We start from the raw sequence: 72,089 nt of genomic DNA on the forward strand, positions 1-72,089 counted from the left end.
GGGTTTTGTGGAGGTTGAGTCTTCGGGAAGCCGAGCTGGTTAAGCCAAGGGAAGACTTTGCATGTACGAAGAGGTATCGTGAAGGTATCTGATGACTTCGAAGGCCGAGCCTTTAATTGAGGGTCCAGAGATCAAGGCTCCGGAGGGACTTGGATGGTAATCTTCAACCATTTTCCTCAGGCTGGTTTATTTTCCCCCCAACACTCACCGGATTGTCCGGTATTAACAGAGGCATGTGCACCAGACCATCTGGTGTTCACAGAAAATGTGAGTGGTTGTGCAACGGCTACATTTGGACCTCTAGCCTATATATACCCCCTTACTTGGTTTCATTCGTCTCTCTTGCAACCCAGAAGCATTCATACACAGTGTGTATCATCTAGAGGCAAGGGAGAGCACTTGAGGTGATTTGCAAGTTCTTAATTGAAGATTAAGGACTCCATTAGTGCTTCAAGAGTAGCGAGTGTGCATCTAGCTGCTATTTAGGCTTGATAGGGATCAAATGAACTAGTTAGCTTGTTACTCTTGGTGGTTGGCAACACCTAGCCAGTCATGGAGATTGGAGGTGTTCTCGCTGAGCTCTTGGAGGTCTTGTGGGAGCCCTGGAAAGCTCGTTACTTAGTTTGATGCCCGCCAATCGGGATATGGAGAAGTGGCAATCACTAGTGAGCACTTGAGTCTTGGTGACTCAAGGGGGAGCGACATCCTTGTGTGGATGCTCCAACGAGGATTAGTGGAGAGTGCCAACTTTTTGATACATCAGGAAAAACTTGGTGTTCCCTTTTCCATACTCTTGTTACATTCTGCATTTTGCTTCTAGCATTTCCTTCATGCAAGTTTCAATTCCGCACTTCACTTATGTTCTATATGTTTGCATGTTTGTGCTTATCATTCTAGCTAGCTGGGTCGTCTAGTTGCTTTTATTTATTCTAGGCTAAGGTTTCTCTTTGTTCTAGAATTTGGTAGTTGGTTTAGTTTTTTGATTAGTGCCCTATTCACCTCCCCTCTAGGGCCATTAGATCCTTTCACATAGCTTGAAACCACTTCATGCCATTACTTGGTCGGCAAGAAAGGGCATTTGCACCCCTATTATCAATCCCTTTCTTATACAGAATGCAATATTGAAGGCCCAATAGTTTGGTAAAAACTTTTTGTTGCCATGGTGTTTGGAGGTGCGCTACTCATTGATCAGTGCATATGAGAAACTCACCGTGTTACAAGTTAGGATGCCACTGTCAAATAGCCAACATAATTGCAAGGTATTCCTTCTCATAAGTGGATAAACCATGGGTGCGCGATCCCAAAGATTTTCTCATGAATACCAAAGGGTGGCCTTCATGCATGAATACCGCACCCATTCTTGACTCACTAACACCCGTTTCAATATGGAATTGCTTGTGGAAATCTAGAAGGGTGAGGATTGGTGCCATAATCAATGATTGCTTTAGAGTTTGGAAAGTCATCTAAGTTTTAGATGTCCATATAAACAGTGAACACTTGCACAAGAGGTCAGTGAGTGACTGATTGAGAGAACCAAAATGATGCACAAACTTGCAGTAGTATCCTGTAATACCCAAGAAACTCCAAAGTTCCTTTATATTGCTTGGAAGAGGCAAGTTCCGAATTGTTGCAATCTTGGAATCATCAGTTTGAATCCTTGCGGCACTGACAATGTGTCCAAGATATGAGATACTTTGATGTGCAAAGGTGCACTTCAACATCTTGACCTTACAATTATCTTTGTGAAGCAGCTGCAACACGTTTCCAAGGTGTACAAGGTGGTCCTCCATAGACTAATTGTACACCAATATATCATCGAAGAATACAAGAACACACTTGCGGAGAAGAGGCGCCAATGTGGTGCTCATTGCACATTGAAATCTAGCTGCGGCACCGGTAGTCCAAAGGCCATCACGAAAAACTCGTAATGTCCAGTATGTGTTTAGAAGGAAGTTTTGAATTTCTCACTAGCACTTAATTGAATTTGATGATATCCGACGCATAAATCCAACTTGGTAAACTAGCATGCATTAGCCAATTCATCTAACAATTTGTTGATCACAAGTAAGGTACCCGTGCGATGCTACGGTATCCATATTTCTAATGTGTGTTTTATTATTATGATAGCATGAAAGAAAAGAAGTATAATGTGATTAAAATAGTATATCATTCATAAATAACATAGGCATACAAACAAATAAATTGGTTTATGTCAAACATGATATGTATTTACGAGGTGAGGACTTTTTTGTAGACAATATTCTTGGTTAGTGTGCAAGATGAATCTATGCTTGCATCATTTCCCGATACAGCAAGTATTTTTATATTGCTCCTAGCAGTTGCTCGCGACAGGGCGACATAGAGTTGACCATGTGAGAAAACTGGATTAGGTAGATAGATTCCAACATGTGGGATTGTTTGTCCTTGTGCTTTGTTGATGGTCATTGCGAAGCTCACTCTGATAGGAAATTGAATCCTCTTAAACTTAAAGGGGAATATTTCATCATCAGATGGGCACAAAGGTATCCTTGGTAGGAATACTCTTTTTCCAGCATGTTGACCTAGCACAATTTTTACATCGACAGTGTTCCTTTGAAATGTTCGGACTATCAACTTTGTCCCATTACACAAACCATTAGCTAGATCTAGATTTCTGAGCAAAATCACAGGGCAATTGACCTTTAGCTTGAGGATGTACGGTGGTAATCCATTTCGGGTTAGAGAATTCAAGAATTCGGGAGGGTAGTAGTTGTTTGGATCATCAATTGCAAGATCATAGCTGTGATAGACCATCTCATCACTAGGAAATCATTCGATAAGCCTCATGTTTATGTCATCGATGTTCTCATTCCTTGTTGAAAAAATAGCGCGAGATGTGATGTAGTCTGAATTGGATAGGTGTGTTGCTAACATAGGAAACACTCTATCAATAAGATTATCAATGTCAGATTCTACACCAGTGTAAGGCACACATATCTCGTCGGGTATCTTTACATAGTCATCTTTCACAGTTTCTTCAGTGCCATTCTCGATACGTAGTAGGTATTTAGAAAACCATGGATCTAATTGAGCCCTCATATTACGAACAAGCCTCAGCTTTTGCATGTTTTCCCATAGGTAAGATTTGCGTAATGTTGCATTTATTATTTGTGCTCTTGTACCCTTTCGCACAACTGGAAGGACCTGCCTGAAGTCACCCCCAAAAACAATCATCTTTCCTCCAAATGGTAGATCAGGCTTTTCCATGATGTCTCTCAGGCTCTTATCAAGTGCCTCAATTGCTTGCCTTTTTGTCATAGAGACCTCATCCCATAATATAAGTGAAGCCATTCGAAGAAGTTTCGTGATCTCACTTTGCTTTGTAAAGTTACACACTCCTCCTTGTATGCCCAGTGATATCTTAAATCTTGAGTGTGCAGTCCTGCCTCCAGGCAGGATTGAGGCAGCAACACCAGATGTTGCTGTAGCAACAGCTATTTTTCCCTCACTACAGACCTTCGCTAGCAAAGCTTTGTATAGGAATGTCTTTTCGGTCCCCCCAGGACCATCAACAAAGAATGCAGTTCCATTACCGTTGTCAACATATGATAATATTTTGTCATAAGCATACCGTTGTTCACGGTTGAGAGATGACACGACTGAGGCAAATTCATGGTCTACCTCTATAGATCTCTCTTCGAATATTTCTTTTACCTCTCCAGACATGGTGTCATGCTCCTCTTCGATCTCAGGAAGAGGGAATGATGATATGTCCTTACCCATTGACTATAGCATATTTCTAATATCCAACAGAACCATTTGTTTAACTACATGTGAGTTCATTGGGTTTTGCCGGAAGTCATCGGACATTGCCTCTAGGTGCTTATTCCATATTCCATGGACATCGTTGGGTTCGTAGAAAACCAATATTGTGGCAAACAGCCTTCGGAGAGATGATGGCATATGGAATATTTCAGCCTCTGTTAGGCAATCATCGATGTTATTGTCTGACTCAATAAGACCTCTTTTCTCGGCAGCTTCTCGAAAGGTAGGGTAGACAACACCATCAAATGTCCTTAGATTTTCATATGAAGTAGCACATGCCACGTGGTTTAGTAGCACCCTTAGATAGTATCTTTCTCCCTCTGCAGGATGCGCTGAGATGATCCTCCTAACCTGTGTGTGTTGTTTTCTCTTTTTCCATTTCTTCAATGTAGGGTTCCAAGCTGCATATTCTGGGAATTCCCTATATAGTATGCTTTGTGCCCACGGGAACTCACGGTTCTCCTTAAAATACGCAGTTAACATGGTCTCAAAGGCACCTTGTTGGTCCAAGACATGATGTACATCCACGTTATCCCTATAGGACACGAGATGCATGCCACGGAGATGAAGTTGTAGCTGGAGCACTGTGGGGGGAGATCCCACTAAGATCGAAGGCAAAGATTCTCCACAATGCCTCCTGTGGGGCTACCCATCTAGCTTCCCTATAATCATCGATCTCATTAATCTCATGATTGCCATCAGCATCATTGATAGAAACAGATGCCCTGTCATGACCCTTGTAGATGTATTTGTAAAGGTACTTGACAGCCTTAATGCTTGATCAAACCTCGACGTTGATGTGGCAGTCATACCTCCTTAGTAGCTTAGGATTATATGGCACAACCCATCTGTTGTCCAAGATATGCCCTCTTACATGTACCTTCTACCCATCATCCTGTCTTCTGTAGATGGGGTAAGAGTCCTTGCCTTGGAGAGTTGTGTCAGTAAACTGGCGTGGATAATAGCTCTTGCATGTACGATTTTCATTCTTCATGCATACATTACAGGGATTTAACGAACCACAAGGGCCGTGCATCATGTGTCTGACAACCATTTCATGAAGCTCAGGATACATTTCCTTGGTTGGAAGCTCTGCGGAAATTACAGTGTTGTACTGTTCTGGACATGTAAGCTTATAGCCCGACTTCATGATAAGGAGAAAGTGTACATAAGGTAGACCCCTTTTCTGGAACTCGATGACATGGACATGCGCTGCAACGACACCAAGGATATGATTATGGAAGAGTTGAAACTTGAGATCATCTAATTTGGCTTTAAATACTCGCACAACAAGATTAGGACGGCCTTGTGGTGTTTGGCCAGGTTCAAGCTCCCTAAGTATTTCTTCCCAGTTAGGGTTGCAAGTCATGGTGAGGAAGATGTCTGGTTTACCGTACTTCTGCACCAAGGCCATAGCATCCATGTATCGTTGTCTCATATCCCTCGGGCCACCAATAAATGACGCTGGAAGGACCCATCTTTTGCCCATTGCACTTGCACGATTCTCCCCTGCAGATACCATATCCACTAAGCCCTGGTAAAGATCTGCACGTATTCTTGATTGGTTGTGCAGAATATAGTTCAGACGCGATGTTTCAAGCTTTATATAGGTATCAACTGCAAATTGCTAGAATAGGTGCTTCCCATGCAAGATGGTGTTGAACATTCCACGGCGCATCTAGAACTTGTAGCAATAATATTCGCGCATCGTGACGCACAACGTGCTATTAGTGTCTATCAAGAAAAGAGTAGACATGATCAGTTAATTAGTAGAAGATTGATAAGTAACATGAGAAAATGGATGTGATGCAACTATATTATCACTTAACTAACCTGGGTTGTCGGGATTTACAGATTGAGACCTCCGTATTTGTCTAATGTCAACACCTTGTTTTGGTATCTCTGGATGACAACCGAGCTCCCCGCTTGGGAAAAGGAGAGAATATGACAAAGGGTCATAGCACCCATGATAAGGTCTGATTGAATAATATGTGTCATTATTTGCAAAGAGAGTTATGCTACGATCAAAATGTTTGTGCAACTCACTCCCCTCGACCCACACAGCAGCCACCTCTGATGTTAATGGCATGTTATATACTCTTTGGTCCAGTTTGTATTCAATGTTTAGCACAATACGATATTCGTCCATGTCTTCAACTTGTCCTAGGCTCCTGAATGTTTTAGAGTAGGGGTTGTCTCTTAGGATGCCCACCAAACTTCTAATGACACTCCTATCTCTTGCTCTATATGCTTCATCTCGGGCGTGTCGAAAACGATGTGATAAGGAAGGATCATCATCATAGAAGTATAGTTGCAAATGGCTCGGGTCATCATCTCGTTGTCCGAATGAGTGTATATTGTGGTACATTTGTCCATGAGCTTTAAATGTGTACACTCCATCTCTTGCATTTGCGAGTTCCTTGTCATAATCACAATAGAGTGTGGTGAACGAGAAATGACCATTGAAAAATCTAATACTGTCCCGAAAATATTGTGATTCAGGATCTCCACTCGTGTACAGCAGTCGAAGCTCTTCAGGTGGTTCTGGCATCTCTAGTTTGACTTTCCCATCCTTGCAACAAAATCCTAATGACTCATATTCGAACCTCCTCGCACCACAATGATGACAGTCTGGCTGAGGTTTTAACATATGAGTGCCATTTGGTGGTTCTGATAGATAAATTCTGTTGTATCAATATTGTTAGAGACAACCACAGAGCCATTTGTTGCATCGGTAATATTTGTATGGGGAGTGTTTCGTCTTGCCATGTTTCGTTGGTTCTGTTTATCTCGCCTTGCTTGCCTCTGCTCAGGTGTCATATTTGCATAACATTGCCTAGCACAAGCCTGTCTGCTTGCAACTTGCTCGGGCGTCATGCTTGCACGGCGTGCTCTATCACGTTGTCACCTTGCTTCTGCACGGTCCACTGTCCTCCCACGAGTGTTTGTTTAGACTGACTGTGTTTGTCGTTGCTGCTCCAGTGTAGCAATTGCTGGAGTTGCCATGAAATCAAGGTTATGTTTCTCGCATATTCAAAGGTATGCAATGTTTAGTTAATCAAATTACATGAGATGTTATTTAAGCTTGTAGTATTACTACAATTCATACATAAGCTTGTACCATTAGAGCCTTCGCCTTGTAATAGCCCCTCCGATGTGAGGGTACTTTGTGTAGGAATTAAAAATGAGGATGGTAGTTGATGCATCCCATCTTCATCGTTTGATGAACTATCACATGAAGCATAGGATGGTTCTTGAATAGAAATTCCAGAAGAGCCATGTGTCATATAGTTGTTGCGAGACCTCTTTCTTGTGCGGTGTCCATCTATAACTATAAAAAGATTAAAATGAAAGTAGCACATATGTTTTTAGTATTAGTTTAACATTGTAGCATAGGCTATATAGCTAACATTATAATTAGTCTTGTTAAAATGCATACCTTCTTTTCCTTTTCTTCTTGACTGGTTTCGGTCTTCCGATATTTTGGCAATTTGTTGGTAATGTGATATACCCTAAAAATAGGATTGTTGGTAATTGTTGGTAATGTGATATACCCTAAAGAACATGGATCAAGAAATGATAGAATTGTGAACCAAAGAGCATCCGCTTACATTGACTACTGTCATGCTTCATATAAACCAATGAAATCTTTAATTTTGTGCACGTGTTGCGCGATGACTTGGGTTGAATTTAAAAGTTGTATGCTCTGAAGTCTCCAAGCACCCTATTTTGAAAATTTGTTGTTATTGTAGTACCTCAACAAGTAAAATGTTTAATTATTCTTTGGTTAATAAGAAACCAATTACCGTGTCTCCTGTTATTTGGAAGCATAGTTAACAAAACTATGTCATTGTTAGCATTAGCCAATGTCCAGCTACGTGCATGTCAGGTCAAATGGTGGGACCAAACCCCAACAACAATCAGGTTGCACCTTTAAACATAGAAAACTTATAGTTATTTTTCTGCATAATGAGTTATAGCATTTTTTTTATCTTGATGCACCTTTTTGTACTAACAAAAACTACTAACATAACTCAACGGTACCTTGTGTCCATGAGTGTGACCTCTCTGTAGAGGCTACAACCAATATGCTCAATTGGCGCCCAATGCACAACTACTCCAGCATGTCTAAACCATTATTCTTGGTCAGTTTTTTGTGTAAATTTAATTTTTCTTTGTTTTTTTATAGATCTAAAATGGAAATCTTGAAACTTACCTACAAAAGTTTTATTAGGACGGTGATACACTTCAGAGAATGACATAAGGTGCTTTGGGTAGAGCGGAAACTAAATAGGCATGGTATACAGCTCAACCCTAGTTCGATTGTTCAAGATACACTCATACCGATGTCCAATATTCCGAAATTGCAACGCCTCCTCCCAGTTAGGATCGAATCTCACTTCATGTTTTTCGATGCAATTGCTTCTATTTTAGACCCCTTTAAAATTTAATAACAACCAATGTTATGTAGTGTGAAATTTTATTATAACACGATTGTTATTCTCTATCAATCAATTAATACAAGCGACTTACACAGGTATCCATGAGGATAAAGTGTTGGCTATCACGATGATGAGGTTGGACTGGGAACTTGACATCTATCATAACAACGACACTCCATGATGTCTCCAAGTCCAAAATTTTAATGTCTTCGAATAATTTGAATCTGTATCATAAAAATATATTTTAGCTTTATTTCTTAACAAATCATTTTAGTTTAACAAATCATTTTAGCTTTATATTTCTTAACAACTCACCTAGGAACCACTGGGCGATGGGAAAAATCTGCGTAAGTTCTCTTTCGGGTAACATTTTTTTGGCACCATTGAGCTAGCAGCACAAGTTGATGGCTCAGGAAAGTGAAAAATTGTTAAAATATATAATTGGTTGGAAGCAAAGTCTTGACGTCTCTTGAAAAACTAACTGACACACATTGTACATATGTTTTTCAATTTTTGTTGCCTATCTTTTCATTGTTTTAGTATATAAAAATTGTTTGAACTGCTCATATAGAAAAGTTGCTGATTGTTTTAGTATAGCAAAATTGATTGAACTGCTCATATAGAAAAGTTGCAAGTATTTCTCAATCACTCTGTTTAAGTTAGTTAATTTTAAAATTCTTTTATGATGTGGATACTATCTCCAAAGTTTAATTTATATTCAGTACTACTTGCAAAGAATATGTATTTGAACTCAGAAAATAGCTTTGTACTCAGAAAATAGCTACACGAAGTATTCAGTACTATTACTGTATAGCAATTTCCAAACATAACAAGGAAGAATAGCAAAGATGTTAACCTAATTATAAGCAATTCTAAAACATGTTAACCAAATTCTAACCATGGCAAGGATGAAGAACAAGACATGTAACAGCATAGCATCCTCTTTTTGAAGCTAACTAAGATAGGGAACAATTCACACCATTCTGCTTTGAGATTACTAATGATATATAATCAACTAAATGGAAAGAATTTGACTTACCTCTTGAGTTCAATGGTTCATGTAATGTCCCACTCTACTCGCTACAAATTCTTTCTTCTTCTTTCCTTAATTCTGCAAAAAAAAAAAATGCATTCTCATAATCTCGGCATCCTCATGGGCATCTTAGCTAAAACTGGTTGCAATGTTTATACATGCATCTTAGCTAAAATAGGCTGCAACCTTTTTACATCTAAACATCAGTTTTTCAAAATTCAAATACAGCATAACTAAGAGAACTTCCACCTGTCATTCAGTAAAACCTAATTTAAGTTACACAAAGTGAACTTTCAAACTAAAATCATGGCATCAATGATAATCTAGAAGAGAAAGTTACTTAGTGGTTTCTAGCAGTAAACAAACATTTCATTCATGAACCAATCTAAATCCGCCCCTGGTCTGAAGTAGCTGCGGTTCAGTTTTTACTAAATGGAGAACCTGCTGTACAGTGTCTCTTAGCCCTGAAGAATGGTGACCATGCTAATCACTGTTGGCAACTTCAAATCTGAAGCCAAACTACCTGCTTATGAAGCTACAAATGTAGTGTATACAAGCACAACAGAATCAATACCCGTGTATTGTAATTTTCAAACCATTGTGATGTATTGTACCCTGCTTCAATGGTTCTTAACTGGAGTCTTTTTCCTTCTCTCTTTTCTTGCCTGTTAGTGGTGTTGTGCAGTCTTTTGTTTTACCTCTAATATAAACTGTCGCTTATCTATATCTAACAGGAGCACATTTCTTGTCACAGGCTTCTACATCTTGCTCTGCTGGCTTTCAATGCTGCAATATTGCAGATCTTGTCACATCTTGAACAGAAAGGAGAGTCAGTCTTGGCGAGGAAAGATTATGCACAAGCAGCTATTTTGGTGGCCAGTCAGGTCAGTCTTTATCATCACTAAAAGAAATAGAAAGCTTGTGAGGTGGGTGGTTACTTGGTAATCAGTTTTGCTGGCTACAACCATTAACATACCAGCTAAGACAGGGAAGTTTTTAATTTCTGCTGGGCTTGTCTAAGTTGTTATATTTAACAAGTGATTAAGGCCCAAATTTCACATTAAGGCAATCCATCAACAGACCATGCAAATCATATATACCCCATCACCAGGCATAGTTACACATAATCTGAAACACTTTCTATATTAATCACTGATATGCTGACCTCATAATATACTAAGGCAATAAATGAAAATGAGAAAGCAGATACGATGTATGAGTACATAACTATAGGCATCATCATATGCTACAAGTTTAAAAATACACAACGGATACCATTGTACCAACCAACAGTCCATCACACATAAATAAATAGAATGATCAAGAGTACGTCGCCATTATAGGGCTCAAGCTTCTTACCGAAGCTAAGAGCACCTTTGCAGCAGCAAAGAAGTCCTCAGTCTTACCACCAGTGCAAGAACCAATATAGACACGGTCAATCTTTACATCTCTGCATTCTCTTGGTAGAGCGCGGTTGTCAGGTGAATGTGGCTGCAAGTCCATGAAGATTACAGCATGCCTTTTTATTGAAAAAAAATCAGAAAAAAGAAGAAGAGATTATAAAAGATTCTAAATGACAAACCTTGGCAACTACTGGCTCCAGTTTGGATACATCAAACCGGTAGTCACCAAAAAATCTGAAAAAAAAACGAATCAAATAAAATAAGCAAATGAAATCAACAGCTGGAGCATATGCCACATCAGAGATCAGACCATCACAAAGAGGATACAGGCTGACAAGTCTTGAATGAAAACACTATACAAAACATTCTATTTCTTGTATACACGAATAGCATAATCATATTTTAAAAGTTATAAAATATAAGACATTAGAAAACATGGTCCATAGTTCTACTTCTACATAGGCATGTATACCCCAATGTTCATACCAATACCATATAGGACGAATAGGGTATAAAATGCAAAAGGACAGCCTTAGATTTCCCAAATGACTGACAATCACCAATTGAGATGTTCCTAGAAGAAGCCAAATTTTGTCCATATCTAGCAGGCCCAACAGTACAGTGATCAGCTAAAGATGTGTCTCTTAGCCCTGAAGAATGGTGACCATGCTAATCACTGTTGGCAACTTCAAATCTGATATTTGCCATATGCCATATATGTTTATTACTTTATAAACTTCCTGGCTTCTAGATAATTTCTTCTTATCATTTTTATCTCCACAGGAGTCTTAGAATGCAGATCCTTTTTGTCGACTGTGTCAGATAGCGTATAGCAGTACCAATTACTCCAACCTCATGAACGAAAATATGAAATTAAACCATAGAAAGTATGAAGTGCTAACCAGAGAAGGGGGAAAATGAAGGAGCAAGCAATCGTACCAATCACAGCAATCGTACCAGAAGAAATCGTTCGCTAGCCTTCTTCCCTCCTCCTCCTCGACTACTCTTTTCTATTCCCCGGCGGGCCACCCTACACGACTAGTAGCAGAGTGGGAACATCTGTAAGAGTGGAAACAGGTATTGCAGAATGGAAGGAGTGGGCAAACCTTTTTGTACTGCATATGGTCGGCGGTTACTATGGAGACGAGCAGTTGCTGCAGGAGCTTGAGACGTGCTGTGTGCATGGTGGTTATTGACCATACCACCATCTCCTTGCTTTGGACCGTCCCGCCGTCGAGCACCACCAGCGAAAACCGGCGTTGCGAGGGGGAGAAGGAGGGCCGAGATCGACATCGCGGCGGGCAAATCGTGGCAGCCCTGGTGGCGGCCATGGCGTGGGAGAACACGACGGCCATGGCGCGCAGACGATGCAGGCGACGTGCGTGGGAGCTGCAACCGGAAGGGGACACGGGAGACGACGCGGGGCGATTCCGGTGCATCCGTGGGATGGTCGGCGGCCGGCTGCGGCGCGAGGAGTTCGGTAGCTCGTGCGTGATAGGGTTAGCGGACGGCTGCTGCGGCTCGGGGGTCTCGAGGAATTCACGTTTGGCGTGAATGTTGGGCCCGACTAGCTTTTAGGTTTTGTTTGGGCCCGTGAGGACGACGCACGATTTTGGCCCGGGAGGATGAGGACGACGCACGACGAAAGAGCTGGTTTAAAGGAGTAGAGACTAGAAAAGGCACTTGCTTTTAATCGATAGGGCATTCAATTGACGATAGTTGACACAAAAGTGCTAGCTTCCAGGGAAGAAAACTCATTGTTACTATGCTGAATGATGCTCTACTTCATCATACTTCACGCTTGCTGCTTGATTTTTTTCTTCAGAGCAGGTGGGTAGCGATAAGGCCTCACATTCACCGACCTTGCACCAGGTAGTAGAGGAATTTTGTGGTCAGAGGAACAGGAGGAAGACCTTGGGGTTCTGCAAATATGTCAGCATATTGATCCAATAATGCTAGTACTGAGTCAGGAATCGGTGCACGATCGATCTGTTGTTCAGGTGAGAAGACTGTCATAACTTGTACTATTGTGCACTCAAATTGGTCTGGTATAATGCCTTGCTGTGCATCCCAATCACCTTCAAAAGGAATTGACATTCACTTATAACCCCATTGAATTTTCATGGGATTGAAGACCTCAAGCCAATCCATCCCAATGATCACACCATAAGAATGCAGACGAAGTACCTTGAAAGTTGTATAAAATTATGTTCCTTGAATTGACCAAGTAGGAATCTAAAATTCTTGAGTGCATTCTAGAACACCACTGTTGGCCACTTGTAAACGAAGAGGTGTAGACAAATATGTCACTCCTTGTATCTGCTTGGCTACTGTGGTGCTAAAACATGTGTGTGAACTGCCCGAATCAATAAGCATCAACATCTCTATGCCTTGAATGATACCATACAGCTTCAAAGTCTTTGGTGATTCCTTTCCAATAACTGCTTCACATGATACTGCCATCAGGACTCCTTCTAAATATTGGTACTGATAGTCTGGCTATTCAGTCTCAATCTACTCACAATTGAATAACTCCCAAAGTTCTTGTATCACGTGGGGTTGCACTTGTGATCACGGCTCATTTCTCTACGCACTTATGACATAGTTCATGTGCCAGCCGATAAGCTCTCAATGCTGCCATTTTGTCATCGCTTGACTGAGTTCGAGCTGCTTCTATGCCATGCCGGTCTTCTACGGGATTCCGTGGAAAATGCCTCACTTGAGGAGGAGGAGATAGAGGAAATTCCCCATGCAGCGTCGACCTTGCCATCACAGGGAACTCAGCCTTGTGATAATCATGCCACCTTGTTGAGTCCCTAACTTCTTCCTGCAGGGACGCAAGAGTGCAAGAAATATCCAAATTAGAGGGTCTCTAAACCATAACAGTTGCTTTAATGTCATCCCGTAACCCATCAATGAATCGAGTGGTGTAATATAGGGGATCAGACATGGATTCATAAGAAGCAAGCTGATGAACTAATTCTACGAATTTCTCATTGTATCTTTATTGTGTTAGTTTGACGAATGAGAAAAAGTTGGCAAATCAAAATGTCATGCTGATCTCACCCAAAATGCACATGAATCATTTCATAAAATTCAGTCCAAGTCGCACTGCGCACGCATCATTCAACTGATTGAAGCCAATGCGCCATAGTGCCTGTGAGATGCATGGATGCAACCTTGACCCACATGGTGTGATCTACACTAGACATCTCAAAGTAATTCTCACATCTACTCTTCCAAAACTTTGGATCTTCACCATCAAATTGGGGGAAATTCATCTTGGGAAGTTTGTTGTCGTGACTAAACATGCTATTTGAATTCCTGGCAAATGAATCCACTGAACCAAAGCCAACTTGGGAGGTGGTGAATCATTGGTACCTTTGATCAGGATGTGTGCATAGGTTGTGACTGACCCAAACACATTCTCCCGATGATCTTGTTTGTCATGGTGCCCATTGGGGCCGATGGCGGTTTCTCCAGTATGTAGGCACATGGCCACTGCCATCGGGATCTTCATCAGTTTGGCTATGGTAGACGATTGCTCCACTACGACACGGTCCATGTGCTTCTGCAAGACTCTGACCTCCATCTTCATATCCTCCACTACTGCTTTGATGTATTACTACCAGGCATTGAGGACAGTGGTGCATGGTTTCTTCGATGGTCTTGAATTTCTCGCCAATGTGGTCTCCACCCCATCTATGCGCTTCTCTACCATTCAAAACCGATCCCCCAATGACTTCAATTCATTGAGGATCCATGGTATGGTGCCTTTTTCTGGGAACACGTGAAGTGTTCATAGGAATCCTCTAGAATTGGGAATAGGCGAGAGGATAGATTATATTAGGGGTAGAACATATTCATTTACTTTTGGGAAACGGGTAGGCTACGCTAGCATAAAATAAAAATTTCTACTGTGTTCAACTAGGAAACCATACTAGCCTATGGGTGCATGTGGGAGCAGGGGGCATGGAGAGGTGGGGCTAGGAAGAAGGGTCGGCTGGCTAGGAAAGGAGAGGAAGAAAATAAAAGAATAAAGAAGAAGAAATAAGGAAGAAGAAGAAATAAGGAAGAAGAAGAAGAAGGAAGAAGAAGAAGAGGAAAGAGAAAGAGGGAAGGGAGGAGAGAGGAAGAAGAAGGGAGGAGGGCTTCCGCAAGTTCGCCAGTTTCCTTCACCAATTCGCGATTCTGCTCCAAATTTGACTCCTCCGTAGTCATTCGATGCTCGTAAGATGTTGAGGTCAATCGTTCTCGTCGTTGGTTGAGTGTGTTGTTGGTCCTATTAGCGTTTAGCGTGTCAATTCAATTTGAGGTCTAATTGGTGTCGGATGCGAGTGCGTGACTATAATGAAAGTTGTAGCTCACATCGTAGGCTTTCCAATGGTGTTGACGTTGTTCCTTTTAGGTAAGCAATTTAGGCATTTTTGGCTAATTGGTGTTGGTATCCGGTGAGCATTAGCTCATGCGTTGTGCCTTGTTCTTTGGTCTTCGACCGAGCTAGAGGAGGTTCTTGATTGGAGTCTAGCGAGCTAGTTGGTAGATGTCTTTCTATAGCCTTCGATTGTCTTGATTGCGGGGTTTTGGGCATAAAAACGTGCACCTTCTTTTACTTTGTCATTGTGACATCTTGGTGCAAATTGTGTGTTTGTTCCGGTGGTGCTGCTCCAGGTCGCAGCTAGTGCCCGCCTTCGTCGTCGGTTGTCACACTCGGTTTTTCAAAAGAATAACCAGGCACAATCCACATGTATTCTAGGATCAGTTTCATCGTACATGCGATGACATATAAGTGATATACAGTTCTATATCGAACAAAACAACTTTATTGAAATAAATGCTAGAGTTTACAAGATAGCAGCGGAAGAACACAAGAGGACTCCTATGGATCTTCTGGGCACACCACAGGCAATCAACTAGGGGAAACATGACCCAAGATGCTCCGTCTCCAATCAACGGTCTTTAGATTCCTTGATCTCCTTGTAGTCTTCTCCAACTGAGCATCATTTATTAATGGAAATAGCAAGTGTGAGTACATCTTATACTCTGCAAGTGTGGGAAAAACATGACATGAGGGCTTATGACAAGAAAATGTCAGACACTGGTTTAATACACTAAGCAACATTATCCTATAACCCCAAGAAATAAGCATCCTATTTACTAAGTGTGAAGACACAACTTAAATAAGAGGAACAGCTCATCAGATCCCATCCGACTACCAAGCTCACCAGATATCCCATATCTAGCTACCAAAACTCACCAGGTAATCCCATCACCTGGCTACCCGACCATCCAAATTAGGACCAGGATCCCAACTAATCAAGGAGAAGTCCAAGCTGCTTTTGACCGTGAGCATGGCTGATCGATCAGTTTTATACTCTCCAGAGTTTGCACACTTTACCCACGAGTCGTAATTCCATCACCGTATTACCATGTGACAGTCTCCATGTTGCCGTGCTGGCCAAGCACTTACACACTTCTGAGGTGTGTGTGCTAGAAGATCACTACAAGGCCTTTACAAAGCTCCAGCCGACCTTCTGAGGTGTGTGCCAGAAGATCACTACAAGGCCTTTACAAAGCTCCAGCCGACCTGCAAGCACCCACTAAGGTTTCACCGCTAATGGTGATTCCATCACTGCAGAAGCCCCCTTTTGTGCCACTCAACCGTCCAATGGTGCTCATAAAACCGGAGGGGTGGCTAATTAATTGGCCAAGATGTACCCATATAGGCCTCGTGGTTGCGCTTCTTAGCCTGGTTATATGTTCAAGAACCGGTCCTTAGGACCCCACACAGGAACAGACACATACCCACCATGCAGCACAACACATGCGCCTTCTTGCACCATCCTCAAACCAACCATCCTGTTAGGATCCCTATAGCATGTTGCTAAAAAAGATTACCACTCCCGATTCATGTTGCGTAATCATTAGTCAAGTTTAACAATTACCCCAACCATGACAGCAACTAGCGTATCTACCCTTCTATTTCTTAATCATAGGTTTCGTTTTAGACAAGCATGCAATGAAGGATAAATAACTACATATAAGCCCTAAAATAGGAGCAAGATGTTCAATGTCACTTGCCTGGACGCTGCTCAGTGATCTTCATAAACTCAGTTCTGGCATATCTCAAAGCTTCAGCCTTGTAGCTAATTGAACCTTAACTGTTGCTCTTGGAGATCCTCGTACTGCTTTGGAAAGTAGTCATCTACTCGCAGGAACAACCGACAAAAGAGAAAAACACAAATAACTAAGAATAGTACATCAAACGGAGGCATCACATCATAAAAACTCTATGGTTGGATAGGATACGAGATTAGACGAATTCATAGAGTGTTGCTTGGATTTGAATGAAATTCATTGAACAAGATTTGAATAGATGAATTCTATTTGAATAATAAGGGCTGGAACAGAATTAACTATTGAAGGTAGGGGATAACATGTAAATATCCTAAATAGGAGATTAGGATAGAAATAAAGGATCTCTGGAGGGGTTATTTGGGATTCTCACCAAGAGAGAGATCAGAGAGCAGAGAAGGGAAGTTTGGCATGGAGGAGTCGACCGATAGTGGGCTCTCAGTGTCGCCGGTGGGGGAAAGGCTTGAGTTTGACGGAGATGGCACCAACGGAGTCGCTATGCAGCCATGAGCTCATGAAGGGCTCAGTTTGACATGAAGTATAGAAGGACACGCACACCGGTGAGCTGAAGGCGGCGAAGTGCACGATTAGATAGCGATAGCAACGGCGATCACAGATGTTGACATTAGGCAACAATGGTGTTTCAACTAGGGATGAAAACGGACGGGAACGGTCGGGAAAACTCTCTAACCGTTTTCATTTTCATATTTTTCTCTGCCGAACGGAAAAGAAAACGGGATAGGCGGGAATGGGAAAAAACAAAAACGATCGGACATAATCGGAGGGTCGAAAACGAACCAATCCGATCGGGAAAATGCCGGTATCGGTCGGGATTCGAAAACACAAAATGGAAACACCGACCTGCAGAACCATCAAGACATGTCAACATATATAAGTTTAACATTATCTTTAGATAACACTGAATTAATAAGTTTAATGAACCAATCCAATCGGCAAGTCGCATTAAAGTACAAAAAATGTCATATGATTTTTCGATTCACATGACATATCATTTTTTATCAATATTTGACTCAAACAATACAAGATACGAAGATACAACAACATAAGCCTTAGGATCGAGCAGTAGCTCGGTTGGTTCGCTCCCAGTGGCAGACTGACAGGGACGGCCAGTCGTGGGTTCGATCCCTAGGATCGACCCACGAGCCTAATCGGGGGTTTTTCTTTAGTAGTTAGAGGTATGCACACACGTGCCCGTTTAGCGAGAATATATCTGTAACGTGTATGCTTAGGACATGCACACGTGTGCGTGCGTTAGGCGTGAGTGTGATGTAAGTGGGTTATGTACGTCATGTTTTGTACCCCTCTAAAAAAGAACTACATAAATCTTAACTCGATACTCGAGCATATAATAAACATAAGTGATAAGTCTCAACCAAAGACATAAGTGAGCGTATGGGTGAAAATGGACGGAAACGGTCGGGAAAACCCCCTACCATTTTCACTTTCACATTTTCTCAGCCGGACGGAAATGAAAACAGGATAAACGGGAACGGGAAAAAACGAAAACAGACTGAAAAAAAACGGGATACGGCACCGGAACGGAACGGGATTTTCCCGTTCCGTTTTCATCCCTAGTTTCAACAAATCAAGGAGTGCACGGGCACAAAACGCTAGAAGACAAGCTCAGTTTTATGGTTGGTCTTGTCAGAGAAGTTCCGAGGTAGCGGCAAAACAGAGACAAACTATCCCAGATTTGGAGGTGACTGCGCACAAACACAGCGAAGAAGATATGCGTGTTCTCGGAGATTGGCTGTGATATTCAAGAAATAGTTTGAATAGAATTATTCATATTTTTTGGAACACAATTCTGCAGTAATGGTTTGGATAGGGCTTCACTTGAGAAGGAGATCAATCAGTTGGAACTTTGGCAAGATTATGCAACAACGTCGGAAGTTAGAATTGTCTTCCTGGTGGCGTCGCTGCAGATGCGAGGGAACCCTCATGTAGCCGCATAGAAGATGTGATGGGACACACCATGACGTGGTCGGTGCATCCAAACAGCTCCTGGATTGACGGGGAATGCAAATGCATTCTGGGTGCACGCGTAGAACACTCACAGACATGGGGGCATTGGCGTAGCAACCACAAAATTGTCGGCGTCGTTGCTCTTCTATCCGAACTACTTTTTGGGATTGTTGAGGATAACCAGGGGCACATCTCTGTGAAAGGTATTGATGATTGGAGCTCCGGTTTGCCGGGAAACACGGCTGATATTCTAGGTACGCAGAACGTGTACAGGACTGGGCAGCAGGAATTGCGACATTGAGAACGGGGGCTCTGTTGTAGCTTTGGACAAACCGATTTTGGGAGGATGTAGAGGACTAGCAGGGGCACTTCTCAGCCAAAGGACTCATGGATTGGAGTGCAAGTTCACCGGGGAACGCGATATCAATCCGTGCTGCACGCGCAGAACTCCAGACTAGGCAGCGGGCACGGCGATAATGATCCCGGCGGCGTCGGGGCTCTAATGGACAAACGGGTTGGTGAGGGTGTGTGGGACATTTAGGGGCACGTGCTGGTCAAAGGGCACGGTGATCCGACCTTAGATCGGCAGGGGAACACCGATGACAATAGGCATCCACGCGGCTGTCTGCAACGGCGACCGCTATGGCAGAGCAGCGAGGGCTTTGGCCGGGCTCGGGGTTCAGTTAGGGATCACAAATGGCGTACATACAGGGGTAAAGAGGAGGGGAAGGGGCTGGTCTGGGTCCTCACCTTGCTACAATGATCGGTGAAGAAAAATTCGCGGAGACGACGATGGCACCGGTGGCATGGCGGTGTTGTCCAGCAAGCAGGGGTATGGAGAAGATCCTCAGTGGTGTTGATGATATGCTGTAGCGTAGAGACATTGTCGACGGTGGTGGGGCGACAGGGCAGCTCCTCCATGGGCGACGACTCATCGGAACGACGGTGAACAGTGGTGGCGGCGATGTACGGGCAGAGCAACAGCTGTGGATATGATTTGGGAGAAATGAAAAGGGGCAAGGGAGGGTGCAAAGCTCCTATTGATAGCCTAGGTGATGCTGGACAAGAAGGGGAAGAGGAAGAGGCCGGAGGTGGAAGACAAAATGAAGGGCTCAGGAAGATGAAATGAATGGCTCTGGTTCAAGGACAATAACTTCGCCATTACAACTCCAAATTGAACGTTTTCAGACTCTATCGTGTAGTACTCAAAAAGATCTACAACTTTGGTATTCATTAGAACGTCTGAAAAAATCATCTTGATTTCCAAAACTGAGCCACATAAAAACTGTTTGAATTTAGCCTTAACTGCGCAGCACTAATCTTGGGGGTAATAACTCTCATATCCATTATCCAAAAGGGGACTTCCATAGGTGTAAATCAAAGCTCTCGACGAGACCTACAAATTTGGTATTTTCAAAATTTGCATTTTCGGCCGTCTTGAACTTCGAAACTACACGAGAAGATGAGGCTAGGCGATAAGGAGTAACAGCTGTCAGCTTCAATTGCCATTACGTCCATTAAAGCGACAGTTTCCACTTTGAATTGCTGGGAATTGAAAGAGGATGGAGTGACCACTGGTTTTGATTATTTGATGGATGTTAATGCATTTTGATTAAGCACTTACTTGAGCTTAGCTGACTGGCCAAGGCTGCCATGCGAAGGGACGACGTTGTTTGGAGGTGGATGGAAATGATAAGGTATATGCACATGCAAGAGAGCTGGTTTGGGCTGGCTTTAGCACACATGTGAGCCGTCCTGCTAGAAATTCAACATGATGCAAGGTTGATGGCATTATGTTTGGAGCCACAGGCTAGACTGGAAAACATTGAGGAAAGGTAGTGCACGTTGGGTTGGATCAAAAAGGACGTGAGATGAGATTATCCACGGAGCATTTTTGTATAATAAGGGAAACATGGAACAAGGATTTATCCAACATTGAAATTCCTTAACCTATTCTAGTATTTTATAAATACATTTTTATCACACAAAACAAATTCCTTTTAAACTCTAAACAAAATTTTTGGAAAAGCTTTCAAATTTCAGGAAAAATGCTATTTTATTATTTTAAAATGCTCACAACCCAAAATAGGAATTTTGGGGTGTGAAATCGGTGAAGGCAAGTGAATTTTGCAGATGACTACGATTTAACCTGTTATTTGGTTGCTTCCATTCTTTCAATCGTAATTCATACATCTAATCTAATTTATTCTATATGAGTTTGTTACCCTATTATTTACCTTTCAGAAGTTTACTCAGTTCTTGAATTATGAAGTGCGGTAAATGTGATATGTCGTTTGCAGTTGTTCTTTACTATATTGTGAAATTTTGAAGTATGAAGCATATCTTGGAAGTTATATTGCTGATTATGCATGAAGCATGTCATGCATTGGAAGCTATGTCGTCGTCTTATGGCTGCAACTGTACCACTACAATATCATATGTTACCCATGGAGGGGTATGGCACACACCCTTACATTGTCCGTAGAGGGGTAAGGGTGAGGATGAGAATTGCATGTGCACGCATATGCATTCATACGATGTTTCTTATTTTGACTGCATCAATGTATTATGCTGAAAGAAAGTCTTTATTTTTTGCTTATATGTGATGCTGTTGTGAAGGGTCAAGCTAGAGGATGTTATAATTGGTGTGTTGCCATTGGTTTGGCTTAGCCATATTCTCTAAATGTTAGCCTATTATATCTCCATGTTTCTATTAAAAATGATTGGTTAATCAATTGTGGTTAAATAGCTCGTTAAAGCAAATTCTCTTACTGAGATTTTCAAATCTCACCCTTGCTTTCTTTCCAGGTTCATTTTGAGGTGATGAAGCACATGTGGGATGGGTAGCTGCACGTCGCTTGCACATTCACCTTTATCTTTTTGTAATCTTGTTATGTAGTAACATGGCAATGCTTTGCCCTATGATGTATGTTTTGGCCCGTGGTGGCTTGGATGTATGACCGAGGCATGTTCCTCCATTGCTAGGATGTATATGTTGCTAGTGTGATGTTCTATAAACTGTTATCTGGCTCTTGTGTGTGGTTGCCAGCTAAACCTCCAGTTTCAGGGGAAGTGCTGCCGATTTTTCTTTCGGCAACCTTGTAGGTTGGTCTGAGTGACATTCCGGGCCTGTGGTGGTCCTCAGGTTGTTACAATGGATTAGCATTATTCAAATTCACATGCACCTTGCATATCTTTACATTACATCTATATATAATCTCTCGGATGAGGTGATAGCACCGTAGTATGTGCTTAGACTTTTGATGCGACCTAGGCTCCTTGCCTTGTGCAACGGCTCCACTATAATCACAATAGAGATCCATTGAACTGAAATCACTAGAGACCACACCCAACTCAGAAACAATTTTTTTATCCAAAGAACCTCCTTTGCAGCTCTGGAAGCTGCGATGTACTCAACCTCTGTTGTGGAATTAGCAACCGTTTCTTGCTTGGAACTCTTCCAACTCTCTGCTCCTCAATTGAAGCAAACACAAAACCATATAAAGTCATCCTTGTCAGTTTGGAAGCTAGCATCGGTGTAATCACTTACAATGAGCTCCTTCCCACCTCCATAGACTAGGAACATATCCTTAGTTATTCTCAAGTTCTTAAGGATATTCTTAATTTCTACCCAGTAAACTACACCTAGGAGACATTCAAGCATGTACAAAGCATGGCAACCAATAGCGGATACATATGGGATCGCACTCATTGTAACACCCAGTTTTAAAGGAACAAAACCAGGCACAACACAGGTATGCCAGGATCAAGTTTCATACATGTGTTTACATCATCAGTGTATCATCACAGTGTCATTATTACAATAATGTATTTAACTTATTACAAAAGGACCCGAGATCTAAAAGAAAACACAGTGGACCTAAAGATCTTCAGCGCCAGCGGGGCTTCCAAATTCCATAGGCGTCAATCGGGGACACTCCAGCCTAGAACAACAACACCGGGTCAAACTCATCTTTCATCAAAGGTTGCAGCTTTATTGACAACTTCTGAACAGCGGTAGAATGCAAGAGAAGGGACAACTGGTGTGAGTACAAAAATGTACTCTGCAAGTGAAGGAAAAAATATGCTATAGGGCTTAAGTCAAATAAAGGTTAGACACGGTTAACTGCACTAAGCAAACTTTAACCTAATGACTCCAATAATAGGCATCCTATTTACTAAGTGTGAAGACACCACTATAACAAAAGGATTGACTCATCGGATTCCATTCGACTACCAAGTCTCACCAGGTAATTCCATTACCCAGCTACCCAACCAACCATACCAAACCCTGATCCCATCTAATCCTGAAGAAGTCTAAGTCTGCTCTTGTCCGTGAGCACGGCTGATCAACCAGATTGATACTCTATAGAGTTTGCACAGCTTTCCCCACGAGTCATGATTCCCGCGTTGCTTCACACTTCTGGGGTGTGGAGTTGGGGTCTCACTACAAGGCCTTTACAAAGCTTCCGCCAACTTGCAGGTACCCACTGAGGTTTTGTAACACCCCAAATTTCAATTTTTGCAATAGTTTAAAATTTTGCTAGAATTTAATTAGGTGGTTGCATTTTTTTATTCAATAAGAAAATTAATTTCTAAATTTAATTTGTCCTAGGATAATGGTTGATGCATTCATGCCGTTGTAGATGCAATAGAGGTCTTATTGTGTGGAAAAAGTTTGCAAAAATTCGCTAGAAATCGCTCGTTTAAAATCCCTTTTGAAAATTGCTGAAAATCTAAATAGAAAAGGAATTCTAATTGGAAAAATTGCCTTTGGGCTGTTTCTTCTCTCCCCCAGCCCAACCCCTGTCCCCCTCCCTTCTTTTCTCTTTCGAGCGGGCCACCCGTCTCTCTCTGCGCTAGGCCGCCAGCCCGAGCCGGCTCCCCGCCGAGCCGCTCCTCGCCTCTCTCTGCGCGCGGGCCCGGCCCCAAGCCGCCAGCCGAGCCGCCCGCCGACCAGCTTGTCTTCTTCCTCCCATCGCCGACTCGCTCCCCTCCGCTGGCCGCCGCGCAATCCCGCGCCTCCCTGCGCCCTCTCCCCTCCCAAAAACGGCCGGATTCAATGCCTTAACCCTCCATCAAGTGCATCCATCCATTTCCCGCTTCTTAAACCCTCTCTATCGCTCAATCAAAGCAAAAAAAAACCGACGTCATTAAAGTCCATGGCCGCCGGCCATTTTCTCCAAATTCCGGCCGATGCTCTCCCTATCTCGCGTATTTAAGCCATCCATCATCTCCCTTGCGACGTTCCGTGCATTTTGCACCCGTTTCCCCCTTCTTTTTCGCTCGGATTCTTCCCCGACGCCGGTCTTCTTCCCCGTCGCCGGTAAGAGCTCGCCGCTGCTCAAATTCTCCTCGGCCGAACCCTTATTGATCTCGACTCTTGCTTTGTTGGTGTTGCCGGACCTCAAGGAGTGCATCCCGACGGTTCCCGGAGCTCTTCTCGCCGCCGAACGCCATCCCCATCGCCTCACCATCGTCCGCCACCTCCTTCGCCGTCGCCGGCCACCTCTGGACCCTCTTCACCACCGTCGAGTCCGCGGTGAGACTTCCCTCCCTCTCCTCTCTCTTTTGCGCCGCTCGTCGATGAATTCCGTGGCTGGATGCGCCGTTTGGCGTGTCGCCAGCGAGCTCGCCGCCCCCTATCGCCGTCGACCTCCGCCCGCTCCGCCCCTTGCCGCCGGCCGCCGCCCGTTTTGAACCCCGGTCATCAGATCCCAGATGGACGGCCCAGATTAGGCCAGCCATACCCCTTGGAGCCTTGGTCCATCATGGGTCGTGGACCGGCCGTAAGGCCGTGGTCCACGGGACTCATAGACTTATTCCACCGATTTTTCTAATAGAAAATATTTTGGCAATTCCTTTATTGCATCATAATTCAACTTTTCAGTATAAAAACAATTTGGTAATTCTCTGAAATTCAAGTAAAATTTGTAGAATAGCCCCTATAACTTCAAAAGCTCAATACTTTTTGCTCGTAGCTCCGATTTGGGCGATTTTCGCGTCCAAATGTTCGTAGCAACGTGTAGAATCTTTTGTAGTGTTTTTATCTAGTTTTAGTACTGTTTGGTGTACTGTTCTTAGATTTTCGTGTTGTGTGTCTTTTTCCAGTCTGTCGATTAGGAGCTGAGCAGTTCGGCAATCTCCAAGACCAAGCTTTTGAGGACGTTGAGCAGCACCCTGTCGAAGGCAAGTGTCCTTAAGCATATTTTATCCTATTTTAGGATTTGCAGGTGTAGTTTTTAACCTTAAAAATGCATGCTTGTCTAAACATGAATCCTATGTTAGGGTTTACTAGTTTTGAATCAATATTTCCTTGTCACCATTGTTCATCATGTTATGAAAATGGGTAGTTTATGCTAGTGCGGTCTTGGTTGGGAAATCTTAATATTGATTAATGAACTATGCAACAATGTTGGGAGATGGTAATTCTTTTTGTAGCAACATGGTATAGGTTTTCCCCAACAGAATGGATGGTTTGAGGTGGAGCCTATGGCATGTTTGTGTTTGTATCTGTGTGGGGTCCTAAGGACCGGTTCTTGGGCATGTAACCAAGTTTTATCCGCACAACCACGAGGCCTATATGGGTACGGCCTGGCCAACTAATTAGTCACCTTCTAGCTTGGTGGGCACCATAGGTCGGTATAAGTGGCACAAGAGGGGGCTTCTGCAGCAATGTAATTGCCTGTTAGCGGTGAAACCTCCGTGGGTGCCTGCAGGTTAGAGGGAGCTTTGTAAAGGCCTTGTAGTGAGACCCCGACTCCACACCCTGGAAGTTTGGAGCAACAAGGGAATCACGATTCATGGGGAAAGTAGTGCAAACTCTGCAGAGTGTCAATCTGGTCGATCAGCCGTGCTCACAGATAAGAGCGAGCTTGGACTCCTTCAGGATTAGTTGGGGTCAGGGTTTGGTATGGTGGGTTGGGGTAGCCAGGTAATGGAATTATCTGGTGAGTCTTGGTAGTCAGATGGAGTCCGATGAGTCAAACCTTTGGATATAGTCGTGTCTTCTCACTTAGTAAATAGGATGCCTGATGTTGGAATCATAGGCAGATCGTAGTTACTTAGTGATGTTAGCCAGTGTCAAAGCCGTTCCTTGACTTAAGTCGCATATCATGTTTTCCCTACGCTTGCGGGGTAAAATCTTTGTACTCACACTTGTTGTCCCCTACCCTACATTCTACCGCTATTCAGAAGCTGGCAATGAAGCTGGAGCTTTCGATGAAGACTTCGACCCGGAGCTGCTGTTCTAGGCTGTGGTGCCCCCGGTCGATGCCTGTGGAAGATGGAGCCGCTGGCGCTGAAGACCCTTTAGTTTCCCGCTGTGTTTTCTTTAGATCCTCGGGTCCTTTTGTATTAAGTTAAATACGATGTTGTAATAAAGGCACTGTGATGATATTACTAATGATTTAAGCACATGTATGAAACTTGATCATGTCATACATGTGTTGTGCCTGATTTTGTTCGTTTAAAACTGGGTGTTACAGGTTTCACCGCTAATAGATGATTACATCGCTACAAAAGCCCCCTCTTGTGCCACTCAACCGTTCAACAGTGCCCACAGAGTTAGAGGGGTGGCTAATTAGTTGGCCAGACCGTACCCATATAGGCCTCATGGTTGTGCAGATTCACTTGGTTACATATTCAAGAACCGGTCCTTAGGACCCCACATAGGAACCAACATAAGCCTGCTGTTCAACACCACCGCAAATCAACCATCTTGGTAGAATCCCTATATCATGTTGCTACAAGATTACCATATGCATTTCTGGTTGCATAGACATTAGTCAAGATTAATATTTTTTCCCCATCTATGAATGCACTAGCATATACTACCCATTTTAACCCATGGTTAAACAATGATGACAAGGAATAATCATACATAGCTAGTAAACCCTAACTTAGGATTCCAATTTAGACAAGCATGTATAGATGGAATAAAATAGTTACACATGAATCCTAAAATAGGGGCAAAATATTCAAGGACACTTGCCTTCAAGGGAGGGTTACTCAAAGCCCTCGAAAGCTTGATCTTAAAGATTCCCGAACTACTCACCTCCTAATCGACATACCAGAAAAATGACATAATGGAAATTACTAAGAACATTACACCATATAGTACTAAGACTAGGTAAAAACCCTATAAAAAGATTCTACACGTCGCTACGAACATTTGGGCATGAAAATTGCCCAAAACGGAGCTACGACCGAAAAGTATTGAGCTTTTGAAGTTTCAGGGGCTAATCTGCAAATTTTACTTGATTTCCAAGAATAAACCGAATTGATTTTATACTGAAAATTCTATTTATGACGCCATAAATCAAAACTGAATTATTTTTTGAATTGAAAACCTATGGAAATGGTCCATGGACCCATGGACCACGGCATGGAGGCCAGTCCAAGGGTCTGGTGGGCCGGTTATGAAGACCAAAGGGATACGCGATTTGGATCGATGGATGAAGATCGGACGGCTGGGGCAAAGGTGGCTCAGACCGGGCGGCACAAACACGGGCAGCGACTGGCTGACGGTGGCGGGGCAGCCGAAACTTCACCGGTGTTGCATAAATGTGTGCCACCGACCACGGATCATGATGAGACAAAGCGCAAAAGAGAGAGGGTGACACAGGGGTCATTACCACGGGCTTCACGTCGTTGGAGAAGGGCGGAGGGAGGCTGGCAACAGAGAGGGGCGGTCGATCGAAGGAGCTCAATCACAGGCCAAGGTCGGTGGGAAGCTTCTTCGGTTACCCTGCAGTGCCGTAAAAGGGAGAAAAAGGGGTTAGAGGAGCTCGGCCACGGAGAATTGCCATGGCGGCGAAGCTCTCATCGGAAATGAAGAAGAAGATGGTGTCGAGGACAAAACCGAGTGAGAAATGAGGGGGGAAATAGGTGGAATGTGTGCTGAACATCGCAAGGAAGTCAATGGGTGACATATATGCACGAGAGAAGCAACGAATCAGCCAGGATTCAAAGAGAATGGCCGGCGGCGTTAATGGAGATGAATGCAACGGTTTCTGCATTTAAGAGGGGTTATGGAGGGGAAAATGGCCGGGTATAAATGATTAAGGGGTGGGGATCATGGCTACGGACTTTAATTGCCGAGAAACTATCTGGGGCGGCTCGGATTTGAACGAGCGGCGCGAGAATTGGGGGTGGCCTCCACGGGCAGGAGGTGGAAGAAGATGAGCTGGGCAGCGGCTCAGCTCGGGTGGCGCGGCGGCTCGACCACGACTCCAGCCGGGCCCACGCGGCAGCGAGACAAAGGAAGGAAGGGCCCGGCTCGGGAGCGGTGCAGGTCGGCTCGGCCAAGTGGCCAGTGGGAAGGGGGGGAAGAAAGGCCGGCCCAAGCGAGAAAAAAAGAGCGGGGAAAGGGTGGAAATGGGCCAAAAAAATCAGCCCGTAAACCTTTTAACATTTTTGAAATCCCTTTTCTATTATGAATTAGAGCTATTTTTCAAAAGAGGTTTTAAACGAGCGACTTCTAGCAAACTTTTGCAAACATTTTTCAAGTATAAAAACCTATTGTAGCTATGATGGCATGAATGCATGAAACTTATGTGTCACACCCGATTTTAACGGCCAAAACCAGATGTGGCTTATGTGTGCCCAGGATGTTCAACACACATAAGGACGTCACAGGTGAAGTAACAAAAGCAATATTTTTATAGAATAAACGTTAAACTCTTACAGCAATTGACATATATTGTCTTCTATGAAGATATCTACAGCGGAACAGAAGCACTGGTGCCCAACAACACCGCAGGCAACTGATCGGGAGACACACGCCTAGAACGTCACAACCTTGTCTTGATAGTCTTCAATATCTTCACTCACTGAGCAGCAGCATACATGTCGTATGGTATAGGGAAAATAGCAAGTGTGAGCATATAGAGTACTCAGCAAGTGGGGGAAAGTAATGATATGCAGGCTTATATCAAGAATAGGCTATCACATGGTATATTTGCGTAAATGCGAGTAATGAAAAGATATTTGGACTCAAAAGCATTAAACAATTATTAAGTGAATGTAACCCATACAATTCACCATCCAGCATACAAGGCTCCCCACCTTGCACACCATAACCGTCTAGTACTCCCTGTACTATAACCAAAACCACAACCACCTAGTACTCCCTGTACCAGAACCATAACCACAACCAAACCCATAACCACAACCCACTAATCATGTGAGGATCCAAGTCTCTCATATTCGTGAGCACGGCTGTTATAACAGTTTTACACTCTGCAGAGGTTGTCCAGCTTTCCCCACGAGTCAGTGAATTCCATGTTGTCGTGTTCGTGAAACACTTAACACACGCCAGTGGTGTGCCGCCAAGAATCACTGCATGACATTTGCCACCAACCAGAGACTAATCCAGTATATGTCTGCCCACTAAGTTTCACCGCCAGGATTTACGCAAGCTAAGCTCCTACCCAGAAGCCACCTTTTGTGCTGACCCAACACACACTGGATAGACTCTAATCAGATGAGATGGGTGATGGCTACAGCAAAGTGCGATTGGCAACCATGTTCCAGTTGTGTAGCTGCACAACCAGTGAAGGGCTCCAAGTGTCATGTACAAGACTCCATGGGACATGCCGTGACACATATGGTGCATCTATAAGGCTTCTGGATTTATGGGGAACGTGAATCCAAAACCTGGTGCGCACGTAGAATGCGACCAAACACTAGATAGCGAGCATGGTGACCATGATCCCGGTGGCGTAGGTGGTCTACTGGCTGAACTATTTTTTTGGAGCCTGAGGAACATCCTAGGGCACGTGCTAGACAAAGGGTACGGTGATCTGACCTCTGGTAGGCCGGGGAACGCCGATGCCATCTGCGATGGTGTGGCTATCCGCAACGATGATAACCATGGCGGCGTAGATCAAGATTTCTCTGGGGTTAAGGTTCGGTTAGGGGATCACAAATGGTGTCCATATAGGGGAAAAGAGGAGGGGGAAGGGGCTAGTCCAAAGTCCTCACATTTATGTGATGATCGGGGAAGAAGGATTCGTGGAGATGACGATGGCACTGGCAGCGGCAGCGGCATGTGGCACCGGCAGCACGGCGATGCAGTCCAGTGGGGCAGGGGTGTGGAGAGGATTCTCGGCAGTGTTGACGACATGTTGTAGGGTAGAGACATCGTCGACGGTGGTGGGGCGACAGGTGGCTCCTCCATGGGTGATGACACGTCGACATGGCAGCGGTGGCATGCAGACGGCGCACAAGGAGGAGGTGACGGCTGCTATGGTTTGGGGGAATGGGAAAGGGTAGGGAAGGACGTGCTGGTCCTATTTATAGGGCAGGGTGCAGCTGGCCGAAAAGTGGGGAGGGGAAACGGCCAGAGGTGGAAGACGAAACGAATGGGTGAAAGATCGATGAAAAGGATGACTCTTGTTCGAGGATGATATCTCCACTGTACGAACTCCAAATTGCATGTTTTTGCACCCTATCTTGTAGTGCTCAAAAATATCTACAACTTTGGTATTTATTGGAACTTCTGAAAATGCCATCTTTATTTCCAAAAATGTATCACAAGATAAACTGTTTGAACTCAGACCTATATGTGCAGCACTAATTTTGGGGGCCATAACTCCTAGCTCTATTATCTAAATGGGGACTTTCATATGTGCAGATTGAAGCTCTCGACAATACCTACAACTTTGGTATTGTCAGAATTTGTATTTGTGGTGGTTTTGAACTTTGAAACTGCGTGAGAAGACGAGGGTGAGAGATGACGCCTACTGGGCACTGCTGACTGCGCTGACACATAAGTTAAATGGGTGACGTGGTGGCAATGTGGACAGAGAGAGAGAGAGAGAGAGAGAGCAGATGGGAATCGACGCTGGTGGCTCGGGTTCATGGAGGGTCTAACGGAGGGAAGCGGTGCGACCGAAGGTGGGGGATGACACACGGGCCCCGCATGTCAGTGAGGGAGCAGGCGCGTGGTGAGAGAGCTAGGCCACAGGGAGAGATGGGCCTGGCCCAGGTGGAGGTGAAGGTTGGGGCTGAGCTTTAGATACGTTTGGGTTTGGCTAGGTTTTGGATTTTATGTTAGAGAGGCATTTTGGAAAGTTTTGAATCCAAATAAAATATTTTATCACTAGAAAAAACAATTTTTAAATACCAAATAAAATTAGGAAAGGCTTTTAAATAATAAAAATGCTATTCTATTGTTTTAAAATGTTTAGATCCCAAAATCAAAATTTTGGGGTGTGACAGGTAAGAACATCACCATCAAGGTGGTTTCCAACGTGGCTTATCCCTGCGGTGCCCATGAACTTTTGCACGGATGTCCGATACTGGAGGGCTACACCGTGATCGAAGTAGATAAGGCAGTTGACCATTACCGTCATGTTGAGGTGATCTACCCTGCAGAGTAGGGGGCGAACACTATAGGAGAGAACAAACAAACATTCATCGCTTAGGAGAAGGCCTACATAGTGCTTTCACCAAGGACAGCTCCTGAACCTCTACTCTCCACGAGACCCTGGGTCATCATCACCTCGTAGATAACCATCTCCTAAAAGAAGTCCACCTCCTCAACCATCGCCCCGAAGAAGTCCACGGCTCAAGAAGCCATCCATCATCTCAGAAAACATGATTAGGTTCCGCAGCATCCAAGAATATAACATCATCTAAGAAGTTGGTGGAACCCAAAGATGTCTATTCACTTAATCCTGAGAAAACTAAAAAGATTGTGGACGCCAATGTAATGACTCATTTTCATCCTCCAGCACCTCCATCGAAGCATGTTGTGCCTGAAGATAGCATAAAATTTTTCATGAATATAGTCAAACAGACATGGGTGGAATAAAGGAAGCCACCGACTGACTACGAATGCATCAGCAAGAAGCAGACCAAGAACAAATCAAGTTCAATCGTTAAGGATGCTACAAGCATTAGGGACTTCCCGGCTACTTCTGGATTATCAACAGAGCAACTAGCATAGCTTGTTGCGAGAGCGGAATCCAAAAGTTGGATGTTAGATGGTCGTTTGAGTTGAGCAAACCTTTGGTCAAACCAGATATAGAAAATAACCTTACATCTCAAATGTGCTGATTATATCTGTGGTACATAGAGCAGTCCAGGCAGGGTATACAGGCGTTCTGCGTAATATATAGAGATGAATATTTCCTCAATGGGGACGACTACTTCTGGGTGAAGTTCAAGTACTTGTATGAAGATGCCCTCGACATGTCCATAGTCAGAGTGTGGACTATGTAAGTGATTTATGTATATAATTCATATTGTATGATCTTGTACCTTAGAATTGAATGGCTAACTTCTCACTTCCGTAGAATGGAGATCCACACATGCAAAAAAGAATTAGATAATAAAGTAGGATCCATCGATCCTAGGCTTGCCAATGAGAAACTGGTATGGACGAATCCAGCCTTCATCAAGATTACTTATTGAAGTGTCTTCTTCACCACCAACACAAGAAATTTATACTCTTACTCTACAGCTTTGAGTACGTGTTTACACGCCAGGGTGTTCTACTTTTATGGGCAACTTGATTCTAGTTCTAATTTGCTATGGTGTGACATATTTCTATAGTTCTCATTGGATCCTCCTTGTCATGCACCCAGACTTGAGCAAGATTATTATCTTGGACTCACAAAAGAGAGATAAGACAACTTACCAAGACCTCATCAATATGCTAAATAGGTAAACTCGATCATTTAATCTTCACGTCGATTACATCTAAGTTTAATTGGTGTTCATATTCACGTATAGGGTGTACACAAGATACTGCAAAAAGAGTGTTGTCTACTGTCCATACATGAAGCAATAGATGTAAAAACTAACTTTTCGATACGCAGGGAATATTCATATCTTGCATTGCCTATTAAATAAAAAGGTTCAATTCATTCCACTAATGAATCCTTTCCTCTTGAATTGTATGAGGTAGCCAGCCAACAACAATCTCTGCTAGTTCTATGTTCTTGCTTTCAAGCATGCATTCAGTGGAGACAGAGATGCTATTGGGTTTAATGATGCTGAGGTATGAAATTACATACCGATGCATTCTTTTCAATTTCTATACGTGTTCAAGAATTAATTCTTTGGATTCTTCAAACGCGGTGCTTCAAATAGCGCGCAAGTGCGATACTCCTTGCGAAAATACATGTCATTTAAGAACAGATAACCCGGTTCTTCATCGAATATTTTATCAACCCAAATGGCAAGTTTCATGAACCGATTGCACTGTCGACGCGTGAAAGACCTTCATATGACACCATACATTCTATTAGAGAGTATGCGATAAGGAAGAAGTCTACCAAGGGGTTAGACATCGTATATATCATTAAGCCAGATTAAGTAGCTTTATTTTTATATTAATTAAGGACATGAATTACTATGTATTAATGAAGGATATGAACTACTATGTATTTATGAAGGTGTCTTTATTATTAATTTACATTAAATATGTGTCTCCTTGTGCGCATGTATTAAGAGGGAGAGAGAGAGAGAGAGGAGAGACAAAGAGGAAGGAGAGAGGAGAGAGGGGGAAGAAAGGGAGGACATTGCGGCTCAATTATTCAGTCGACAGTGATAGTCCCCGACTTTCACTGCCCATTTACACTAACAGCTCTAAAATGAGCAGTAAATGGGGTTTTAGAGCCGGCAGTGATAGCACTTTCTCTACTAGTGTTCATAGCTCTCTCTTAATATCCCTCGATTAAAAGGGCTTTGCCCTAACTCCACTTACTTGCGAGTCCATTCTTCACTGGAACTCATGGGTTGGGCTTAGTCTTGTGCCTGGTCCTTCTAGGCCCATTCGCCAAGTACTACTAGTCTTCACTGTTTGGGTCATCCACATGATGGACACTAACATCAAATTGTTATGAATCAAGCTGAGGATAGAATTAGGAAGAACTGGAGCAAGGATTAGGAGCTGGAATTGGGGATAGCCTCACAACTCTCCTCTTAATATCTCCCAATTACAAGGGCTTGGCCCTACCTCCTCTTACTTGCTAGCCCTTTCATCGCTGGTAACTCATGGGTTGGGATTAGTCTTGCGTCCGGTCCTTCTAGTCCCATTCGCCAAGTACGGTTGGTCTTCACAGATTGGGTCATCCATAGGATGGACCTAAACATCATATTGTTAGGAACCAAGAGGGGGATAGGATTTGGAAGAACTGAAGCAAGGATTAGGAACATGAATTAGGGATAGGTGAGAGGATAAATTGTATTAGGGCTAGAACATATTCATTTACAACTTGTCTTCATCTAGTCTCACAGCTCTCCTCTTAATATCTCTAGCTTACAAGGGCTTGGCCCCAACTCCTCTTACTTGCTAGCTCATTTTTCCCTGGTAACTTACTTAGTCTTGTGCCCGGTCCTTCTAAGCTCATTTGTCAGAGTTTTTTTTTTATTTTTACATTTTCTAACTTAAATAATTAAATAAATAGACTCCAGATGAAAAGATTTATAATAATAGGCGCCTATCGCCCTCTGAGAGGGCTGGCGGTAAGCATGCCACTCAAAGGGCAGTAAGCATGCCACAGTGGCACAGCCAGGTCTTACCGCCCTCTCATTGGATGGTTAGGCCTTATCCGTCATGAACAGTGTCCGTGATGAACAATACTCAAGGTTCAATTTTGCCTCCTATATTCTCTATTTAAAACAGTGGTCTTATGTCGCTCCAAAAATCCTAGAACTTTTTTATGTGTTCTATAATCTATGTGAAACCCATTTTAATTGGATTCACCTAAAAATCCTGTGTAGAATTTAAACTAAAATTATCCAAAAAAAAGTCTACTTTATAACTTCTAGCAATTGTTAGGGCATCAAATAAATTCCCAAAAATCTAGAATAATTCACTAATATTTTTCTTATGTGATAGTGTAATTTCTAAAATTATTTTCAGCCTTAGTTTTATATATGTTTGAATTCAAATTGAGTTAAAAGAAGTGAATGGAATGAAGGACATCCTAAGAAGGGGTGAATTAGGACACTTAAAAACTATTGGCTCCAAAACTTTCACAAGATAAGCCTATCTCAATTTCTATCTAAATGTGCTCTATACTTATCTAGTGTATCTACTCTACCGCTTAAGAGAATTGCAAGGTAAATTGCAAGTAAATAAATACGAAAACATAAATGAGGTAGAGAGATAAACTCGATGTGAGGGATTTTTATCCCATGGTTTCGGTGGCACACAAGACACCACTAGTCCACATTGGAGCTCCACAAAGGATATGCTCCCGGTCGCCAAGTCTCTTCCGGTCACAACTCTTGAGATACCAAGTCACCAAGATAAGGCCTCAACCACGATGAGCCACCAAGCACCAAGTGAGGTCTCACTACTAACCACTCTTCCGGTCACTTGTACGTCGTCTTTACTTTGGAGCTTTAGTCACAAAGACAAGGGCCTCAGCGATCCTGTACAATCCTCTTGTCGCCGCTCCACACCAAGTCGGAGGGTCAACAAGTTACCTGTGAGTCACCAAGACTCCAAGGTACCGACGTACCTCTTGGTACATATTTGGATCACTCCTTGATCTGCACTCTAGGTTGCAGCACTTAGCAACTCTTTTTTATAGGCCTATAAGCACTAATCACTCACTAATGGTGTGCTTAGTTGCCTTGAATGAACACTTTATGCTCTTGGATGGCTTAGATATCTTCTTAGATGTACAAGGGTTTCTCTGGACTCCAGCACCTTCAAATGAATGAGTAGATGTGTATTTATAGCCTCAACCTCGCGGACTAGCCGTTATCCCAACAGCTCACATATTCTGTGAACATCGGATGATCCAGCATTAACAGAGGTACAAGCACCGGACCATCGGTGTGTACATTCTTAGAAACTAGCCGTTGGAACTCCACTCAGCATTCTTCTGAACACCGGATTATCTGATGAGTACACTTGAGCCTTCTCATCTTCGACAACCTCTCTGTGTAAATTGCTCCAGCGTTCATTGTCTTCATCACCGGACCTTCCGGTGTGTTGAACTTCTCCTTTTCTAGATTTTCCACACCTTCTGTTAAATGCTCCGATGAAGCCTCCGGCGTGCATCACTTCATCACTGGACTATCCGGTGAGTAGATCTTCGATCTTCTGTGTTTGGATTCTTCTCTACAAGAATTAGTCCGGTGTACATCTTTTCTGATCACGGGACCTTCCGGTGAGTGCAATCCACTCTAACTCCTTTTAAGAATTGCTTCAGCGTGTACACTCTGTATCACCAGATCATCCGGTGAGGTAAACTGCCTCTGGACATAATTTTCTGATAAGTGGAATACTTCTAGCGCTGAACCTTTTGGTGAGAATAATTTCTTTGGGACTTTTGCAATTCAATCAAACTTTGTCCCAGCTGCAATGACTTCTTGATGTATTGCATCCATGAGATCTACTAACATATATTCTTGACAAACATGTTAGTCCCAATAACTATGTTGTCTTTAATCATCAAAATCACAATCATAGCCTAATAGGGTCATTTTCGCTGCAATCGCCCCCTTTTTGGTGATTGATGACAACACAACAAAAACAAGAGGCAAATGATATCAATTTAGACCAATTAAGAGAATACATGATTTCAAAAGTTCATAAGGCCATACCTCTTTTCTTGGATACATGGTAAGAACAAATTATGATACTAATTGTAAAGCAATTATGTTCTTAAAAATTTATATCTCCTGTTTTTGCTATAATCTCCCCTCTTTTTATATCTCCCTCGATCGACCCATGAAAGAGCTTCTTCATCTATTTTGTCAACTCAAGATGCATCCCCCTTTATCAACAATCTACTCAAGATAGTTCTTACATCTTGCTTTCTCTTGCTTCTTGCTTTGGTCTCAGAATTATCCCCCTTTGTCAACAATCTAAAAAAGGCTACAAACACATGTTGAACTCAAGGGAAAGCTTTAGAGTATTTGGGAGAGAGTTTCATAAAATATAATCCATATGAATGATACTACTTAAGATATGAGGTAGTGATACCAATTGAAAAGATATACTAATTGAAAGAATAGAAGGCACTGATACCAATTACAAAAGACAAACAAGGATCACAAATCATGAAACTCACATAATATAATCTAAACTCCCCTTATATGTGTTTATTCATATGATGAGAGTAAAGTATATGCACAACTAGATAATATGATAAGATAGAAAGTTTAAGACATATCATGCATGGAGGAAGCTTAAATATAGAAAATGAATTAACAATTATACCAATTAAATCTTTTAAGCATTGCATACCTCAAAGAACTTGTTGATCACTTCATGAGACTAAAAAAGATATCACTTGAAATACATATTAGTCTCAAAATCATAACCTATAATATATACTCCACCTAAAAGTGTGCATACAAGTGTTGAATACTTGTAAGAGATATGCACTTGTTATTGATAATAATGAGAATTTTATCCTATGGATTGGTTCATGGCACATAAGGAATACTAATTGAAGAGCTAGTGATTACCAATTCAAGGACTAGTGCCATGAAAGAAACATATAACTAATAAACTATGTAAGTTGCTCATAGGATAGAGAGAAACACAAGCAACCTACCATATTTAAAACCTACACTAGGCATTACAATGAATTCAAGTAAGCACATTCAATCCTAGGTAAGGCAAAGATACCAATTGAAAACATTTTATATCTAGTACCTTTCACCTTTGGATGGGAATTTGGGTATATGATGATCATGATCTTCATCAATACGCCCAATTTTGTACACTTGGCTTTTTACTTGAATTTTTACTTAATCTTGTATGTCAAGTCTCCAAATCCCCGAAGACCTGTGGACTTTAAGTCTTCTTTGGAATTCAAACCGATTTTGGCTCTTTTATGTTGGTGATGACTCCCTTAGCACCCAAATAGGTTGATCCCACCCTCGATCCTTTCTCCCAACCATGTGTGCAATCACTTTGCCATTGTTCTTCTTCTTGAGCTTTTAGATGAACCGAATTAAAATGAGTTGCACATAGATTATGAAACACGTACAAAAAATTCTAGGATTTTTAGAGCAACAGAAGACCGCTGTTTTAAATATAAAAGATAGGAGGGAAAATTAATCGTTAAATACTGTTCATCATGGGCACTGTTTATGATAGGTAAGACCTAACCGCCTTATGAGAGGGTGGTAAGACCTAGCTGTACCACTGTGGCATACTTATCGATCTTTGAGAGGACTTTAGCTCTCTCAGAGTACGGTAGATATCTATTATTATAAATCTTTTCATTCGAAGTCTATTTATTTAATTATTTAAGTTAAAAAATGTAAAAAAAAACTCCATTTGTCAAGTATTGCTGGTCTTCATGGCTGGGGTCATCCACGGGATGGGCCTTTAACAGGACTGGTAGGTAGAAGCGGAGCTGTGCCTGCTTCGGGGATTTGTTTTTTTTTCAATTGATGAAATGATCATGAGTGATAAGACTAATCAAAGACACTTGCTTTGCGTGTTAAAAATAAAAGAAACTTGCTTTGTTGTAAAAAGTAAAGAGAATGTTGGCTCGTGACACATAACCTCACTGTTATTGGTCCAATTGTGTTACTAAACCACATCACCAACTCAAACACTCCCGTGGTAGGTTTTTTTCTTCTTCTTTTTTTGGTAGAATCATGCATTTCCATTAATCAGAATGCTTGGCGTGACCGATTTGCTCACAGAATATCTTCTTATACATTACATAATTGTTCGCACGTACACAACTTTAATTTCTAAATTGTATGAGATTGCTTGCAAATAGGCAACAAATTACTCCCCAATTTTTTCCAATTATTTTCTTTTCTTTTTTCTTTCAGATTAGGTTTCTCCGGCTCATCACAAATTATTCTGATTTTCTCTAGAAAATATGGAGCATGTCGATCCGATTTGCCTTCACACGGTTCTATTATTGCTTCTGAATCCATCCCGCTCTGTTTTAACTTTTCAAAAATTTCTTGTATGCTTCGGGTGAATAGAGGAAGAACCTATGGTTATTTACCAAATTTTTGCTTTATTTTCCCTGCGCATTGAAGTGGATCACAAAAACTTGTTGTAAATAAATAAATTTGTAACCAGGAGTATGAAAAATTGCATTTTTGGAGTTTACACTAGGTCCATTAGGGCATCGACATGGTTTCCACTTTAACTATCAATACATGTGGAAATATACTATTTCAGATAGAAAGCGCTACAAAGGAAAGTATTATAGAAGTATTTTCTTTTATTATGAATCTAGTAACATAAATCTTATGCGGACAATCTATATAATTTTTTTGGATATTTATTGGACAAACAACAATCCTAAACAGACTAGTATTTGGGATCAGATGTAGCATATAGCATACAGTTCGGAATCTAACACGATGGTATTTTAAATATTGCTTATAAGTTACCAAAATTAAATGGGGTTGCCTTAGAAGTTAGTATTAACAATACTATAGAGCGACTAGAGTCGTAAAGGTCTTACATTTGAACTTTTGTACTCCCTCCATCGTAAAATAGATGATATTTTAGTCTTTTATTCGATATTTAAAATATATGACGTTATATGATTAGGTAATTTTAATCCAAATTTTCTAGTCTTACCCTTCTATTAAATAACTTCATTTTCAATACAAGTCTTATTTCTAATGCAACGAATGGTATTAATAGTGAATAAGATGATCATTCACTTTAATATTTGTGCTCAACTCTAAAACACATCTATTTTAAGACAAGACTTTTGCATGCTACATCAGCCAAGCCAACTTTTGGCTGGAGTTTTTTTTTTTTTCTTCTCTTTTTGCCGCTCAAGAGTGACCCGGGATCTCCTGCTACTGTAGCTACCCATGCCAGGTTTTGCCTTAGCCCTAGGCGAAAAAGACGGCAGGAAGACAAGTAAACGGTTTCTAGTCAGGGTTTCTAAGAGGACAATGGTTAAAGAAATCAATCCATATATTTGTGAACAATGTATTCAATAAAAAATCATGTATTTGTGTTGTTCAAGTACATCATCAAGAAACTGAGATAACCAGAAAAGTCGAATACTGTTCGGAAGATCTGCATCACTGCCAGCTATTTGAGCTTTTTGCTGAAGTCAGGGAGATCAACGAGCTGGATTCTTGATAGGCCTTCGGCTTCCTCCCTATCTTTCTGTGTGTTGTATCCCCATGTTACTGCCCCAAAAGGTATCGAGTAACATCAGCTACACAAATTAGTTTTTACTACTAATTGACATTGTGGTTGGATAACTAGAAACATGACTTACCCAGGTAGAGGTTCCATTTGTCCAGTGCTGGTTCTTTGATCACATTCTTCAAAGTTGCAAGACGGTCCTCAACGAAACTTGTAAAGGTGTGACATGAAACAAAAGAAAACAACAGTCAGTCAGTTTTGAGTCCAAAGGTACCATAAAATCCATCGCATACCATTAATAAATCCATGTTATCCGAACAATCTAAGAATCAAAATCCAGAATTAGAAAGTGATCTGGATAATGTTTGCAGAATTCTTTCATTGGATTGCCATGCTCAATGTAAACATGGCTCACTACAAACAGAAAACAGTGTTACTGGCCAACTCCATATACTACTTTCGTTTTCTTTTACTTGTCATTTAAGACATCGACACTGTCTCCAATACACATGTTTTAACATTACTTTTTATAATTATCTCAGTGAAATTTGTTAAACATATAATCATATAAAAGTATGTTTCAAGGCAGATCCACTCATATCATTTGCGTGTGTCGAATTCTAGAAATTTTGTGTGTATTAATGATCAAAGTTTTCAAAGTTTGACTGCACACATTCTAAAATGACATATATTTGAGGTAGTTGTAAGGTATGTTCCAACAAATTAATGAGGGGAGAAATAGTTGTAAATTATTGGCCAGAACTAGTTTAGGAGAGATGGTATATGGTATTAAAATTTAATCAGGCAAACGATGGACTTACTGAAGTGTTAGGCCTTGGTGCTGCGGCATTTGCTGCAGCTGCTGGAGAACTTTTACCTTTGGACTGAAGAATGAAGCCAATGATTCAGTAATAAAAATCATTGATAGGTGAAGAAGAAAATAAGTGCCCCACTAACCCAGTGCCAAGGCCGTATATCCTTTCAGAGGGAAAATCTATTCCAGCCAATTCCTTCAGTAGTGCCTTAGCAAATCTGCTCTGAAAGACAACAAGAAAGTGATCAGTGGAAGATCATCATTATGCGTTACTTATAGAGCAGAACGCTGAAAATAAATATGAATTGTGAAAAAGCTGGAAACAAACTTATAAAATCTCCAATATCAAAAAGATTAACAGTAAAGCCTAAAAGATGGTTGTTAGCATCATTTGTAGTGCACAATGCTCAGTTGTTCATGAATGTATTTGAACAGAAGCTGTAACCATATTTCACGGAATAGAAGATGTAAAAAATTTAAGTTGCATAGAAGCTAAATGTAGGATAGAGACCTGTTTTGTTGTGACTATGTAAACATCAGAGCTTGAAAATTTCAATGCATCGGCTGTCCCAGGATAAAACCTGCAGTCATGTTGACTTGTCCGTAAACTTGTAAAGTGCACAATATGGTTTGTTCAATGTGGAATGAATATGACACACTTCAGTGTCATTGCATCACTTCCAACTTTTGCCAACTTGTATTAGTTGTAAAACTGAAATGGGGGCACAGTGGGAAAAGTGTACATATTGGGGCACAGTGGCCGTCTTTTAAAGGATTAATAAAATTAAGTTTGTTCAAAAGTCAAATAAAACTTTTACATAGAGCAATTAGATTAAGTTAATTTGTAAGACAGAATCACACAAGCAACCAATAAGCCGACAACAGACAGCAAAGCGCATACGTGAGCTCATGCAGACACACACGCACGGTCAGGGCTAGCGTGTAGACATGAAGCCAGCGATGTAGAATTCAAGATTAATGATCAATTTTCTTTCCAACCGCACATTTGATAGTTATTAATCAGTATATAATATGGAGTCATACCAAATAGAACGTCATTTACTAGTTATTTCCACCTGAATACAATGATAATTCTGGTACTAATTTTTTAAACCATCTTTGCATGTCTGTATAAGGGAAGTGCTACAAAAATGTATCACCCGTATTGGATCTGTGTGGTTATGGGCCTCATGTTATTTCTGAAATCTTTTAGTGTTCCACTCAACTCAGGACAGAACCCTAATGTATCTAGAGATAACTGGTCATCCAAGTGGAACCAGTGTTACATGGACACGGACACAGGTGTCGGAATCCAACTCGGACTCGGTTGAACGATTCGGCAAAGAAAATTTGGATACACGAAATACAACTCGGAATCCGACACGGGTGTCGGAATCCGACTCGAATTCGAGGTGTCCGATTCGGCAAATAAATTTGGACACGGGTATCCAGGCAACACTGAGTGGAACATGTCGTCCAAGTACCAATAGTACAAAACACAAAGTGTCTGGTTAAGTCTAACTTAGTATATCTGAATATATTAGCTGTACCAAAAAGAAAATATACACCAATTGTTTCATAGATCAGTCACCTGTTAGCACCTATCCAGCCTGAAAAATCATTTTCAATCCAGTCATCCCTTACACGACCGAAGAGATCTACCAAAGACTCCCTATCTTCTTGCCACTCAGCCATAAGAGTGGGCTTCAGTTTTAACCAGTTCTCCAATATTTCTTTGATGCTAAGCCCATCTGCAACCTTGCACATATAACCTTCATATAAAAATTTGATCAAGCTAGATGTCTATAACCATTTGCCTATTCTGGTACCAACTAAGACATAAGTATGATGTTATTTGGTGCCGATATAATCAATACTCTACAGGTGAAGCACTAAAGTACTTACTGATGATTTCCGAATAGAGGGTGTTCGGATCTCAACAAGCAACCTAATAAGCAACAGATTCTCATATCCTGTTTCCACCACTGGACGGAGCTGAAATAGTGGAAAACATTCTACATAAGTTTTGAATTCTAATCGGTAAAATTACAAAGGGGTATTATGTTCCTCTCACAGAACCGATATGAGAAAATGATGTCATTATGCTTTATGACTTACGAGGATGAGAAACTGAAAAAATTCATAGCACCAAATTTTCGAAAAAATCAGATATTATTGGAGTTGTACTATTCTTGAATTGTAGCAGATACTTTTAGCATGTTGATGAGTGTGGACCAAACATGTTCCTCCCAATACATATTGTAGTTGTAGATGAGAAAACATCATTTAACGGACATAAGAGTGGAAGGGCAATTCACTTGGTTTGATTGGTCCAAAACTCTAGAGACAGTTTATTTATCAACTATTACCTAGATTTGAAAAATCATGGACATTGAACAATTTACAAAGTTGAACTGAGAAACTCTGTAGTTCTGGACAGGGCAATGAAAAACATGACAAAATCAACCATATGAGCAAGCTGCACACTGTTCCAACCCACTAACTCAATGATCCATCACACTATTTTTGGTACATTCTTTTGGTTTTCCTGTTCTTTGTTGTCACATTCTTGTCACCTAAAATTGGCAAATGATTCGACTGAGTAACTGACAAAGTACTTGCACACTAACACCCCAATACCACATTGAAACTACAACCTCCCCAATTACTTTTACGTCTCCACCCCCATTAAGATCACTTAAAAAAGCATCCCGGCTGCAAAATTAGTGCCAGTTTGCAATTGTTGCGCTAAGCTACATTGCGACATGGAATTTAGTTAGGGGAAGATTTACTAGTTCTAGTAAGATATCGTTGTTACAGCTCCATAAAAGATGTTTCCGACTAATTAACAGATCCAAAGTTACAAAGAAACAAGTGCTTTTGATAAAAACAAACACCGCGACGCTAAATGGAAATTAAGATTGACAGCAATGCGAATTAGTAGCTCCAACCATGTCAAGAAACAAGCGGCGCAGCTGCCATACCCGTCCTCACATGGATCGCGAGAATCGAGTGTGGGAGAAAAAGCGACTTACAGTGTACATTTGGTCCACTATCCACTCCTCCATGGCGGCGTCAACCTGCTCAAACACCCACGGCCACCTCACCTTGGCGGCCTGCCAAAGCATATCAAATCGATCAGGAGCACACCGTCACATACCTTGACGCAGATCAAGCACGCAAGAAACAAGACGGAAGAGGAGGAGACCTTGACGGCGGAGATGGAGCTCTCGCCGCAGCTGTCGCAGAAGACGCCATCAAAGTCGAGGGCGTACAGGTCGCCGTCCATCGCGCCGCGCGCTCAAAAGGCCTTTGCCTTGCCGCCCGTCCTCCTCCTCGCTCCTCCGGACGGCCGAATTGGATGAGGCCTCGAATTTCTTGCGGCGGGGAGGGCAGGACTCTGGATATCGCGGCATTTGATTTTTTATTTCACCCTACCCTCTACGATAATGATAAATTTGTCACTGGACTATTGTCATATATTTACAATAGAATATTTATCATCCGCAATAAAAAGTTGTCACTTCAATAGAGACATAAAAAATTAAATATTTTTTAATATGAGGAGGATCACGGAAAATGATAAGGGGACAGCTCCCCTACGCACAGGGGAATAAAACGCTTTAGTGATGCGTTCTCAAATTAGGAAAAATATTTTTTAAAGGTCCGGTCTGGAGATGGAGTTTCAGAATTCAACGGCCTAAAATTTAGTACAACCTTAAACTAAATCCTAAATTTTCTACAGCATTCCCCCTCTTCCAAAAATTGAAAAATCTAGTGGCATTATTTTAGAAGAAACTCCGCATTTAGTAGGTTCTCTGTAATGCCGAATATTAAAAAAAAGAGTTGATCAAATAATTGACTTTTAAATTTGTTGTTCATATGAATAATCGGAAACCGCAGTTGTGCAGATCTCGTCGAGACGAACCCATTGTACTATTTAAATGTCAATTTCGAACACTTTATGACCCGTAACAAGTCCAATAAACTTAGATCGTTAGTTAATTTTTTTTAAGAAAAAAGATAAAGTCATAGATGGGTCGGTTGTCACCCGACACATCCACACACGTCTCGACTCAGAGCCACCTGTCACCTGTCGCTACTATCTCTCTCCCTGCGCCGCACTACCGCTCGCCTCCCCGTCAGCTCGCCGTCGTCACCGACCGTCTCTAGCATGTGGCACCACCGCCGGTTGCCGTTGTTGCTGCGTGTGAGGAACCGTCTAAACATTATTCTAATTAAATTATTAAGTCGGTCATTTACTTAATCACAATTTCAATTTAGGTGGTAGCAATAGCACAATCACGGTGATAGGTAATGAATAATATGTATCTGTGCAAAACTGCAGAAAGATGAAATTGTCCTCTATTGTGTTCAAAGATGTCCGACTATGCAGTTGTTACTCTTTCAGATTTTGTTACAAATTCGAGGTTCATAAGTTGTTCAGTGAGTCAAGTTGTTCATACAGGAATGTCATTTAAAATCTGATGATTTTGCTCTCTGCTTACATAATGATTTTGCTCTCTGCCATCTTTGGTTCTCTGAACTGAATATCATTTTTCTCTCTGCTCCAATACACTCAGATGCATGGATCCATCTCTTTCAGTTACTGCTGGTGGTGGTAGCGCACTTAGGGAGGAGGAGGATTAGAGGAGCACGGTGGAAACGAGGATGAAGACACTGGTGCGCCGCTGATGGTGATCACAGGACTTGAGCATTGTCAGATCCCTGATTTTTTTTTTCTCCCCTTCTCCTCTCTCCTCCTCTCTCTTCCTCCTCTCCCTATGACCCTTGCTGCCCTGCCAGCGCCGCGCCGTGGCCACGCGTCGCATGCAGTCCTCACGCCCCGCGCCGCCTCGCCCCTCGCGCCGTGCAGCCCCTCATTGGCCCTATTTAAGGGATGCACGGTGTGCCGGTCGTCCCCCCATCTGCACCTCCATCTCTCCCTCACCTCCACCGCTTCCCTCCGAACACCGCCGCCGCCGGTGAGCCCCCCCGTTCCGTTCTTCTCTCTCCCCCCTTCCCCCCCTGTGGGCGTACCTGGGTCCCCCGCTATCGCCGGCCGCCGCATTTTCGTTGCCGGCCGAAGCCCTCGCCTCCCCACCGCCGGCCAGATCCGGCCGCCGCCGCCTCAGTCTGTCAGGCAGCGAGGTCTGCCGCCGACCTCCGCCGGCGCGCCACCGCCGCGTCGCCCTTCCCCTCTCCCTCTCTCGCTCCCTCTCGCTCTCTCCGTTGCGCCAGCTGTCCCTCCTACGGTTGACAGTTGGGCCCCCACAAAACTGAGCCGACTGATAAGAAACCGAGCCGAACCTCTAACAAAACCAAGCTGACCGATAAGAAACAGAGCCGAGCCACTGATAAAACCAAGCCGAGCCCCGAGCCGTTTCAAACGGAATATTCTAGGAATATTTCCCTCTTTCTTTTTTCTGATTTTCTCTCCCAGCAAAAATTTCGAAGCCCGTTTTTCCTCCGTTCTAACTCTGCTTTCAACGATTCTTCCGCCGATATTCATCTAAATTCGAGATCTAACCAATCATGTCAATTTCATAATTTTTATAAATTATTTGGTATTTTTTTTTAATCGTTGATTGATTGTGTGCGCTTTTGTCGTTGTTGCGATTGTTAGAGGAAGGCGCATTCGTGGAAGATGCCGAGGATCCGGAGTTTGAAGAAGGAGCGGACGAGGACTTCAACGAAGCCAAATCCTACAACCGTTGATCATATTGATCCTATGTTTTCAAATACAACCTGTAGAGCCATTGTTTCAAATAATAGGTATTTGTATGATTAAGTTAATAGCTGTGATTTTAAAGAAATGCTAGAATAGTTATGACCTAGCTTGTTTATGCCATGACTTGATATTGTTACCTTTATTCTGTTGAAACCCTATAAGGTTCCCAACATCAACTATAATGATTGTTTGGATGAATGCTTGTTTGCTAGCATGCTTAGGATTGCTTTGCTCAAAGAAAGAACTAGATTATTTACATATGTTAATTATGCCTTTTCGAAAATGTGAAGTGATGTGTGCTTGGTGCGTGTGCGTGTAAAACTTGTGTTCATGGGAAAAACTCTAGAGTAGTGTTGATGAGGGTGAGTAAAGTACCCCACAAAGGTGGGAACTATTTTGGGGCAAGGTTCGCCTTTGTAGTGTTCTTGCTGGGAGACTCTTGCGTCGGTCGTATAAGGACCGATTCGCTGTGACATCTTACCTAGTATCCACTTGTACAACCACATGGTCTAAATAGGCAGGACTTGACATAACCCCTTCGACTTAGTTCGGTACCCACCCGGAGGCCGGTAGTGGCAATGGGGACCGGGAGAAGACTTGGGTGGTACGTAGCCTAAGATCCGGCTGGTGATATTGTTAAGGCTATGTCAAAGCTTTAGGATTGCTAAGTGGTCCTTCCCGTGGATCTTCTAAGGCTATTGGTATCTTAGTGCCCCATGGGTAGATATTGCGACTACGTTGTGAGGTCGTTGTGTTTCGTTATTGACAGCTCCACCAGTTGCTAAGGTGGGAGCTTGTGTATATCTTGTGGGTAAAATGTACAACCTCTGCAGAGTGTTAAACCTATCTGGATAGCCGTGTCCTCGGTCAAGGACATGCTATGGTTTGGTCACAATGAGTAGCTTTTCGGCGTGAGTACCTCCTTGGTGTGTGAGTGGGTAGTGTGCGCATGTTTTCGAAAAGAAGTGTTTTGACTTTGCGCCCTAAGCCTCCTGAACTGTGTGTCCGCCGGCAAAAGACTTGTGGGAACTGGCGGGATAGAAGTATCTCCTCCAGGGCTATCAACCCCCGTAAGCTCAACTTACGTGTTCCCTTCAGAAATGTTTTTTAAGGTAGTCTTTGCAAAATGAATCTTGCATCAAAAACTAGCTTTCTGCAAAACCTAAAACACTCTACAGCCTTATCCTTGATCTATCCATATGCATCTAATATTCCCACCTTGAGATAGGACTTGTTCAGTACCTTATGTACTCATCTTGGTAATTGTGGATCTAGATGATCCAGAGGCCGATTTCGTTGAAAGTGAAGATGAAGAATAGAGAAGCTGGTTTCGTCTGCACTCAAGACTGCCTGTAGGCCATGTGTCACTTTTGCGTTGTTTCCGTTATGCTGTGAATGTTTGTTTATTTATGCCTACGGACCTTTATTGTAATGAACGCTGTATTGTACCCTATTATCGTACTTAATTGATGTATACCTGTGATATCTACTTCTGTTAGGAATTTGTGCGTACCAGCTACTGATCAGGGATGGGTATGAGTTACATAAGGTAACCCGAAGGAGGAGTCCGACAAGCATCGACTTGGACCAAGAGCTGGATTGTAAGGTTGCCCAAGATCTCCCCCATTTCTTCACACTTCAGTTCCTTTGTTTTCGGTCAGATTCCCTTATTTGTTCATGCGTGTTCTTGGTTCCCCGTGCCAGATGGTACCTTATCGTTTGATTATACAATTTGTGTTCAGATTTTGTTACAAATTGAAGGTTCAGAAATTGATTGGTAAGTCAAGTTGTTCATACTGGAATGTTATATAAATTCTGATGATTTTGCTCTCTGCTCACATACATGATTTCTGCCATCTTTGGTTCTCTGAACTAAATGTGATTTTGCAAATTTAAGAAAGAACATTGTTGCCAATTAGTGCTGATGCTCTAAATTTAGGTTTAAAATATCACCCATGACCATGTGTGGTTTCTTAACAACCTCAATCTAAAGTTTAGTTTTGACCTCCATAGTTCATACAGCTTCAGATAACTTTTTTCTTATTCTGATTTTAGCTTACCAATGTATATATATAAAAAAAGTGACATAATTGAATGCAACAAGGGACATTTGAGGAACTGGTATGGTAAAACCACCAATGGGGATAGACCAATTGTATGAGATCCTACTACTTGATCTTGCATTTTTCTGCAAGATAGTTTGAAACAAGGCAATAAACTTTGAGCTGTAATTAACAGTGCCCAGCCCAGTTTATAGGACCTTGCATCTCCGGACCCGTATCCTCTGCAGTACTGCATGATCTGGACCTTCCTATCGGAGCGAAGCTAAGATTTACTGCTACAGTATGCAAGCACAGTGCAGCACCTCTGAATACTGTGTCAACAGTTACTTGCTACAGTATTCAGCGCCTCCCTACAGTACTGTAGAGGATACGGGTCTTGCATCTCCACCTAAGGAGAACTGATCTGTTTCACTATTATTTCTTTAGGTTGTCCTATAGAAATAACAGTTTTCAACTTGGATAATCTTGCACCTATTACTTGATCTTTCTTTATAGGTGGAGATGCTCGACCGCAGGATAAGGCCTAATGTGGTGACGTACCTGGCCATAATCGAGCCGTAGGTACGCTTCGTTGTGTAGGAAATGTTTGTATCAAATAGAATTTTTTGGTTGTAACTCTTCAATACAACTTTCAATGGAAGTATGTACTGTTATGCTGAACAGGGTCAGTGCCTTGTGTCGCCTTGCGGTTAGTATTTAATTGCAAAGTGTGTAATGTTATGGACTCTATAACTCAATTCAATCAGTTGTCAGAATGTCCTGAAATAGAATTTATGCTCTAGAGAATGAACATTTTGCAATATTTTTTTTTTCTTGGACTAGCATCATGTCAAAGAAATTATAGAGCAGTTGGCAATGCAAAATATTGTATATTAGCCTACAGCTGGGCTGCATTGTATCCTGCAGATAATGGACAAACGGAATGGATGGCTTAACCCAAAAGGATGAAACAAATCACTATTTTTTCTGGCACTAGTATCTTTGTTATCTTGTGGAAATTACAAGATTGTATTGAATAACAAGTTGTTTGATAAAGCATTTGATTGTTTAACCTTTTTATATAGCTTACAGACATCGGGTGTTTATATTTCTGTACCACTCAATCGATTTTGTTTGAACTAATTGACCTGCTTTGTGCTGGTATTTTCATATAGCTTACTGCTCTATCGAGATATTCTTAACAAAGAAGCACCATATGTTTCCATTTCTGTACCACTCAACCGATTCTGTTCCAACTAATTGACCTGCTTTGTGGTGGCATATATATCTTCTCCTTTTCCTCAGCCAGTGTCTTACGCATAAGTGTCATTGGCCCATGTGATACTCTAATGTTTGACTTTGGCTTTGCTCAACAGGGAGTTAGGATTTGAACCTTTGGGTCTTAATTTAGGCGTCAAGATTTGATACACACATAGGATCGAAATATTGTATCCTCTTATGGTCATACAATATGAGTTTTCGTGGTCGAGATCAATGTATAGTAACATCATGCTAAATGTTTCAAATCGACCACTTTCAACAATGATAATGTTATATCTATTCAAGAATTTAGTACACATTTTGTTGGGAAAATGCTAGGGATATACTTCATCTAAAAAAAAAAGTTTTTTCAGAAGTTTTATCTTGATGTAGTAACTTGTAGAGTTAATAATTATTGCAATTGATGTTTGATGCTTCACTATTTTAGATTAATAAATAAATAATTTTCATAGCTGTGAGCTTCATCTAAAAAAGGCTTTTCAGTTTAGATACTATACTAGCAGCAGCAAGTAGTCACTGCATGTTATATAGCGCGCCATAGTTCTAGTATATGCCTGAATGATTATTCAAAGTCTTCAGAAGAGCACCTCCTAGAAGAGAGTATATATCTCAAGAAGAGAACTAATCTTCCTAAAGAATGAGAATATCCTTGAAGGACTAAGTTAATGAATAACTTGCCAATCAATTGTTGAACAACACCATTAATCCCAGAAGTGGATCATAGACTCGAATGAAAAAAATGAAACAAAGAGGCATGATGGACCATGAAGGTGCCATAGAAGCACTTGGAAAGTGCATGTTCTCTGTTACCATAGAAGGTGTAAAAATAATGGTGATGATTGGCAATGAAATATCCCCTAAATTCTTAATTAAGACTGGTTTGTGTATTACTCTTTAGTGGTACAAGTCAAATCTTGAAGGTTTGTAGAATAGATTAATTAGCTGTAATCTTGAAGATCTCACTAAAAGAGAGAGTTGTAAGTATTCAACCTTTAGTATTGAGGATATGTTATATCAAGAAGGTATGTATCATTGCAACTTATCCTCATGATCCTCTATAAAAGGATTAGTCCTCTGAAAATGATAAATTCTGTTTGTATTGCAAACTAATTAAATAAGTAGTCATTTGTGCATGAAGCACATGTTCCAATTATTCCTATCACAATAAATAGAAGAATTGTGAGTAAAGTCTATGAGTGAGTAAAGTCTATGAAGGACTAAAACATCATAATGATTGAATACATTGCTTACACATTTATGAATAAAGTGGTTAAAACATTTTGAACAATGAGGTTCAAATGATGTCATTGTGAGGGGGAGTATGTATAGACTTTGATTTTGGATTTGAAATCCTTATATTGTTTATCTAGAAGGAATCAACTTGATGACTAATAATTAACACTTAAGTATTAAGATCAAGTAGACCTTTATAACAAAATCTTGAAGATTGATAGCTATTCATGAAGAATATAACATCTCAAACACTATGATTTAGAAGGTTATGTGTTGTATTTTTTTCGTGAGTTTTTACTTAAAAATTTATCACATGAGGTTTTTAACGAGGAAACGTGTGCAATGCAACTTATATATGCGATATACTCTTTTTCTCCAAAGAAACATTTTTCCCACTATGGTTTTTAATGAGGCATGTGCATCTCATGGTATTGGCCCGTGTCCCATGAGGTCTCAGCCATGCTGTCTGCACGATGAAGGTGAGATCCACACAGGTCCCCTTACGTGATCGGGTTGGTTACGGGCTTCTACCTAAACTTGGACTTGGACTCTTTTTCTACAGGACCAGGGGCGGATTCACCAGTATGGCGAGGCATGGCGGCCGCCATACCTGCCGACTAGTGGACCTCCCCTCCCTCGGTGTCCCGTTGTCAGCGTGTCGTGGCATCGCAGCATAGCAGTGTGAGCATTGGTTGATGCTTTTGATGGCCGACCTGGACCTAGGCCTAGTGGGCTTGAGGCATTACGTTGTGCATGTGCTTCCCAGTCGCAACAACTCATGGGCCATGGCCATCCGATCCATATACGATGTACTCAACCTAGAGTCCTGGACGCGAAGCGACACACCGCGACCGGCACCATGCAAGACATGACGAGCTATGGCCGGCAGAGGATCCCTAGGCGAAGGTGGCGAGAGATCATCAGAGAAGTGAGGATTGGAGATTCAGAGCACTGGAGCACAGAGAGGCGGAGTGGAAGGGGCGCTTGCCGCTATGGCCGCTCCATCTCTACGAGATCGTGGAAGAGCAGGCAGCCGAAAGGGAGCACCGTCTTGCCGCCGAGGGCTAGCTGTTGGCTGTTGCTAAAGCTGGGATGGGGAAAAAAGGAAAATGTTAGTAAATTTGAATTGGCTAAATGCTCTAAACTAGATGTCTAGAATGTTGTGCTAGTTCTGACTACAAATCATATGCAATTGTGCTCATGTTTGATACTTTGATTTGATTTTTTGTAGTTGTGGGCTTGAAGAGATACTATAGCACAGTTTTTGGGCCAAGTACTGGCACAGGCGGAACAGCTGCCTCACCCGAACAAGAACAATCTAATGTTGTTGCACCTTCACAAGAGGAAAACGTTGGGCACAATAGTGCTCTAGAAGCACAGCTTGAACAATCACCGGCACAACAACCACAAGTACAAAGTTTACAAGTAGAGGATGGTGACTACATTAAAGAGTTCAACCAAGATCATATCCTGCAAATCCGGGACTTCAGATTCCAATTGAGAATTTTCATCCTGGCATTAGAGATCAAGTGAAGAGAGCTTATTTGTTGAAAGGTCCCATACAGCCTATTGGTTATAATTTTCCTCGCAAACTTTATGGAAGTAATGACTATAGGTCATTTTGTGAAAGATGGTTTGCAAAATATGATTGGTTGGAATATATTATGTCCAACGATGCTGCTTATTGCTTTTATTGCTTTCTTTTTAAAGATCAGCCACCCGATGGTCAATTTACTCATGATGCCTTCACAAAATTAGGCTTTAACACCTGGAAAAATGCATATAAAGCACTTCCTTTACATGTTGGTGGCATCGATAGTCATCATACAACTGCTAGGAAAGCATGTGAGGACTTTAACAATCCAAGGGAAAGTGTGGCAACTAAGTTGCGAAATTATAGCAAAGAGTCTGAAATGAAATATAAAATCCGTTTGACTACTGCTTTAGATTGTGCAAGATATCTCCTTATGCAAGGTCATGCTTTCTGTGGGCATGATGAATCTTTTTCCTCTCTAAATAAGGGAAATTATTTAGAGATGATTGATTGGTATAAAGACAAGAAAGAAGATGTGAAGGATGCATTTGATGAGTTATGCCCATCTAATTGCCAAATGCTTGTATCCAGAAAGACCTTGCACAATGTTGTGTTGAAGAGGTCACTAAAGTTATTATGGGAAAGATTGGGCATGGTTGTTTCTCCGCCCTTATTGATGAATCCCGTGACATATCAATCAAAGAGTAAATGGCTGTGATTGTAAGGTAAGTTGTTGATTATATATTCCTGTTTTGGATCATTTAGTCCATTGTTTTTTAGTATTAACTAATTAATAATCGCATGTTTGTGAATAGCAAAGGGAAGGTTATGGAGAGATTTTTTGGGCTACAACATGTGAAGGAGACATCATCTGATGCATTAAAGAAATGTTTTGTTCAGATGTTTGGTCATAAATTACCAATCGTTAGGCTACGAGGACAAGGATATGATGGGGCATCCAACATGAGAGGTGAATTTAATGGGCTGCAGAAACAAATTCGTGATGATAATCCGTATGCTTTCTATGTTCATTATTTCGCACACCAGTTGCAGCTAGTAGTTGTTGCAGTCACTGAATGTTGTGCTGGCATTAATGATTTCTTTGAGTATGTCAATTTGATTGTAGCCAACACTAGTGCATCTTGCAAGAGGAAGGATATATTAACCGAGAAGCATCACAAAAATATTTTGAATAACTTGGAGAGTGGAGAGATTTTTTCAGGAAGAGGAAAGTATCAAGTCACTAGCTTGGTCAAACCTGAAGACACTAGATGGGGCTCGCACTATACTACATTACTCCGTATTGACTTAATGTGGGATGTCGTGCTACTAGTTTTGACCTTTATGAACCAAGATCAACGCCGTGTAACCACTGCGGGAAGTTTGGTACACATAATGGAGAGTTTTAACTTTGTATTCATTTTGAAGATGATGCTGAAAGTATTTCGCATAACAAATGAGTTGTCACTTCTCTTGCAAAGGAGAGATCAAAATATTTTTCAAGCCATGTCATTGATTGTTGATGTGAAAGCACGATTGGTCGACTTGAGGAACAGTGGTTGGGGGCCACTATTTGCTGAAGTTCAAACATTTTGTGATGCAAAGAAAATTCAAATACCAAATATGGATGCTCCAAGACCAAGATGGGACCGATCAAGGCAAGAAAAGGGGATAATGATCACTGAAGAACATCATTATCATGTCGGTACATTCTATATTACTGTAGATGCTATAAACACAGAGATAAACCATCGCTTCAATGAGGTTTCGACGGAGTTTCTTGTATGCTTTTCTTGTTTAGATTCAAGGGACTCATTCTCTAAGTTCGATGTCACCAAGCTTGCACAACTTGCATAGATCTATGATGCAGACTTCTCAAATGTTGATCGTGCAACTATAAAGGATTAACTTGACACCTTCATTATTCATGTTAGAAGAGTTGATGGTTTTATTACTTGTCATGACATTAGAAGTTTGGCAGCCAAGATGGTTGAAACTAAAAGACATGTGGTCTTTCCATTAGTGTATCGCCTCGTTGAGTTAGCACTGCTTCTACCAGTGGCAACAACTTCTGTTGAAAGGGTCTGTTCAGCTATGAATATTATCAAGACTGATTTGCACAATAAGATAGCAAATGAGTGGCTTAATGATTTGATGATATGCTACACCGAGAAGGACTTGATGACAAGAGAATTATGAAGCGTTTCCAAGCCATTAAAAATAGGAGAATGAATTTGCCTCGGTCTTTAGTGGTACGTTCAATTACTTTTAGTACTTAGGATTGGCTTTGGTTTATGATAAATTATAGTATTTAAAATTCAATCTGACTTTTATTCTTTGTGTCATGTTTTCGTCCAATTACTACCTATTATTTTGTATAAGCTTTGCGAGTTCATTATACATATTAGTAGTGCTAGTTCGCCATAGGTAGCTTTTAATCTGGATCCGCTACTGTACAAGACTATATATATATATATATATATATATATATATATAAAAGAGGATTGTACAATAGATCTATCATATAAAATAATAAGAAATGAAGTCTATCTACATTTGTATCTACTTATGATCTTGTATTTATAGCTTATACGTTTGTATCTACTTATAAACTTGTATTTGTAGTTACTGGGATGGTAAGGTTGTAGCCGCCGGCATGATATTACAACAGTACCATCGTGGGACCATGTCTGCGTAACGTCCCTGCGCGCAGGTGGGTCCCACCTCCACACGCACCGTTCGTCGCCCTGGCCTTACCCCGCCATCAATCAAGTCCTCTGGGGAAGAGAGGAGATTAGGATACGAATTCGTGCTGTAATCGGTCTCTCGAACAGCCCACTAGACAAATAAAATACTCCTACAAATATTAGTAGGAAAGAAAAAGGAAAACAGAGGAAGGCTGATTACGCGTTGCAGCTCCAGGCTGTGGAGGACTCCTCCCCGCACCAATCCCAGCACCGACGCCGACGCCGTCGCCCACCGGCTCCTCCTCCTGTAACCCCCGGCGTCGGTTCTCACAAGGTGCGACCTTGCTCCTCCGTCCCCCCTCTATTGAATCGCTTATCGGTGTGCCGCTCGCCGTAACAGTAATACGCTTCTTGATCTGTCATCGGGTTAGACCGCGGTGGAAATCTCGGGCTCGAGAAGGGTTTCCGCTGGTTCTTGCGGATGCGGAAGTCCTAGTATTAGGTGTCTAGCTAGGTTTGCGTGGATGCGTTCGCGGGGGTTGCTTGCGAACTGAGTATTTATCAGGCGGAAGATCTTGGTTCCCGTGGTTACTAGCCTATTGGCATGACCATACGAGGTGCGTCTTCAGACTTGTTTGCCCAATAATGGGAACATCCTTAGAAGCCCGGATTGGAACGTGGGATTTGATGGTCTGTGTTACTATGTGTGACGCCTCAAAATTTTTGCTGGAGAAGTTAACTTGGTCAAGCAGGGGGCGGCAATATGATTGATATTGGCTGTAGCAACTGAATCGAGGGAGAAAGCCCATTGCGAAACAAATGGCACCTGCAGCTTGAAAAGGGTTAGGTAGGAGTCCTAGGACATTCGAGGTTCTTTGTGCAAGAAATTTAGCTAGTTTTTTTCCTTCCCCCGTAATTGTGACTAATATCTGTAGTTTGAGATGATACTCTTGGCATGTACAATGTTGCTGGTTTAGTGTCCATAGCAACTTGGATTCTGAATTTCTAGTGGGATTTCACACAATCTGTGATCCTCTAACGTTAATGCTGATGTCAATACTAGCAGTTAAAGGCTCCAATTAAGGCCTTGTCTGCTGGTGTGCTGTAGACATTGGCATAAGAGGTTTCATGTGTCATTGGACTGAGGAATGTTGGAGATACTGGTTTGATGGAGCTGGCAGGTGCTGTTGCAACAGAGTGGTATGAAGGGAAGGTGTGGCACCACATGATTGTAGGGAAGCAACACAGGAGGCTGCGAGGGGAAGTGTGAAGGAAGGTGGGGAGTAAGGAGAGCTGACTATGATAATCTGTGAAAAGATGGATGAGAGCAGAAACACATGCAAATAATGGTATAAGTGAGTAAATACAGGATGTCTTTAGAGCTACAGAGGCACAGACTAAGTGAAGTAATGGACATATGAACCATAGTGTGCCTTGTGGTGATGATGGTTCAGGATTTGCATATTAGCATATGGGTTTTTGCTCTGTTTGCCGCTAGTTCTAAAAATGTGCCTTTTTTCTACAAGCCTACAACTATGAAGCAGTGATTATTTCTTCATGACAAGTAAACACCCAAATGAATGAATCATTAACTGCATTGTGTAAACTGGCATATACTGTAAGATGCAACAATACAACGTATTGATCTGCACTAACATTCGTTCTTTTGAGTTTCTTACATCTAATGTCGAGTTTTTGGTGTTTGTGTTAGGTTTTTTATGCATGGCATCCGACAATAAGGTCACTGAAGTGTCATCTGTGGCTGATGAATGGGATATGCTATCTCTGACTTCATCAGTGTACGCTAGCCCATTATACCGAAAAGGATTTGATCCAATTAATTTGCCTGGGTATGGGGATGTGAGTAATAGTCAGCAAGGGACACATCCTGGATTATACGTGTCAGATGGATTTGTGTTCCCTCCAAGTGAGCATGAGAATTTGCCAATAGAACCTGAGGTTGATGAATTAAATACTAACAACAATGGTAAGGAATGTAGTTGTGATGGGAATAATGATGAATGGTGTTATGTGGAACCCGATGAAGTTGATGGCATTAATGATGAAAACCCATCTGTCAGTAGTGACTTGCCTTCTGCCAATGAAACTACTTTCGCAGATTCAAAACCCCCAGAAATACATGCCAAGGAAGAGAAAGATCGTACAACCTTCAAGTCTGATCTTCCGAGTGAAGGATGGTGGAAAAGGAAATCCACTTATCTTTTCCACCATATAAAGGGTTTGACTACAGTCTGCTCAGTTGTGGCAGCTGGTGCTGTTGTGGGTTTTGTTGTAATGGGTAAGAGGTGGCAGCAGGACAACTGGCACCTTCATCAACTTCATTTTAGCATCAGCAGTGAGGTATGCTATTTTTAATCTGATGAAGAAGCTTCACTAAGAGCGCTTTTCGTATTTCCATTGCTCATTGTTTTTCTTGTATCTTTGTTAATTATTTGGCGATGTTGATAAACCAAGATGAAATTTGTAACCTCCTCCCTTATGCATCATGGAATACACAGACGACAAAAAGTGACAGAACGGCTTTATGTGTCCTGCTTGTGATTCAAACTGCTTCCTATTGGTTTGTATTTCAGAATTTTTACTAAAGAAAATGGATCATCTTGCAAAAGTCAAACGTGTGTAATTACACCTATTATAGAAATTGCCTATTCTTACTATTATTAGACTTAGTTTTCATGATGTTTTGACCAATATGCTAATCAGTAAGGTGTTCTACTTCTTAATTCGTGATCTGATCGTGGAACATACACTCTTCATGAGCTTATTGCCTTCTTGACTAAATTGATGAAGTTATTAGAGGCCTCTTGTTATGGACATTTCTTTTCCAGACTGTATATTATCAATAATTTGCTCCCATTTCATTCAAATTTGTTTCAATTACGGCCGTTATCCTCTATAGAATATTTTGTTGAATACGCATCTTCTATACAGTACTAGGCTTGTTGACCAGGATGTTCATTGATCAGTTCGTTTGATTAATGAGGTAGGTTAGATTCAGATCTTTTACATGAAGATGTTATTGTTTTGAAGTTGAGGACTTGCACCTTTTCCTGGACTTCTGTTTGAAGCAGACGCATTGCTTTGCCACATGCTGCTTTCTATATAGAATTGGTCCTTTTTGCTTGATAGAAACTGATGTAACATTTAAGCAAAAAAAATTTGTTCTGGTAACCAACTAATCATATGGCTGTCTGACTTTGTTTGATAGAGCACGAATCAAGTCATTGGATTATTCAGCCGTTTGAAGGACGGGCTTCCCGGGAGTCAGCAGCTGAGGTCTTTGCTGCCAACTCGTGTACTCCCGCAACAGCAGCTGAGTGCTTGAGCGCAACAGGTGCTGAATTTTGGTGGCAGGGAGTGCTTCTAATGTCAATTTTTGTTTCGCATATGATTTTGAGATAGTACATGCTTTCTTGTACTAGTACGACTGTTGATTTTATCCTTGTGTAAATTTGTGGTCGAGACTTTCATGTCGCATTATTATTCATAGTCCGTAGGAACTGTAAAATACATGGGGGAAAAACGACATATAGGCCACTACAACTATCTGTATCTGCTGTCTGGGTATGAGCCTCCATATCATGTCTTTCTGTCTGTCACGCGGTCATGCCCATAGGCATCTGAAGTTTTATGTCCAGTAGCGATGGTTTCCAAACTAAAAGATCCCAATTTCACGTTGAAAACTGAGACTTTCTATGTTGGAGGTGAAATGCAGTTGAATCGTACCAAAATTTCTTATAAAAGGTTTTTGAGTTGAAATGGAGTTGGCAGTTGTGTCCCAGTAGATTTTTTTCGGAGGAAATTGACAGTGCGCACTAGGGCTGGTAATGGGTCGGGTTGGTTCTAAGTAGAGTAGAATTATGCCTGACCTGAAACCCGTTAGTCTCAACCCGACCCCCGAACTAAAAATGGTAAACAGATAAAATTGACACTGAGCCCGCACCCGTTGGGTGTCCATTGGGCTTTTTTAGCTGTAGCATTCTTCAGCATATTGCATACAATAACTTGTAACATCTATCTGTTCTATTAGATTTTTACTATAATCTCATCTAAAGACCATATGCATCTGTATCAGTATTCAATATGTTTGTGCTTACAGTAATTATAGATATTGCTAGTAACACAGAATTGCGGATATATCATGTATTACATATTATCATAATGAAATAAGTATGCATATGCAGCATATTGATTCAGAAAATTAGAACTAACAATAAATCAGTGCCAAACACATGTAAATTCTTTTATTTTATATAGAAGAAAGTGCTATTCTCAGTATCGAATCAGTGCCAATCACTAGTGGCCGAAAAAAAGGTAAGATATTTGCATATCACACCGGTGGATGGAGGATTTGTGTCCACTGGCCTTACAAAAATCGAATCTTTTTAGAGATTTGCAGCAAAGATAAACCGGTGCTCTGGAGAGATTTGTGAGGATTTGTCTTAGGAAAACAAATCCTTCTGTATGGATTTACAAACCAAAGGCTTACAACCATGAGAACTTGAATCAGAAAACCATACCTTCCCAGATGCAAGAACACTACTCATCTACACGAAAGACTCAACTGTAACCACCAATAGCTTTCGTCCTCAGCTAAGTACATAGGCCTCTCGTGAACAGCATAGAGATGAGGACGCCGCCAACGTCGGAGCCTACAGCCACGTCAAAGAAGTTTACAGGAGCACTGTGCCTCGAGGAGCCCGTGGGACTGAGCGCATGCTGCCGTCGATGGAGAGGACGCAAACCTTGCCTACGGTCACAGACGCACATGTGGGCCTGGCACCACAGGGGAAGAGCTCGAGGACGTCCCAGATCTTGTGTTGGTATGTGACGGTGGTCGAACGATGGCTGTCGGGGGGCGGATGGTGGCCGGGCGGCGACTGAGAGCCCAAGAGATGGCTGCTAGGACTGGGAGATGCGGTGTGTGTGATGCACTGATACGGTAAGCTGAGCTAGGTTTTTCACTGGCATGAGTTGGGTTGCAAAGCAGTGGACTGGGGAACCCTAAGCTAAGCTAGTTTTTTCACCGGTGTGGGTTGGGTTACAAAGTGGTGGACTGGGCTGCAATGCACTGCATCTACTATACCAGGCGACCTGTGGGCACCCGCGGATGAAATGTACACCCGAACCCCATCCGACCCTATTCGGTACCCGACCTGCTAGACCTATGGACGAAAATATAGACCTAAACCTAGACTCGTCAGGTGTAGAACCCGTATGTACCCAAACCCATAGGTCCCATTGCCAACCCTACAATGCACGTGGTAACTAAAAAGCGCCACATGCACTTAAAGTGCTGCTCCTTTGTCAGGCCGACGGACCACCCTCTCCTTTGTCCTCTCTAGTAAGATCCACGTCTTCTTCCACACTAACCTGGTGTTGCTAGGTGGTTGATTTGACGACTCTTCCCACCGCCCTCCTGTCACTGGTGGCTCTAGCAGCGCCACCGCCGGTCTAGCTACCGTTCCTAGGCTTCCTTCTAAGCCCCGGATCCTCCCACCCCAAACCCTAACAATCCGTAACCCTAACAAATCGCTACGTGCGGTATATAGTTTTTCTGGATCTTTTTTCCCCTTAACTAATTTGTTGAGGACCATAGGAAAAATGTTACGTCCAGCTGAGGAACTCATGGTCACCCTTCAAGTAGTGCAGGCTTGAAATCTCTTAATGGGTAAGCTTCAATGGAGGTTTTAGTGTCAAGATGTTTTTTAGAAAATTGAAGTTTGAGTGAGATGTTTTTACAAGCCTAGAGGTATATAGGTTTAAAAGAGGAGTTTAGGGGTGAACTGGCTAAACCAAATCCACAGGTAGTGAAAGAGAATAGGGCTACGGCTGGTTTAACCGAATTTGTGGAAAAACAACTAATTTTCACCGATTTGGAAGCCCGTGACGAAAGTGAAAATCATTTTGGATATGATTATACAATGCCAATAATAAATTGTCGTCTGCTGCTAGCCAAACTAGCTAACACCGCACTTCTGCCAGCATCCAATTCTAGCAAGTGTAGCGTAACAAAATTCAGAGATCAAATTCAGGCATAAAAACTCAGTTTGAGACACAAACTTTATGTAGTAGAAGAATTCAAACTTTTAACGCGGGGACGTCCCTACCCGGAGCTGCGCGTGGGCACGCTTTTGTACCGCTGACCGGAGCATTTGATGGGATAACAGTGCTACGGCCCGGGCGTGGGCATGTGGGCGCTGGGGTGCGTGATGGCCGAGCTCCTTACCGGCAAGCTCCTGTTCGACGAGGACACGGAGGATGGCATGCTCACCAAGGTGTTCGACCTGCGGTACGAGCTCTGCGAGAGGGGGCTGCAGGCGTTCGACGAGTTGCCGGCGTTCCAGGGCCTGTCGGAGCTGTCGCAGTTGGTGCGAGAGGTCCTTGCCGGCCTGCTGGCCTTCCACCCCGACGACAGGCTCACCGCGACGGACGCGCTCCTGAATCAGTGGTTCGCCGAGGAGGCGGAGCAGCCTGCCGCTTGTCCCCGCGTAGGGAGAGCACCTCAGAATGAAAAGTGCTAGTGTAGTGATGGTCATAGCCTGAAAATTGGACGGATTCTTGTAATCTTATTCTTTCGTCCATTTGGAATCTTGGTTAGTTGGCATGAAGATGAAGCAATGCATTTGTTGCTCCCTTGTGGGCTATTCAATCGATTCTTTGTCATCTTCGTTTCTTTATGTAGTGCTGGGACTGTGATGAATTGGCATTAGAATTGTTTTGAGCTGCTTGTGTGTGAAAGATCAGTAATATGTTCCCACACCTTGGGTGTTTCTGGCTCGTCTCTTAATATTGGTGCTGAAGTCATGATAGATCTGTGATCAGTTTTCTGCTTGTGATAAAAAAATAGTTGATTACTGCGACGTAATTATGGCGGTCGAATAGTATTATCTGTCATCGGTGGCTATGTGTTTCTTTTTGAAGGTAATGTGTATTCCGGGTTGCGAATTCTTTCGGAGATACTATATATTTCTGGGCGATTGCGAAAACAGTTAGTTAAAACGGCGTCTTCAACAGAGAAGGAAAAATCAGAGGGTGCAACAAAGTAATAACGGCGATACACCTCCTCTCGCAATTCTGCACCTCAGCTGCTAGAACTGGTCATCCAACCAGCTTAGATAAGCAAAATGTTAGGCAAGCAGCTTCCAGAGTCGTTTGTGTGTATTACATGAATAGGAGAATAGAAATTAATATCTGTTGTACAGGGGTGGATTCAACGCGGGGCTAGCTTGAGCCCTCTAACTTCCTGTGCTGGTCTAACTGGGCCAACCCATGCTAATTCCTGATCTCATCTTGACAACTGAATGTTCTGAAAATCCCGCTTCGTCCTGGCAACCATGATTCCTTTGAGCATCGGCGGTGTCGAAGATTTGTGATGAGCAGGGCAACCACTTGCATTTTCTGACCCCTGTAGTAAGAAGCGGTGACCTGAAACGATTATTGAGATAAAGCAATTTTATCATGGTTGGCGCTAAATGATGCCGCAGAGACACAAATCTGTGTTAAAAAAAATCTCCTTATACAGGTTTTACAAGTCTTAGGAGATACCATTTCGCGCACATGCAACAACTACTCTTTGGCCTATTGGTTAAGCTGTGTGTTTGTTAAGTACATCGGGTTTCCCCGCGAGAGATCGAATCTCTAAGGCGTCGTATTTTCTCCATTTACCTTCTATTTTGTATGCTTGTCTAATGCCCAGCTGAGCTCCGTTGGATTCCAAACTTAGGAGTTAGGGCCACGAAAAAAAACAGCTTTTCTCTCCTACTTAAAAAAAACGTAAGAATCCTTCCTCCCACCTCAATATTTTCTTCCGCTCTCAAGTTTTTCCGTCTGTCCCTTTTTACCGCCGTGCCTTCTTTCCCTATCCTTTTCTTTTCTGCAACAAATTAACGCCCCCTTCCTTTTATTTCGCTCGATCACCCTCACGTGCGCAGACGGCTCCTCTGCCTGCCGCCGGCGGCCTGCGATCGGGGAGGGTAAGCCGGCAGAGGTGCCCCGCTCAGTGAATCCTCTGCCTGCAGCCGACGGCCTCACAACGGCCTCCTGCTGTGATCCCCTCTACCGCCAGGTCTCCGCCTCCCGGTGATCCTCATCACCATTCTGGCGCCACTGCGCGCCCGGAGATCCCCTGCCGACGTGCATCCGAAGCCTCTCGCCTTCTTCCTTCCCTTTCCCCTCTCGGTGGTCAAGTTCCTCTCGGCTCCCCTGCCCGGCAGTCGGTTCGTCTCGAAGCCTCGCACTAACGTAGATCCCTCTGCATTCTTTCACGGAAGCAAATCACGCCGCCTCTTCTGTACGGGCGCGGAGTGGCGATCCGTCCAGGCCTCCGACACTCCAGAGGAAAACCATCTCCTCTGATCCGATCTGTTCATCCCAGCTCTCCTCTGGTGACCAGCGATCATAGAGGAATTCAGGTCTATCTCTCTCTCTCGGCAGCAATTTAGTTTTTCGTTGCCGTTCGGTTTGTTCTGGAATCAAGCTGGAAATCTAATTAGGCAATCTGATCATGAATTGTTAGGATGTGTGATCTCGTAGTGGTAGTACTGCTTACAGATACTTGATAATTCATTCCTAATAGAAATTTTTGCCCATCTTGCGTGATTTTTTTTTCTTAACACCTGAAATGGAAGTGATTCTGATGTAAGCTACAATATTTTCATGAAATGTGCGATGATTATGGTTTTGTACACCGCATTATAGTGAGTTCAGTCTGGATTTGCCATTTGCCAAATTTCTGTAACCTGGTTCTTTAACTTTAGTGGCCTGGTTGTGGTAGTGATTGGTTTCGAGATTCTATTCATTAATTGTGTGTATTCCACCATTTTCATTATATTCCTATATAGATGAACAGAACCCGGATAGCCATTTTCTCTCATAGCTACATTTGCGTAACTGAGCATTGATGCACATCGAGCTTGTTAGACAGAAGGTTCATCTGGTGTTTGTATGTCTATTTGACTGATCTGGTGTTTCGTTTCGTTTATGCCTCAATGTTTCCCTTCTGCCTTTTTAGATTCCTTCTGAAATATTGGAAGTGTGGAAGGAGAAGGGGATGTCTTAGCAAGGACCAACAAAGAGGTAACTTTCTGATTGTTATGGAGATGGTGATCTACTTTGTATGACCTGTAAGAAACCTTTATTTTTAGCACAGTTTCCTTTTTCTCTTTGGATTGAATTTTTTTTTCTCGGGATGCACCTCTGGTAAGTTGGGTATCCCTGCGAAATGAGACAGAACATACTTTGTAGTTCTAAGAAAAAAATATGGAGTGTCTACGAACTATGGAAGAGGTTAACCTGAGATTATCATTATTAAAGTGTCCCAATTATGCATCTTTAACTCGACATCCAAAAATAAGAAATCTCTTTACAGTCTCCAGTTTTGATTATAACTGTCCGATAGCTGAGCTTTAATGTCTTATTTGATTACACAAATTCTGTTGGCATGGTTCAACTAAGGAGAGAAAGTACCTTAGGCAAGTAAACTGGATCCTGTTCTTGGATGCACAAGGTGGAAATACTATTATCACGATGGAGGTTAGGTGGCACTGATTTACTGGAAATACTATTATCCAGAAGTAAACCATCTCCTCTGATCCGATCCGTTCATCCCAGCTCTCCTCTGGTGACCAGCGATCATAGAGGAATTCGGGTCTATCTCTCTCTCGGCAGCAATTTAGTTTTTCGTTGCCGTTCGGTTTGTTCTGGAATCAAGCTGGAAATCTAATTAGGCAATCTGATCATGAATTGTTAGGATGTGTGATCTCGTAGTGGTAGTACTGCTTACAGATACTTGATAATTCATTCCTGATAGAAATTTCTGCCCATCTTGTGTGATTTTTTTTCTTAACACCTGAAACGGAAGTGATTCTGATGTAAGCTACAATATTTTCATGAAATGTGCGATGATTATGGTTTTGTACACCGCATTATAGTGAGTTCAGTCTGGATTTGCCATTTGCCAAATTTGTGTAACCTGGTTCTTTAACTTTAGTGGCCTGGTTGTGGTAGTGATTGGTTTCGAGATTCTATTCATTAATTGTGTGTATTCCACCATTTTCATTATATTCCTATATAGAAAAACTAAAAAAATAGTTGCTTGAAAAGGACATTCTTGGCAAGGTGAAGGCATATGTCTATGTGGTGGAGTTCCAGAAGAGGGGCCTACCGCACGCCCACTTCCTGCTCATCATGCTGGGGCGGTACAAGCTCACATGTCCCGAGCAGTATGATTGTCTCATCTCAGCCGAGCTCCCGGAGAAGCATAAGTATCCAGAGCTGTACAAGATGGTTGTAAAGCATATGATGCATGGCCCTTGCGGTGTGCTAAACCGCGATTGCCTGTGCACAAAGGACCGTCCGTCATGCAAGAATCATTATCTGCGTCCTTTCAACGCGACTACCTTACAAGGCAAGGACTCCTACCCGGTGTATCGGAGATGTGAAGATGGCCGCTGTGCGATGGTTCGAAAACACCTGCTGGATAACAGGTGGGTCGTCCCTTACAACCCTTACCTTCTGCGGCTGTTCAACTGCCACATTAATGTTGAGGCGTGCTCGAGCATAAAGGCCGTTAAATACTTATTCAAGTACATATACAAGGGCCACGATCGGGCCTCTGTGACTGTGACCGAGGCTGACAAGGCAGACATCAATGGCAACATCGATGAGATCAGGCAGTATAGAGACGCGAGGTGGGTGACCCCTCCGGAAGCCTTGTGGAGGATATACGGTTTTGAATTGAGCAAGAACTCGCCACCTGTGATGCAGCTGCAACTTCATCTCCCAAACATGCACATGGTTTCGTTTCAAGAGGGCCAAGATATCCGGCAAGTGGTAAACCGTGAAGGTGCTGAGAAGTCAATGCTGACAGAGTACTTTGAGGTGAACAGATTACATGAGCATGCTCGGGGTATCTTGTACCGGGATTTCTCCGAGTGGTATACTTGGCAGAAAGGCAAGAAAAAAAAATTCTAGCAAAGAAGGGTTCGAGAAACTGGTGGACAGGTTGGTAGAATCGTGTCAGCTCATCCGACGGAGGGGGAACGCTACTATCTCCGGGTTCTCCTAAACCACGTGTCTGGTGCCATCTCCTACGATGACCTAAGGATGGTTGACGGCGAGATCCTACCAACCTTTCGTGAAGCTGCAGAGAGAAGGGGCCTGATCGAAGCAGACAACACACTGGACGAGTGCCTTACGGAAGCCGAGTTGTTCCAGATGCCACCATCGCTCCGAAGGCTCTTTGCAACAATACTGGTATTCTGTGAGCCCAGCGACGTGCGAGGACTCTAGCACAAGCACCTGGAGCCAATGTCGGAGGACTATTGCCGCAATAACTCATGCACAGTCGCTATAGAGCAGATGGTTTTGATAGATATCGGGAATATGCTACAGTCAATAAGGAAGGACATAAGGTCATTCCCTCTTCCCGAGATCGATGAGTCACATGACACGGCCAACGGTGTGCCCAGGGAGATCTTCGAGGAGTCCACCATCGAGCTCAACGTTGAGGACGCAACTCTGTCGGACTCCCTCAACACCAAGCAGAGGGCCGCCTACGATGAGATTCTATCTGCTGTTGATAGCGACGAGGGCGGCGTGTTCTTTGTGGATGGACCTGGAGGCACCGGGAAGACTTTTCTGTACAAGGCGTTGCTCGCAACAATACGTGGGCAGAATAAGATTGTTGTGGCAACAGCTACGTCCGGTGTTGCAGCTTCCATAATGCCTGGAGGAAGAACTGCGCACTCGCGCTTCAAGATACCGCTGAGTATTGACGATGGTGTGTTCTGTAGCTTCACAAAACAGAGTGGGATTGCCAAGCTTCTACGGACGGCTTGTCTCATTATTTGGGACGAGGCTTCCATCAAAGAGACAGGTGGTGGAGGCTTTGGACAACAGCATGCGTGATATAATGAGCCGACCAGAACTGCCATTCGGTGGGAAGACGGTTGTGTTCGGTGGAGATTTCAGGCAGGTCCTCACTGTTGTCCGAAAGGGGTCAAGGGCTCAGATAATCGATGCGTCGCTGCGTAGGTCGTACCTTTGGGATTGCATGCGTCACCTAAAGCTGGTACGCAACATGAGGGCACAGAGCGACCTGTGGTTTGCGGAATACCTACTGCGCATCGGTGGTGGCACCAAGGAGGCCAATGGTGATGGAGACGTGCGTCTTCCTGATGAGATATGCGTGCCGTATAGAGGGGAGGACACTGACCTGAATAAACTTATAGATAACGTTTTTCCAATGCTGGATGATAATATGTCGGATCCAAACTACATCACCTCGAGAGCTATCTTGTCCACACGGAACGATTGTGTAGATAATATTAATATGAAGATGATCGGTCGCTTCCGAGGTGATGAGGTTGTGTACCATAGCTTTGATCGTGCAGAAGAAGATCCCCATAACTACTACCCCCCTGAGTTTCTTAACTTGCTGACACCTAACGGGCTGCCTCCACATGTTTTGAAGCTAAAGATGAACTGCCCTATCATATTACTTAGGAACATTGACCCCGCGAACGGACTTTGCAATGGGACGAGGTTGGTGGTCCGGGGGTTCCAGAGAAATGCCATCGATGTAGAGATTGTGCTGGGGCAACATGCTGGAAAGAGGGTTTTTCTGCCTCGGATCCCCCTATGTCCCTCTGATGATGAGATGTTCCCATTCCAGTTCAAGAGAAAGCAGTTTCCTATCAGGCTCAGCTTCGCCATGACAGTCAACAAGGCACAGGGGCAGACCATCCCCAATGTCGGCATTTACCTGCCCGAGTCGGTGTTCTCTCACGGTCAGTTATACGTCGCGCTATCTAGAGCCACCGCCAGAGCGAACATCAGGGTCCTCGCTGTCCCGTCTAATGACAAAAAAAAGAAGTGCTCAAAGCAAAGTGGTACGTACACGATGAACATCGTTTACAGAGAGGTCCTTACGGCATATACGAGGTATTTGTGGCATATTTGTCATTTATACTCTACATAATCATGATTTGCTTTTTTTGAATTCTATCCATCTAATTTTACTTATTTTCATTTGTGCAGGTCTCCTCCCTTGCATGTTTAGCACACATAATAGGGTTTGTTTAGCTATCTGAAGATTGTTATACAAATGTTTTTTTTTAATCCTGCTTTGATGCTGTTAGTATGCAATAGAATAATTTTTCCGATCCGACACTGGTAGCTAAATTCATTGCTTGCTGGAATGCTTGATATTTAGTGATCACTGTTCAGCTATTGCAATAAGATCTTCGATGGTTGCGCGTCCGATTAGATCAATCTTGATTAGAGGCTTGACTTTGAGCGTGATTTGAGAGATTGCAACAACAATTTGACATTGATAACATCTATGATTTGAGAGATCGCATAAACAAGTTGCATCTCTACAGATTTTGTCTGGCAATGGCAATAGAGATCTGTTGACAGAATTATAATTCCAATACCACACACTACTGCTATATTGCCGTCTCCACCTAGATAGGATTCCACTGGCAGTCTAAAATTAGGAACCACGATGCTTTAATTACATGTCGTAACTGCAAAGAAAAAAAAATCCACCTTGTTCTTGGTCAGGGTATTTAATTAATGTAGCTGCATGGTCTTTGCAAAAGGGCATCCTCCCAAGCATAAGATGAAAAAAAAATTAATTCAATCGTAATTTATGTACCCATGATTGAGTGCTAATATAGTTTGAGTGCTAATATAGTTTTTATCGTTTGTTGTACTTTCTATCATGCAGCATCACATATAATGTTATGATTTGAAGGTTTATTCCTATATCATGCACCTATTGGAACCATCTCTTTAGAACATTGTTGCCACATCCTTTCTGATTATGGATCTTGTACTATAGTTCTACCTTCATGCTCATGTTGTCATGTCTAAATTTTTGACACCCGTTGCAACGCACGGGCATTCAACTAGTAATATATAAAGTTTCTTGGATACAATCACCGTTAGCCTCCGCGCGTATCACAAATTCACAACACATAACGAGTGGACCAGGGGCCATGCTTTGGTCCTCTTTTCTAAAAAATTACACATCTCAAAGCAAATAATTGGTTTTCGATAAGGGGCAAATATGGGTAAAGAAATTATAAACAAACCATTGAAGGCCCCAAAAGAATAACCATTGCGCAGGTATATCTAGAGGCATTAGGTATTTGAATTCAAACTTATGTTACCAATTAGCAAAAAGGCGGTATTTGCAACTACATAGGATGAGACAAACATTTATGAGAAATATTATCTCCGTGTGGTTGGACCTCCTAGCTTTATCGGATCTATCTATGGATTTTAGAGATGGCTGAAAGATAAGAGTTTTTAGTGGGAAATAGTGAATTGGTGATACCATAATTTATATGGTATAGGCCCCTTAATAATAAGGGATCTTCCGGTGGTTAGTGGAGAGAGGGCAACCACAACCCCTCTCTCTTATATATGTGCTTCCTATCTAGCCTTGAGACATTTGAATTTAAGGGATTTTCCGTGTGACCTCCTACCTTTATCGAAGCTATCTATGGATTTCGGAGATGGCTGGGAGGTGAGAGTTTTTTTGGGAATAATGGAATTGGTTATACGATAATTTATATAGTATAGACCCCTTAATAGTAAGTGATCTTCCGGTAGGTAGAGGAGAGAGAGGGCAACACAACCCCTCTCTCTTATCTATATGCTTCTGTCAGTGACACAGGAACCAGGGGTTCCCGAGTTCTGAGGCCAGATCAGCAGTTTGCCATATGGCGCCCTCCCGCGGGGATCATCTCTGCTAGATACAAGAAGACTAAGTCCCGGGAAAGGGTACTCGGGGCCATGAATAGTGGTTCCCGAGTACCCGAGTTCCCCGATGACCCGAGAAGACTAAGTGCCAGGAAGAGAGTGCTCGGGGCTATGAATAGTGGCCCCCGGGCACTCGAGTCCCCCGATGACCAGAAAAGCCAAGTGCCGGGAAGGGGCTGCTCGGGGCTGCGAATAGTGCCCCCCCAAGCGCCCGAGTACCCCGAGGACCCGAACAACCAATTCTGGGAGAGAGTGCTCGGGACCGTGAACAGTAGCCCCCGAGCACTCGGTTCCCCGAGGACCAAGAAGGGGCATATCCGGGAGAGAGTGCTCGGGGCTGTGAACAGTGACCCCCGAGCACTCGGTTCCCCAACGGCTCGAGAAGTCTTTCGCCGGTGGCCCCCACAGAGGTCCAGCGGTGAGGTGTCAACCAGTGAAAGGCCCGATGCCGCATTTAAGAGGGCGCGTGGCCTGTCACTTCCAACTGCTCCTGCCACGCTCGCTGTCAGTCCCTGCCATGGCCTGGCAGGGAGGCGTGGGGACATTTAATGCGCGGGTCCCATCCCGCGCCATCCGGCGCGCCTCGGGATAACATCGTGAAGCCCAAGGTGCCCCGTCTGCCACCCTGCTGTGTCAGGAGTACAAGACCGAGCGGGCACGCCAGGCTGTTCAGTGGCTGCCCGGTGAGCCCTCTCCGCGACGCCCGTTGCAGAACGGCATGATGACGAACAAGACCGGACGGGGGCGCGTTTTCAACCCTCCCCGTCACTTCGCACAGCAGCCCATGATGGTTGCTTTCCATTTATGGCGCCTCGGAACTCGCTCCCTCCCTTTCTGGGCACGCTACCACTCGGCGAGTATTTAAGGCGGGGCAGGCTCCCCGGAGAAGAAGAACCTGGTTGACACGGAGCAACCGCCAGGCCAAGTTGAAGCACAGAAGCTCAGATCACTGAAGAACAAGGAGCCCGAAGCTCTGGGCTAGACAAATATTCTTGTAACCAGCAACATCTCTGAGAGACATTCTCAGAGCATTTATAGCATACACACGGGAGTAGGGTGTTACGCTCCGTGCGGCCCGAACCTGTCTAAAAAACCTCCTGAGCATTTACTGCATTCTGCATCCGATCCTTCCATCCCACCTGCATCGCATTTACGCCCATTTATTTCACTCGCAAAACAGATTCAGAATCATCCCCCCGGCCGAATCTCAAAGGGGGGTCCCTCCGGATCCCTGCTTGAGGAGTTCACCCTCCGACAGCTGGCGCGCCAGGTAGGGGGGTTGCATTCCTGAATTTGTTTTGTTTTTCTTGTAGAAAAAATGGCAGGTGACCATCGTCTCCGATGCACCGGCTCCAGCTCCAGTGAAGAAATGGAGCCCCTCACACAGGAGGCCCCAGTCGCTACTGCCCCTCAGCAGCAGCCACGGTCCGCCCGCACGGCGCTCCCCTCTCATGAGGACCATGGCGCTGGGCTCAGCAGGGCCGCCGCCGCCGTTGCAAGTGCACCGCCTAACCCTTAGCAAGCGGCAGAAACTCCTGCCGCGAGGTCCACGTCTGGACAGCGCCGGGCGCCGTTACGGCGCAGGCTCGCCTTCGGCGATAACAGTCCTGGGAGTGCGCTGCTTGCGGCGCAAGCTCTCCTCAGACACCCGCCAGTCCAGGCGGCGGGGGAAACCCCAGAAGGCCACTGGCTCCAGGAGGTGGCCGCCCTGGTGGGCACGGCTCACCGTCAGGTGTTGGCCGAAAGCTCCTGGGCTACCTCCCACCGCGGCGCAACCAAGGCCGGTCCATCCTTAGGTGGCGACCGAACCGGCCGGGGGGCCTCCAAGCGGAGTGCTGCCCCCCCTGGCCACTACCGGAGCTCAGGACCTCCGCTTGCATCTCAACGAGCGGAGGGCCGTCGAAGACGCGCGTGTTACCCTTGAGCGCCAACGGGAGTCTCGGTACGAGACCGAGGTGGAGGACCAAGCTTCCTCTATGCCGGCCCATGACCGCCGGGGTTCCCCGGCTCGCCGGCGTTCACCGCCCAAGGGTGCTGCCCGTGCAGCAGGGTACGGCACAGGCTGCCGCGCCCTCACCAGCGAGCTCCGCCGGGT

The 72,089-nt window shown here is 42.9% G+C and overlaps 4 protein-coding genes across 5 annotated transcripts; 2 read left to right on the forward strand and 2 right to left on the reverse strand.

Moving 5' to 3' along the window:
* Nucleotides 1–2,808: 2,808 nt before the first annotated feature.
* LOC133892155 (uncharacterized) lies at nt 2,809–3,762 on the reverse strand. Its single transcript, XM_062332876.1, has one exon. It carries the CDS (start codon nt 3,760–3,762, stop codon nt 2,809–2,811), a length of 954 nt encoding a protein of 317 aa, XP_062188860.1.
* A 35,916-nt stretch (nt 3,763–39,678) lies between these two features.
* Nucleotides 39,679–44,125, reverse strand: LOC133892885 (uncharacterized). 2 transcript variants are annotated; one of them, XM_062333872.1, is made up of 9 exons: nt 43,899–44,122; nt 43,726–43,806; nt 42,596–42,685; nt 42,282–42,448; nt 41,202–41,271; nt 40,834–40,913; nt 40,698–40,760; nt 40,010–40,086; nt 39,679–39,917 (listed from the first exon to the last, which is right to left on the reverse strand). In XM_062333872.1, exons 1-9 carry the CDS (start codon nt 43,977–43,979, stop codon nt 39,817–39,819), a joined length of 810 nt encoding a protein of 269 aa, XP_062189856.1. In that variant the 5' UTR covers nt 43,980–44,122; the 3' UTR covers nt 39,679–39,816. The 2 variants fall into 2 exon arrangements, with proteins under 2 accessions (XP_062189856.1, XP_062189857.1); XM_062333873.1 differs by lacking the exon at nt 41,202–41,271 and having other exon boundaries at nt 40,834–40,908; nt 43,899–44,125.
* Nucleotides 44,126–55,270: 11,145 nt separating this feature from the next.
* LOC133892820 (ATG8-interacting protein 1-like) lies at nt 55,271–58,796 on the forward strand. The gene is made up of 3 exons (XM_062333784.1): nt 55,271–55,532; nt 56,910–57,559; nt 58,428–58,796. The coding sequence occupies exons 2-3, from the start codon at nt 56,921–56,923 to the stop codon at nt 58,542–58,544; spliced, it is 756 nt and encodes a 251-aa protein (XP_062189768.1). The 5' UTR covers nt 55,271–55,532; nt 56,910–56,920; the 3' UTR covers nt 58,545–58,796.
* A 5,951-nt stretch (nt 58,797–64,747) lies between these two features.
* Nucleotides 64,748–67,129, forward strand: LOC133892156 (uncharacterized). Its single transcript, XM_062332878.1, has 4 exons — nt 64,748–64,753; nt 65,312–66,100; nt 66,224–66,475; nt 66,581–67,129. The coding sequence occupies exons 1-4, from the start codon at nt 64,748–64,750 to the stop codon at nt 67,127–67,129; spliced, it is 1,596 nt and encodes a 531-aa protein (XP_062188862.1).
* The last annotated feature ends 4,960 nt before the right edge of the window (nt 67,130–72,089 follow it).

This window comes from Phragmites australis, chromosome 15, assembly GCF_958298935.1.
Source record: "Phragmites australis chromosome 15, lpPhrAust1.1, whole genome shotgun sequence".
Classification (NCBI taxonomy): Eukaryota; Viridiplantae; Streptophyta; class Magnoliopsida; order Poales; family Poaceae; genus Phragmites; species Phragmites australis.

Excerpts from the sequence above, each read along its gene's own strand:
- LOC133892155 (XM_062332876.1), bottom strand. The coding sequence starts at position 3,762 with ATGGGTAAGGACATATCATCATTCCCTCTTCCTGAGATCGAAGAGGAG.
- LOC133892885 (XM_062333872.1), bottom strand. The coding sequence starts at position 43,979 with ATGGACGGCGACCTGTACGCCCTCGACTTTGATGGCGTCTTCTGCGAC. Across the intron at positions 40,761-40,833 it reads ATATACGGCCTTGGCACTGG|TCCAAAGGTAAAAGTTCTCC; the intron begins GTTAGTGGGGCA and ends TTCATTCTTCAG. Across the intron at positions 39,918-40,009 it reads CAAATGGAACCTCTACCTGG|TAACATGGGGATACAACACA; the intron begins GTAAGTCATGTT and ends CTTTTGGGGCAG.
- LOC133892820 (XM_062333784.1), top strand. The coding sequence starts at position 56,921 with ATGGCATCCGACAATAAGGTCACTGAAGTGTCATCTGTGGCTGATGAA. Across the intron at positions 57,560-58,427 it reads ATTTTAGCATCAGCAGTGAG|AGCACGAATCAAGTCATTGG; the intron begins GTATGCTATTTT and ends TTTGTTTGATAG.
- LOC133892156 (XM_062332878.1), top strand. Across the intron at positions 66,101-66,223 it reads TGCTGACAGAGTACTTTGAG|GTTGGTAGAATCGTGTCAGC; the intron begins GTGAACAGATTA and ends ACTGGTGGACAG. Across the intron at positions 66,476-66,580 it reads GGCTCTTTGCAACAATACTG|ATGGTTTTGATAGATATCGG; the intron begins GTATTCTGTGAG and ends GCTATAGAGCAG.